At 46.1% G+C, this 72,089-nt stretch overlaps 1 long non-coding RNA gene and 1 pseudogene across 1 annotated transcript; one reads left to right on the top strand and one right to left on the bottom strand.

The window, feature by feature from the left end:
- Window positions 1–7,392: 7,392 nt before the first annotated feature.
- Window positions 7,393–7,970, bottom strand: LOC100415668 (small ribosomal subunit protein eS7 pseudogene; annotated as a pseudogene).
- A 17,712-nt stretch (window positions 7,971–25,682) lies between these two features.
- LOC144581499 (uncharacterized) lies at window positions 25,683–46,899 on the top strand. The gene is made up of 3 exons (XR_013532381.1): window positions 25,683–25,914; window positions 26,853–27,026; window positions 46,160–46,899. It is a non-coding gene; the product is annotated as an uncharacterized LOC144581499 (long non-coding RNA).
- Window positions 46,900–72,089: the final 25,190 nt, after the last annotated feature.

Genomic DNA, 72,089 nt, shown 5'->3' on the forward strand with positions numbered 1-72,089 from the left:
TCCAGTTGATAAAATCTTACTTTATCTAGCTGTACCCCTAAAGTCTAATTTTAAATTTTATAAGCAGGTATCATTTTGTATGTAATCTTTTGGAATTGACTTTTTCCACAGTAGATCATCTGCAAATATGGCTGCAATGATTCCTCTTCCTGCCTCCACACTCCTTTTGCAACATGACTTTGAAGTTCCTTCCATCAAGAGGTGGAGTCTGTTTCCCCACTTCTTAAATCTGGGCTGGCTTGATGTATTGTTTTGGCTAATGTAATATGGTGTAAGTGGCATTGTGCCAGTTCTGAGCTTAAGCCTTAAGAGGATCTATGCTCTTCTGTATTTTCCTGGAACCTTGTGAACAAGTCTGGGCAGGCTTGCTGGATGAGAACTGACATGTGGCCCAATTGCCACAATTGTCTCAGTCAACAGCCGGTTAACTCTCAGAAGTAGAGCCCCCTAGCTGACTCTCTGCCGACCCTGGACTCATGAGGAAGTCCAGCCAAGACCAGAACTGCCCAGCTGAGCCCAGCCTAGAATATCTGCCCAGTTCTGAATCAAAAAAGTAATTAAGTTTGGAGCAGCTTGTTACACAGCAATCACCAGTTGTTACAACAAGATTCCGTCTGTTGTTGCATGCTGCTATGGCCCATTCATTTTCATAGCTGTATAATATTCCATAGTGTATGTACGGTTTATTCATCAACTTTCCTCTTGATGAGCATTTGTGTTTGATATTGTGAAAATCATTCAATGAACTTTTTTGTACCTGTCCTCTATTGAATGCATGCAAGAGATTCTTGCTCCTCTCTAACCTCATAGCTCTTGGAAAACTTGAGTCCATTCCCCTGACTGTACCAGAAGAAATGATCAAAAATGAAAATCACATCACGACATTCCCCTGCCCAAAATCCTCCAGTGGCTCTCCTTCAGCATGAGGGTATTGTCCAGCATCTTTACTCAATATTTAAAACCCTCTGTGACGTGCTGGGATCTCTAGCCTTAACTCGTCTTTGACAACAAGCTCTACCACTAAAAAATCTATATGAACTTGGACAAATTCCTTCCCCTCTTTGTGCCTCAGTTTTCTCTTCTGAAAAAATGGGACTAATGACACACTGAGGTGGGGGTATTAGTGAGTTAACCCTTACAAAGCTTCCAAACAGTGCCTGGAGCAAAGTGCCCCACAGATATTTGCTGTTATTGTGTCCTTACTGCTGTGGGGAATGCAATCAAATGGTAAGGCTGATGTTTCCCAGAATATGATACCCCTCAGGGCCTCTGCCCATGTCTGTCTCTCCACTTGGAAAGCCTGCTCTCTCCCTGCTTACCTGGCCACCTTGCCTGCTCAGCCCTCACCTAGTGTCACTCCGTGTCTTTCCTGCTGATTCCCCACTGCCCAAAAGAACTGACCTCACCTTCCCCAATGGCCTCTACGTGCATGGCTATCACTGCTCATGTTTCTTTACTGGGGCTTCTTGAGTGCAGGGATGATGGCCTATTTATCTCTGTATTTCAGGGTCTCAAGGAGTCTCTCACAGTAAATTCACCATAAGTGAATTTATCACTGAATAAGTGAATTACCAACCTTGTTTGCCCTGTGCAATCATTCATTCATCATTCGTCCAACCACCATTTATGGCATTGGATCCATGCCAGGCACTGCTATGGCTAAGACGAGACCTCTGCCTGTAAGGATCTCCTGATCTGTGGGCAGAGACAGATCCTGGTGTGGATGGGCACAGTTCAGCACGTTCCAAGCTGCCACATGGGAGCCCCTGATCCAGAACAAGTAGAGACAGCCCTCAAAGAGCCCACCACCACCAAGGGAAATGAGGTTTAGACCTGAGACAAAGACAAAGTTGCCCCATCATTTGGGGTATCTGGGATTCTGATTATGCATAGGACGGGAGTTTCGAGAGCCACCGAGGTGCCCAATGGGCCGGAAGCCACTGGCTGTGAGCTCTGGGAGGGTAGGCACCATCTTGTTCACCTTACAGCCCAGCTCAGCCAGGATCTGGCACAGAGGGGGTGGTAAGCATAAATATTTGTTGGATACATAATAAATGAGGAGAGAAAATCAGCTAAATAAGAACTGAATTTCAGCCCCACTCTGCCACATACCGGTTAGTGACTACGTCCAGGACGCATCCCCTCTCTGGCCTCAGATATTTTCCAAGATCCTATCCAACTCTCACATTCTATGATGAGGCAGAGAGGCAGCCTGGACCCTCAGGGTACTCCCAGACCAACTGTGTGTGCATGTGCTTGTGAGTGTGTGTGCACACATGCAGCACATCCAGATCTGGATATGGGAACAAGCGCAAAATATGATAACTATCATTTTGGAAACACTGCTGTGTGCCAGGCCCAGAATACAAAGCTCTTAGTGCTTTGCGTGTATTACCTCATTTTCCTTTTACGCAAAACTGCACAAAACAGGTGATGTTATGACCACCAACCCAAACTGCACAGAACGGGGGAGTTATTACCCCATTTTACAGCTAGGAAAACTGAGGCTCCTGAGTTGGAATAAATAGTCCCACAGATGGTAAGTGGCAGATGTGGATTTCAAAGCAAGGTCTGTTGGGCTCCAAGCTCTTAGCCACGACACTCCAGGGCCTCCCATGGGAGTCTGCCCTCAGACTCCTGGGTACATGTCTTTCTGCCACTTGAGGGCAACTTTTGGTGACAGAACGTGGCTGAGGATTCTGAGGTGACAGAGGCCAAGGCTGTGGGGAGCTGGCGGTGGGTGAGTGAAGGGCGTTCAGCTTCACTGCCTCTCCAAGCCTCTGCTAACTGCAGCCAAATCCCCCATGTGAAAGACCTGGCTTGGGCTTGCATGTGAGTTTTCGCTTTGCTCAACCAAAGGGCTTCCTGCGGTGCTCTGGACTGTTCTTTCTGGCCAGGCTAAGGGAGGGCAGAGGTCAGCGGAGGCCCTGCCTTTGGCTCACCCTACCAGAGGGTGGATTCCCAGCAAGCCTGAGAGATCCTGGAATGGGCTCCCAGCACACAGGCGGGAGTACTGGGATAGTTGGTCCCCTGGACACAGCTCCCTCCCACGTGTGTGTCACAGAGCAACTTAGAGGGAGCAGCTCGCACTGGAAACGCAGCCACAGGAAAGGCTGCTACGGGCTGGCCTTTGAAAGGAGTTCTCTTTCTTCAAGTGCATAGGGAGAAAATAAGTGAGAAAAAGGGAGAAAGAGAAGGAAGGAAGGAAGGAAGAAAGGAAGGGAGGGAGGGAGGGAGAGAGGGAGGGAGGGAGGGAGGGAGGGAGGGAGGGAGGGAGGGAGGGAGGGAGGGAGGGAGGGAGGGAAGAAAGGAGAGAAAAATTGACCAATGCTAGGAGCCTGGTCTGTTGAGTCAAATTTCCTGATGGGCTTATCCCTAATGATGCCTGAATTGGAGGCCAACGTGGGGCTGTTCTTGCAAATGTACTTAGTGGATAGATCATGGCCTCTTCTGCAGCTGCAAGCTCCCCATTCCAAGGCCCTAACTCAACAGGTCTGATGGAAGGTCTTGGATGCTGATTCCAAACAGAGTCACCCTGGCTGGGAGGGCCTTTCTGGATCCACAGGGAAAGATTTGGATGGTGGGGACCTAAGATGCTGCAGCTGAAACTCCTGACCTTCCAGGAGGGCAGAGCAGGGTCAGCAAGCCTCAGGGGCCTTCCTTGCAGGTTTGGGGGCCTCAGGGAGAACATTGCCTGGCTCTTCAGGGACTGTCCCTGGAAGTGACCTGAACTCCAGGGACTCAGGCCAGAAGCAGCCTCTTTTGCACACGCCCCTGCCCCTCTAGCGAGGTGTGGGAGTGGGTGGGGAAAAGTCTTGCTCATCCAGGCCTTTGGAAACATCCCGACACACTTTCCTCCAGGCAGGCCGAAGTCATTTTCCAAGTATTTCACTTTCCATTTCTTCTCCAGATCTGGTAACAGGGTGTTCCTGCCCTCTTCCCCTTGCTGACCCTTCTGTCTGGGCTCCGCCTCTGCTGTGTTTCATCAAGTCGACACACTCTCAAAAAGCAAGCCAAATCTGCACTCAGCCCCACGGATGGCTCAGATGTGGGTGACTGGCCCTCCTCAGCCTGCAGAAGCTTACCATCGAGCCTAGGCAATGACTATCCAGAGGGAAACAGGCACCGGGGTCTCAGTGGGTAATGGGCTTTGAGGTCTGGCTTCTCTACTGTGTTACCCTGGGAAAGGGTCTTGAGCTGTCTGAGTCTCTACATGCTCATCTGTGAAATAGGGGTTACTCTATCTGCCTTGGAATGTTGTGAGATTCAGAGAGGACAATGAATGTGTCTGAAGTCCACATGCACATCTGGGTTAAAACTGGGGATCTGATGCAGCTTTCCGATTTAACTTTCGGAGGTAGATCAACTATAGGACATGACTCTCTTGGGGACAGCCTGTTTGTGTCTTTCTAGGCATGCAGAAGCAGCCCAGGCAGTAGAATCAGCCAAAACTGACTATAAGTTCTGATTGTACAGCTTCCCAGCTGGGGAACCTTGAGCAATTCATCCACCTTTCTGGGCCCCAGTTATGAATGAAATATAAAAGAAAATGCAGGTAAAAATACCCCCTTCTTCAAGGGGTTGAGGTCAGGATTAAGTGGCACAATGCAAGCCCTTGGCACAGTGTGTAGCTCGAAGGATGGTGACAAATAGTCGTGACTCTTCTTTGGGATCAGGGTGAGGGCACAGTTTCCAGCCCTTCTCCATGAGATGCTATGGGAGGTTCTTGGCTGGGAAGCCAACTCTTTCTTTGTCTAAGAGGAAGAGGATGCTATACATCTTGCTCTCACTTAACCCCACTCCCTCCCACTCACCACCACCCTTTTTATTTTTCCAGGCCACATGAGTTTTGCAGAGCAGACATAGAAAGCAGAGAATGAAAAAAAAAAAAACAAAGAAAGAAAAAGAGGAGAGATCTGAAGCCAGAATGGGCGTCATGCAAGAGACTCTAGAGTTGCAGACAGTTGCAGCCCAGCTACGACGTGCAAAGAGAGATGTCCCAGCTCTCCCAAGCAGAACTCCGGCGCACTTTGAAGTGTTGACAACACATAAAATTAAAAGCATCACAATGCAAATTATCACGTTGTTTTTTCCACTTTGATAGCCTCTACAAAGCATTTTATACCGATGAATCAATACAAATGTCTCTTTATAAAGACGTCAGGAACAAAAAAGATATTTTTTTTCCTCAGGAGAAACCAACACAATTAAAGAAAAGGTTCCAGCTCTGGCTCACACGATAGCTGAGTTTGTCTCTGCTTTTAACAGTGGCCTTGGAGGTCACTGCTGTCTACTTGCTTGGGTCACCTCATTCAGCCTCCAGATGAATGTTCTGCCTGCTGATTAGTCAGCACCATGAGATGAGACAACCCAGCCACAAGTGCATTGCTATTGTCTCGACTGCACACACATGTGTGTGCACGTGTATAAGGATATATATATATTTATTGTGTGTGTAAATACGTATAGGTGCATGCACATGTGTGTGTGTGTGTGTGTATTTTGTGGTTTGGTAAAATAAAGCTTGCAAATTAGGATTAATTTATAACTTGTTATAATTTGATTATTGGCTGGGACTCCCTTTATGTTACAGCATATGGACTTTTGCATGAAATATTTTCCTGAGTTGCTATAGAAACATGCCAACATCTCTCTACTGAAGTGATTCCCTGCAGGCCTGTTTGTTGTTGTGCCCAGTGTCAAATCACTTGCAGGCCGAATCACTTACAGCCCTCACAGAGGCTGATTAAAAAGCCCAGGGACCCTGGGAGTCTCTGGCCTCTCTTCTACTGCCACCAGGGATGGGCTGCAAAAGTCATTAGGGCTAGATTGAGGGGTAGGTGACTGAGCCGGTGGGTGGAGGCAGATGCCCAGGTAGGCCAGGCAGTGACAGGGGAGAGGGCTGCTATGGGCAAGAAAGATAACTCAGGCTCATCAAAGACCTACCGTATGACCAGGCGCAGTGGCTCACACCTGTAATCCCAGCACTTTGGGAGGCTGAGGTGGGCGAATGACTTGAGGCCAGGAGTTTGAGACCAGCCTGGCCAACACAGTGAAACCCTGTTTCTACTAAAAATACAAAAATTAGTGGGCATGGTGGTGTACACTCGTAATCCCAGCAACTCGGGAGGCTGACACAGGAGAATGGCTTGAACCCAGGAGGCAGAGGCTGCAGTGAGCTGAGATTGTGCCACTGCACTCCAGCCTGAGCAAGAAAACCAGACTCCATCTAAAAAAAAAGTTAAAAAAAAAAGCCTACAGTAGCTAGATGTAGTTCTAGAAACATGTAGACATCCATCTGTCTGTCTAGTTCCTATAGCAAGCCTATGAGGGTCCTGTTGTTCCCACTGTTCAGGTGGGGAAAATGAGGCACAGAGGAGTGAAACCATCTTCACCACCTACTACTGCAGCATTCAATCCAGGTCCTTCTGACTCTGTGATCTTGCCAATGGTATCTTCCCAAAATGGGGGTGAGGTTGGATAGATGGGGTACATTTGAACATAGGATTGTGGGTGAACTGAGAAGGCAAGGCTGGGCGGGGTAGCCAAATTCAGCCCTCTGCCAGTTCCTCTGGCTGTCGGAGGGTCCTCAGACAAAACCTCCAAACTCCATCACGCAACTCACAGTCCATTTGGGCAGACACACTCAGGCTTGTCTGACGAGCAGCATAAACATGGCCAAGCGCCTCATGAGACGCTGTGGGTCCTGACTCTTGAACCAGAGGCTGTGTATGGGAGCCCTGACTCCTTGATTCCCATCTCAGGCAAAGACGTGAATCAGGCAATGTTTCCAGAGTGCAGAATTTATAGAAAGGGTGGCCTGGAGTGCTGACAAAGGCACGGGCTTTGAAGTCAGACAGGCTCAAGTTAGAATCCTGAATTCATCCTTGTCCAGAGCTGTGACTTTCCTCATCTGTGAAATGGGACTCATTGTACTTACCTGGCAGAGTTAGGCTCAGGTCTCGCAGTAGAATTGAAGCTCTCTAGAACAGTGCGGGGAGCACAGTAGACCCTGTGAAATACATGTTGAATGAATGAGTATGTCTTTAGCACATCTGGCACGTCATAGGTCTCACTAGATGGTAGTAACTATTTCAATCCGGCACTTGTAGACCTTGGGGACCGTTTTCTTCTTTATTATTTCTAACTTCCCTTCCTGGGCAGTGTCAAGGTCCTGAGTCCTTGAGCCTCTTCCCCAGTCTCTACCAACCCATGTAGACAGGATTCTTGGAGACTACAAACTGCCCAACATGTTAACCAGTATCCCAGTCCACGGAGATCTCTTCCTAGGATAGCACATTAGTCAGGACTCTTCAGATGGCAAGGACAGACACTAACTCAATCAGTCTTTTTTTTTTAACTGTGAATACGTATTTTATTCAGTCATTTGGTTTACACTTGAAACTCTAGGAATTCAATACTAATGTCTTTGCCTTTGAGCTTCTTATAGAGACCCCAGAAAAAGTTTCAACCTTGTGTTCCACATTGTTCTGCTGTGCTTTGTCCAAATGAACCTGTATGAGCTGCTGCCATCCAGTTTCACGTGAATTCTCTTGCCCACAGTTTCGCTTGGGAAGACCAAGTCCTCAAGGATTGCCTGGTGCACAGCTGTCAGTGTACGGCTCCTGCTTATTTTTTGTATGGCTTTTTTAAGTTGGCTTGGGGAGAATTCTCCTCTGAGCAATAAAGACAACATGCTTCCCACTGAACTTTTTCTCCAATTCACATACCAGCTGGACTTGGATTTTCTGGAAAGATTTTCTTGAGGAATGGGAACAAAGATTATGATAGCTTTCTGACCGACTGCCATCAACTCCAATTTTCTTGGCAGCTGTAATATTCAGCTCCATGAGCCGAGCCTTGAGGTCCGAGTTAATCTCCAGCTCCAGAAGAGCCTGGGAGATGCCGGACTCGAACTCGTCTGCCTTCTTGCCTTTGGGCTTTACAATCTTGGCACTCAAACTGAACATGGCTTTCTCCTTGGTGAGCACTGGCTTAGGAAGAGATCCAAATCTTGCGAGAGCACTTCAAAGTCTGCAATCTGTCGTAATACATGAACAAAGGAGCCTACTAATAGGAGTGAATGCCTTCAGATATGGCTGAATCCAGCTGCCCAGCTAATCTCTTAACATTTCTTAAATTTATTCTCTTTTAGTTTGAATCCACCTTCAGGCAGGCTCTGTTGTGATGGGAGGATGGCGGCCCAGCTTCAGGACTACCTCTCACCAGCTCAGCACCTTAGCAAAAAGAGGACTCCTGCCCAAGGATTCCAATATAAACCCTAGGACTGCATTTCATTGAATGTATTCTATAATACTTGGGTCATATGCCAAGCAGTATTGTGTATCCATTCTGGAAGCCTGGAGGTGGGGTCAACCCCAATGAAATCAACATGGCTTGAGAATGGGGAAGGAGCAGTTCTCCAAGGGCAAGGCAGAGGTTCTTGACAGAAGACGAGGGAGACAAGTAGATGAAAACAGCCAACATCTACCACAGAGCAGAAAACAACAACCTTGATCCTCATCAGAAACCCAAAAGGTAGTTATGATTCTTCTCATTTTGCAGAAAATGGAAACCCAGAGAGTCTGGGGACCCTACCCAAGACCACATAATGTGTCAGTGGCAGATTCGGAGTGGGAATCCCCAAGCCTGTGTTCTTGCCAGGACTTCATAGAAGGAAGAGAGCCTCACAGCAGGTCATGAACTAGCAGTTGGAAGATAAGTGAAAGATACAGATGGGCCCAGAATCCCAGCTTCCACAAGGGGAAACTTCTGGGCCCAGGCAAGACTGTTTGTGGTTCTTGCTGTCATCTGTGCTGAGTAGCACAGGTCTCGAGATAACAAGGTGCTTGCTTTTCTTCATCTTTCCAAAATCCCAGAGCATGTTGTTGGTCATGTTTGCAAATCTTATAAGCAATTTATAATTTTATTTTGATTGTCTCAAGTCAGAAATAATTTGACCTTGGCATTATTAAGAATTCTATTTTCAAACATTTTTTTCTCTGGATTTTTTGGTGGCTCTGTTTATTTGGAGAAGCCTTTATATCTTCACACAGCTGGGATCTTCCAAGAAGCTTTTGGATGAGCATGCCTCAATTCAGTCCTGGAAACCTAAACTGCATTTGCTTCCTTCCCTCCTGATCCATCTCCAGCCCTCATTCAATTCTAAGCCTCATCATGCCGTTGAAGGCTGCCCTACTAGTTTCAAACCTGTGCTGTCTCCTTTGTTTAGCTATGGCCCTGCATATCCAGGCTGCAGAAGGAACAGCTTTGCAGACTCCAGACCTGGTTCCAGGTGCCTGCACTCATAAATTATGTTGCCCTTCAATTTTCCTATAGTATCTTGCCCTTCAAGAATTGGTGCCACATAAAGTTTGCAAGGGGCTTTTAAAATTGTAAAGCAATATAAATGGTAGACGTTATAAAATCTAAGTTCATTTGTCCATGTTATTCTCTATCTGTTGGTTCCTTCCTAGTTGAAAATTGGAATATGGATGGTAGATAGATTTTAAATTTTGGTCTGTCTCCTTTACTAAACAGTAAGCTCCATGAAAACATGGATTATCACCGTCTTATTCAGCATTATATTCTCAGCATACGGTATTGCCCTGGTAGAGAATAGATTCTCAATAAATGCCTGCTAAATGAATGCATGCATGCATGAATGAATGAATGAATATGCAAGTGGATAAGTGTGTGGAAAACATGGTCTGGCTTTCCCAACTGGATGAGAAGGCAAAGGTGCTGGAGTTAGCTCCATCTGTTGCTTTCTAGTGATGTAACCTTAGGCTGAGCTTTCTTTTTCAGTTTTCCCATCCTCAAAATGGGGAAAATACTTCACTGAGGACACTAAAAGATCACCTATGTGAATACAATGCTTGATACACTAAGCACTCAATAAATGTTGGCACCCTTCTCTCTGCTCTTCTTAGAGATTCCACAATGCCTACAACAGTGGGTAAATACTGAGTGTTTAGTGAATACTTTTCATGGACAAATGAACAAGTTTATCAGAGTGATGGCGGACACATGTTGGGTGTGGGATTTTCATTCTGGCCTGAGGGAAAACTGTGAGATGTATAACTGAACCAAGAATTCAGATAAGCACTGAGCATCACAAAAGTTGGGGTGGGGAGGTCGGTCGGGTCTGTGTGCGTGTGCTTGTGCGTGCCTGTGCGCATGTGGATATGGGGAGAAGGTGTGCAAGGGGACACAGTTATCCAAAGTCCACTGATTCTGGTTTGGAATTTAAAAAGTCAAATTCTAAAAAGTTTAAGTTTAGAATTAAATAAGTTCCTGGCAGCTCCTGGAAATTCTTAAGAAGGAAAAATATACTGGATATAGTGGAAATCTTTTTTTTTTTTTTTTTTTTTGAGAAGGAGTTGTGCTCTGTAGCCCAGGCTGGAGGGCATTGGCACGATTTTGGGTCACTGCAACCTCTGCCTCCCAGGTTGTGGTTCAAGCAATTCTCTTGCCTCAGCCTCCTGAGTACCTGGGATTACAGATGTATGCCACCATGCCCTGCTAATTTTTTGAATTTTCAGTAGAAACAGGGTTTCATCAAGTTGGCCAGGCTGTTCTTGAACTCCTGACCTCATGATTCACTCACCTTGGCCTCCCAAAATGCTTGGATTACAGGCGTAATGAGCCACAGTGCCTGGACCAAAAAGGAAAAATATAGTGGGAATGCTTCTAGCATCTGCATGAAGGACAAACTTGAACAGGGAAAGGCTGCAAAGCATGTTCTAGTAATCTAGGAAAAAGAGAGAAAGGACTGGTATTCATTAAACCATTCTGACATCAAAAAGTAAGGAGAGGCAGGTCTTGAAGACTCCTGGGATCCATAAATCAAGAAATCCTTTTTGGATATGGAACAAAAGAGAAGTAGGGTTCAAATTTGTTTTTACTTTTCCTTCTAAAATTATAAATGTGCAGCCTGGCGCGGTGGCTCACGCCTGTAAACCCAGCACTTTGGGAGGCTGAAGCGGGTGGATCACGAGGTCAAGAGATCGAGACCATCCTGGTCAACATGGTGAAACCCCGTCTCTACTAAAAATACAAAAAATTAGCTGGGCATGGTGGTGCATGCCTGTAATCCCAGCTACTCAGGAGGCTGAGGCAGGAGAATTGCCTGAACCCAGGAGGTGGAGGTTGCAGTGAGCCGAGATCGTGCCATTGCACTCCAGCCTGGGTAACAAGAGTGAAACTCCATCTCAAAAAAAAAAAAGTGCATTTTTATTGCAAAATAATGTAGCTCCACTACATATTTCCACTAAGATATAATTAGAAAATGAAAGAAAAAATAATCAACCATAATTCTATAACCAGAACACCACTGTAACTTCATTTTATGACCCCAAATCTATGACCTCAGGAGAAAAAATGAGTCTGCTGTGTTCATGATGGGAACATAGAGAAGGGGCCAGAAGAATGTTAAAGAGAGGCCATGGCTGAACTCACTTGCTCATTTGCTTATTTGATTCGACACCACAAGCGAGACCTCAATAGCAAAAGCCACATCTGGAATCTCCCAACCTCTTCATACAACTCTGGATGTCAGAAATGTCAGGTTACCTCCAGTATGATCACCAGGATCCTCTCCCTTCCCCACCACATAGTAAACATTTTAGTCTAGTTAATTTTTAATGTTTTTTTTTTTGCATTTGCTACCACTTTCTTATTGCATATGATCTTCTTTTGAAAACATTCCTCACTGTGTGTAGTCCTGGCAATCTGAATTTGCTCTGACACATGTGTAGGTCAATGGTTGCTTGTCCTGTCCATCTGCTAGATGATCCCATCTTTTCCATATTCTCCTGTTAGTTCTAGGAAGGTTAGTTCATCAACCTGTTGGTCTGTAGGTCAGCTGGCTAACTAAATTTGAGGGAAGTAGACAGGTTAGCCTTACAATCCACTGGCTCACAGGCAAATTGATCCATCGGTCTATCAGTTGGTCTGAGGGCTGGCCATTAGTCCAACTGTCCGTCTATTGGGCAGTCAGTCCCTTCATTGGTGTATCAACCATGCCATTGGCTCGACCATCCTTTGGTTATTTCACCAACCTGTCAGCCCGTTGATCAGTCTCTCCATGAGCTTGCTGGCCGGTTAGCTCCTCAGACAGTCAGTATGTCTGTCAGTTGCCAGTGAGTCGGTCGGACCACACCCCTGATGAACCCCTCCAGCTGGTGATCTCAGCCCTCACCTGAGCAGGCAGGGCATGGAGGGAGAAGCTCATTTCCTCTCCGGTGAGGTCTTTTGAAGTGATCTGTCAATTCTTTGGAAACTTTAAATCAGAAGTTATTTATGAGGTACCAGAGAGAAAACAGCCTCGTCATTAAATTACTAGCAGCCAACTTGAATTCACTCATTTTCTTTCAAAATTTTAAAATATTGAGAACCCTGGATTTTCTTCTTGTCTGTGCTCCCACTCCCTGGGCCTGCCTCCTCCTCCTCTGGCATTTGGGGAATTGGTTTTCAGGAGCATGTGACTTCATCGACTGCTCCTGATGTCAACCAGAGGTGCCAAGGTCCAAGAAGAGATGAGTCACCCAGCTGGGAGAGGAGGCAATGGGGAGACAGGCAGGTGCCCAGACACTGGGCCTTGGGCCTTGGGGTCCTGCTTAGGTGTTTGTGACCCCACAGTAAGGCAGTAGACCAGACCATGTGGCCCTTTTCCAATTGGAGGCCTCCCTCAGACCCAACAGAACTGGACAGATGATTCTCCAGGGATCCAGCAAAGAGGGTTAAGGTGCTGTTTTCCTGTGGACTCTCTTTGCTTTCTGGGGGTGGGGGGATGTAGAGTCTGCTGAATATTCGAAGCAGGTTTTCTAATGCCTGAGAGAGCAGGCAGCATCCTGAGCACCAGGACACTTGGGTCACTGAGCCATTTTCTTTCCAGGTTTCTTATGACCACTTCCCTCCCTCATCTCCATCTCAGGCTCCCTTAGTGCTCCTAAATAATCTCCAAGAACTGACCATGTGCCCAGGATTGAGCTGTCAAGTTAAATTCAATAACAGGCATTTACTCACTGCTTGTTGAGGTCAGGATCTCCTGTCCTCTCCTTCAAAGAGGCACACACCTTCATTATTTAGGTACCATGTATTTACTGAACACTTTCTGCCTCAAAGCATTGGGATAGATCTGAAGATACAGTATTAAGTAGAGCACACATTGTCCTTGCCTTCCCTAGATTAGAGTCTAGGTAGATTTAGGCATTAATGAAATAATGGCACAAAAAGTTGTTTAGTCTACTGAGTGGTCTAGGAGGGAGATTATAACAAGGCACAACCTGGTGGGACTCTGAGAGGCCAGGTGCTTCTCTAGGTAAATGACTGAGTATGAAGATGAACAGTTATTAAAGTAAAGGGAAAGCCAGGCACAGTGGCTCATGCCTGTAATCCCAGCACTTTGGGAGGCTGAGGTGGGAGGATAGCTTGAGCCCAAGAATTTGATACCAACCTGGGCAACATGGCAAGACCCTGTCTCTACAGAAAATGAAAAATAAAAAAATTAGCCAGGCATGGTGGTATGCATCTGTAGTCTCAGCTACACGGGAGGATTGCTTGAGCCCAGCAGGTCAAGGCTGCAGTGAGCCAGGATTGCACCACTGTGCTCCAGCCTAGGCAACAGAGCAAGATCCTGTCTCAGAAAAAAAAAAGGTAAATAGAGGAATGATCATCGCAGGAGAGGGTACAGCACATGCCACGTCCCTGTAGAGGGAGGGAGCCTGGAACATCGAGGCAGCAGAAGAAAGCTCCTTGCAGCTGTTGACAGAGCATGGGAAGTGTGGTGAGATAAGCACGTGGAGAAGCAAGCAGGAGCTTCCTTTTTTCATTCATTATTATATTTTTTCATTCATTCATACATACATGCATTACACTGACATTCATTTTCTCATTCATTCCTGCATTCATTCAACAAATACTTACTGAATGCCTACTCTGTATCTGACTCTCTCAGAGCTTGGTGACTGCAAGCAACAGAAGCTAGGACTGGCTAACAGTGCTGGCTGGGTAGCCACTGGAAGGATGCTGAAGAACCACAAAATTGGTGGGATGTAGGAGGAGCAGGCTTAGAAAGGAAGGTGGTTTGGCATCTCAGGCATCTTCAGGAACCATAACAACCACCTTGCAGCAGGCCCTGTAAAGTCAGCCACTGCTGCAATGGTGAGTGTCCTCTGGCCATCCTCCTTTTTTTGCGGTATCAAGATGCAAAGATTCAGAAGGAGGTTCCCTCTGGCTGAGGGAATTTTGTTCACCATATCAGGTGTACAAAATAAAGGATATACTCCTTTGGCTTTAATGGTTAGTTAGCCCCTGAGTTTCCACCAAGACTCCATACAAAGGGGGAGTGGTGATTCTCTGAGGGATTTAGGGTATTCATACAGAGGATAAATAAATGTTGGGTAGCCCCAGGTTACCTATAGTTCATTACAACTTTCAAGTGTGGTCATTCTAGGAGCTCCCACAGCCTTCCTGGCAATGGTTCTCCTTTGGAATTCTGGGTACCATATGATCTCTGATGCTAACACAAAAACCACCCACATCTAGGTGTGTGGCTTTTATAAACCTGGTTTTTGAGTTGCTCCTTAAGGTATTTCCTGAGGACATCCTTGCTCCCTCTCTGTGTTATATGTGTGGGTGTGGTGGTGGTGATGGTGGTGGTGTGGTGGTGTGATCTCCACAGGGCCAGGTATGATTTAGCTAAGGCCACCCAGGAACTGTTGCTAGAGGCAGGATTTTGACCCAGGCTTAGCTGGCTCCCAAGCCAGTGCTCTTTCTACTACAATCCTCAGCCTTCAGAAAACCAGCCCCGCCCTGATCCTTAAGAAGTGGGTCTTCATATCCTCAGGGATGAACAGGTGAGGGTAACCCCAGGAACACACTCTGATGGTCTCTACTATTTCTTTAAGCACAAGCTCCACAGCCAAGGCTTCGGGGTCTTCATTTGTGAAATGGGCATGAAAATCTTCCCTTTGGCACCTCTCAGTGTCGACTTGAGAATATAGCAAGTTGATGTCTGTTGAGAATCTTTCGGAAGGTCAAAGCTCAGAATTGTCCTGGTTCCCCACAGCCCAGGGGCTGCAAATGGTTGAGTAGGATGAGGCTCATGTAGGAGGCACCAAGGCCTGTACTTAGTGGACAGGAAGGAGAGGTGTGCTCGGCTTTGTCCTCCGTGTTAGAGGAGAGCAGGGGTAGGAATAGTCACAAGACAGAGGAATCCCCCTCCCTGTAGAATCTGGTTAGGGTGCTTGGGTGGAGGAGAGATGATCCTTTCTTTTTGAGAACCAGAGGCAGGAGGGAGCTGCTTATGGTATCTTCTCAGTGTGAGAAGAGTTTCATCTTAAGGACCATTCCTTTTACCAATTCCCAAACGTCAGTTTGCTGATTAAATCACATGAGTGAGCGTGTATGTACACACGTATGTGTGGATGTGGCAGGACGAGGTGGATGGAGGGGTAGAACTGACTCACTTTGCATGGAAATCAGACATGCCTTTGAGCATGCTGAACCAGACATGATGTACAGGAGGGATGTGGCATTTCCTGGAGAGAATAAGAAGTTAAGAAGGACTTGGGCATAGAGGGCTGACCTGGGAAGTCCCAAGAAGGAAATAGGCATGACTCCTTGAATTTATCCTTGTACAAGCCCAAGCCCATGGATTCATATCTGGGTTCAGCAACAAGCTAGCAGCAGACTATGCTGGTAGAATGGAAAGTTCTATAATACGCTGGGGTCCAGGAAGCCTTGCTGTAGGACTCAAAGAGGGAGAGGGCTGTTCTCCCCATTGTTGCCACAAACCTCCATGAAATTTTGGCATCACAGTGTTTAAGTGCAGCTACCACAGATGACGGGAGTGCAGCCAGGGCACTGTGGAGGAGATGCATTCACAGGCATAGAGGGACACTCTTAGGAATCTTTGGGTGGGAGGGGTTTATTTTACTAGATGACCTGGGGAATTGACTATGTATTATGGGCCAGACATTTTCTCCCACATTACCTTCTCCGCGACACCTTCTCTAACCTTCCTACTTCACCTTTTTCTCTTCCCCTCTTCTGAATTTCTACCCATCCTTCCTCTGTCCATCCATTCATTTAGCCATCCATCCATCCACCCATCCATCCACCTATCTACCCTCTCAGCAGAAGAGAAACACTTAATGGTGATATGTCATAGTTTATTAACTACTTCCCTACTGATGGAAGCTTAAGTTGTTTCTAGTTTATGCTTTTATAAACAATAGTACAATGAACATCCTTGTGCACACCTTGGAAAGTATTTATTGAGCCCTTACTTTACACCAGATTTGTCCTATGTTCATTTGCAGCATTAGTTAAATGTTTAATGAGCATGTCTTGACTGCCCAACCTTTGTAAACCAGTGGAGTTAGGACTTTGCTTTTGCAGTCTCCATAACTCACTGTCCCTAGTAGGTGCTTAATAAACATTGAATGAATAAATGGATCAATGAATAAAAATCACGATGGAGCCAAAATGTGAGCCTCAGAGGGCACTCCAGCTTGACTCCTACCAATGAACTCGTTCCCACCCTAGCTGTCTGTGACCTGCTTTCAGTATTTGAGGGCTTTTCTGTTTTTCAAAGCTTTGGGATTTGCTCCTGTCTGCACTTTAGTCTCTGTCTCCAGCTTCATCAAAGGCTGGGAAGTTAGAAGGGGAACAAGCAGGGGAATAAATGAAGTGGAGGCCCTGGGCCTTCAGTACGTAAGAGCAGACTTCAGGCATCTCCAAATAGTCCTCCCATGGAGCTCTAGGCTGCAGCCCCATTAAACAGCTGCCCATCCAGCCACCTGCTCTGCATGCACTCACCTCCTTGCCTTTGCTGGGGCTGTTCTGTTGTCTTGGAATGCCCTTCCTCATTCATTCAAATGCCACCCCCTAAAATGTTTTCCTAGACTTCCTGCTAGGCAGAGCCAATCAATCCAATGTTCTGCTGTGGCAAAACCTGTGCATCTCTTCCTACGTGATAGTGGGCCAGCTCTTCTACTGCCCTGCGAGTTCTGCTAAGCAGGCACCATCTCTTCTCCAAGGATGGCAAACATATTTGACCTCAATGTGCCACCTCTGATTGATTAGTAGTGGCCACCCAGAGTAATCTGTCTACAGCAGCACAGGCCAATCTAATTTTAATGGGACACACATATAATTTAAAAGTTTCCAGTAGCCGCATTCAAAAATGAATAGACAGATAAATTAATTTTAATAATATATTGTAACATGATATATTCAAATATCATTTCAACCTACAATCTATATACAGTTATCAATGAAATATTTTCCATTATTTTTTTCAGTCTGGAGCTTTTGAAATCCAGCATGTATATTACACTCACATCTCAATTCAGGTGCTAGGCTTTTATTAGAAATGCTTGGTGTCTATTAAGATTTTATAAAATGTATAGTTGGAAAAGAAGATTCACATACTTAAGTTGTCCCAAACTTATGTAAAATTTTCCAATAATGAAATTATCAACTGTTGCATTTATTTATTTATTTGAGACGGAGTCTTGTTCTGTCACCCAGGCTGAGTGCAGTGGTGCAATCTCAGCTCACTGCAACTTCCACCTCCTGAATTCAGGTGATTCTCCTGCCTCAGTCTCCTGAATAGCGGGGATTGCAGGTGCTTATCACCACACCCAGATAATTTTTGTATTTTTAGTAGAGATGGGGTTTCACCATGTTGGCCAGGTGGTCTTGAACTCCTGACCTCAGGTGATCCACCTGACCTCCTGATCCTCCCAAACTGCTGGGGATTAGAGGTGTGAGCTACTGCACCTGGCCCAGCTATTACATTTAAATTAATTTTTAAAATTAAAAGTTTAGTTTCTTAGCAGCGTTAGCTACATTTCAAGTGCTCAATAACCCCACATGGCCAGTGACAACAGTACTGGGGAGTGGCTATCCTGTGCCTGATATTTGCTATTACTAGTTTTATTTACCTCTTTATCCCCAGCTCCCAGGCGGGCTCACTCAATTTGTGAAGGAGTATATGAAGCATCCACTGCATGGATGTCTCAGCAAGTTAGGTGTGCTGAAAGAGGGCACCTTCAGCTGTCTTACACAGAGAGGGAAAGGGTGCTAAGGAGCCCCTGAGGTTTTCTGAGGAGGGGAGACAACAGCAGATCCACACGTGAGAAAGATGGCTCTGGTATTGGGGAAGGGACCAGGGGATGCATGCTCCTGGGGTGGGCAGTGGGCCGGGAGGAAGCACTGCAGTTACCAACTCAGAGTCAGACAAGATGGCTAAAGCCATAGTCAAGATGTTCTGGCTCCTTCTGCTCTTGGAAGGAAAGTCCAGAGAACTGGTCATCACTCCAGTTCTGGGGAAGGGCTCCTTTCTCTCAAGGGAGGGGCTGTATTGTTGCTGAACTTTTATTGCTATTGTTGTGCATTGATCTCACTTGGAAGAAAGGAGCTAGAAGCCACAAGAAGTGTGGAAAGAACAAGGTCCTGAGTGAGAGGCTCTCCAAGTTCAGCCAAGTGGCCAAGTGACTCTGGGCCAAGTGACCTCACTGCTCACAGGGGGCCTGTTAGGATGCCCTTTGCAATGTGTGCTTGGCGGGTGGTGATGGTTGGGGTTGCATGTGATAACCCTTATAAACCATCTCTTAATGGACCTGGCACATAGTCAAGGTAAGGACTCAGGCGCTCACACACGAACATCTGCAATGTATGTCACATGCAAGGACTGAGATAAGAAGAGATGTCATATAGACTGGAGACCCCCACATTATCCTAGGACAGGAGGAACCATGCATGGGTATGTTTTGAGACAGTGCCCTGGGGAGGAGCTGGCAGGGAACAGCAGAATGGTTCTGATCATGGGTGCTGATGCCAGTTCACCTTGTTGAATCCCAGCTCCACCCCTTACTAGCAGTGCCTCAGTTTCCTTGGCTGTGAAATGGGAATCCTAATAGTTTCCTCCTTATTGAAAGTGCTGTTTGCATTGTATCATTTTACCACTATTTTGTGGGCAATGGTACAGTCTTCGACTCTCCCTTGGCCCAGCCAGGCATCTGATGAAGACAATAAGACAGGCAAGGGAAAGTTCTGCCTCATTTCAGCAGGGAGACACGATTGGATTCTTCGCTGGCTCTGCCATATGTCTTCAATACAGGGAGCAAGACTTCATACAAGGAGCACCAGAGGGATTTGTGGAAACATCTCAGAGAAGTCCATGACCACAAACTATTGCTCATAAGTGCACAGTGATGAGCAGAGGGATAACTGGGCAAAGTCAGTTCCAGTTCCAAACACATAACCAGAGGTCATGTCCTCGGCAATGTGAGCTTTACTGATGGGCATCTTGGTGGTTTAGATAAATGCCTCCCCCAAAGTCAGGGTCACAGACTGGAAGATTTGGGATTCGATGTGGGTATATTTTGAAAACTTTTAGAGAAACAAAAGAATGACTTGTTTGTGGTTTTGAAGCTAAAGTCTTTGACTTTTATTTTTTTATTTTTATTTATTTATTTTTTTTGAGACAGAGTTTCCCTCTTGTCACCCAGGCTGGAGTGCAATGGCGAGATCTCAGCTCACCACAACCTCTGCCTTCTGGGTTCAGGCAATTCTCCTGCCTCAGCATCCTGAGTAGTTGGGATTATAGGCACGTGCCACTATGCCCAGCTAATTTTTTGTATTTTTAGTAGAGATGGGGTTTCACTATGTTCACCAGGATGGTCTCAATCTCTTGACCTCGTGATCCACCCGCCTTAGCCTCCCAAAGTGCTGGGATTACAGGCTTGAGCCACCACGCCCAGCCTGTCTTTGACTTTTAATAAAAGTATTTTACCCATTTATACTTACTTCATAGCTGATATATGTGGTCTTCTGTCATTTTAAAGTGTTTCCTTATGTTGTTTTAGGTCTATGGCTCTGGCAGCACAGAAGAAAGGGCAATTTTCACAGAAACGTGCCTGCACCATAACTCAATGGTCACCAATTCCACCCATGCACATGAAATGTTACCAGAAGATTTGGGCTCAGCAAATGACCCTTATTTGGACAAGTGGGCTCAGCTACTGTCATGTTTTTCAATCAGATTCATCTGAAATGGGAGTGGAATAAAACAAGTAATCTTCTGCATTGTAACTTGTGACTCTGTTGAATGTACTATGAAAGAACATGTCATTTGAGAGGCAGGGAGGCATGATGGGGCGAGATTTAGAGTGAGACATAAAGTGATTTCATCTATGGTTTGCTGCAGCTGGACCCTGGCTGTTTCTGAGTGATCACTCGAGTCAACCCCATCCAGATGGCAGACGTGGAGTGGGCCAGCCGTGGTTTGAGTCACATCTCTTATGCTTACCAGTTCTATGCTCCTAGATGAGTCATTTCATCACCTGGACTTTAGCCCCTCATCAAAAATGAGGACATTCATATCTACCTGGTAGCACTGTTGGTGAGTTGAATTGAGTGTTGGTCAATCAACTGAATGGATTTATTCTAGACTAATGTAAATGCATTGTGTGCCAGGGATAAACCTGGCATGTAGTGGGTTTACATTAGTATAAAATAAATTGGTAGATTTTATTTTCTCTCTCTCATCCCTTAGTTACTGACATACACCGTCTCATTCCTCCTTCCCAGGAAGGTAGGGGGAGAAGTAAGTGCCAGAGAAGGGTTGGCGCTGGCCTGGCAGCAGGTTCATCAGATGAGCCACTGGGCTGGTAGTGCCTGTGGTCTCTTAGGGAAGGCAAGGGGTTTCTGGCTGCTTGAGAGAAGGAAGGACCCCTCATTCCTCACCCACCGGCCCCATCCAGGGAGTGCTGGGCCAGCCCTCCAGTCACTGCCAGCTCTTCTTCTGAGCTTGCATCAGCAGAGAGATGCAGCATGCTGGGGCCTGGCTGGGCCGGCTCCACGCTCCATGTGCCCTGGCCCCCATACACCATTTGTAGAGCAGCAGAACAGAATTTCCTCATAAATAAACAAGATCTTGAGTTTCACGTTGGGGAGGCGATGACAGAAGAGGGCCTGGGGCTCTCGACGTTATCTGCACCTGGGCCTGCCAACTCCTGGCCGCCTGAAAAAGCCAAGAAGAGAGAGGAAGGAGACCCTGGCCAAGAGCACATTCTTTGGTGGTAGAGTCACTGCCTGGCGGCTAGCCACAGCTCCTCTCATTTCCCGCGACATCCCTCTGAGACCAGGGACTCTGGGGCTTGGCATTTACTAGAACTTCTCCCTGGCCAAGTGAAAGCACCTGAACTTTGTTGTTAGGGAGGTGGGTGAGAGGGGCAGCCAGGGCCTGGGAGATGTCAGGCCCGGAGGAGAGGACATTTAGCAGTTTCAATCTAGATGACCTGTCTTGTCCTATCCTGGGTGAATTCTTAGCTCAACCTCCAAAATGGGGCTTGCTCCATCCTGTGGCAAGCCTGATGCTGGCTGAAGAAGAAGCTGAGGACAATTCTATGAAAAAAACTGCCCACCTCCCAGCATAGGGGAGTAAAAAAAAAGTGGAATACCATGCAGCAGTTAAAAAGGAAGAATCATTGCCATGTGCAGAAACGTGAGAGTCAAGTACACACAGTGATGAGCAACACAAAAGAACATATGGTGTAGGATTCCATTTACATACAGTTTAAAAATAGACAAAATTATTCTATGATGATGAAAGTCAGAATAGAGGTTACTTCTTACGGGAAAGAGGTTTGAGTAGGAAGGGGCAGAGGGAGGCTTCTGGGGGCTGAGGATGTTCTCCACTTTGGTCAGGGTGGTGAGTACAACAATGTATGCATAAGAAAAAACACCTTGAGCTGAACACCCAAGAAGAATGTGCTTTTGTACTTTACCATGTATAGGTTATATCTTATGAAAAAAAATTTTGAAAAGGATCCTGAAAAGAATTATATCAGATTATCTTCTTCCTCAATTAAAAGCATTCCCTGGCTACCCACTGGTGGGGAGATATAATCCAAACTCATCGAGCCCTGCAAGGGCCTCTCTGATCTAGCCCCTCCAACCTCTCCACCTTCTTCTTGGGTTATGCTCCCCGCTGTGCTCCCTGGCCCTTTTTGTTTGTTTGTTTTGTTCTCAGAACCTGCATAACACATTCCCACTGCAGGGCCTTTGCACCTGCTATTCCTTCTGCCAGAAATGTTTCTGTCTCGGCTCTTGGCCCAGATGACTTATTTTTCAGATCTGACCTCAATATCAGCTTCCCTGAGTATTCCTTTAAGATCACTTCACCCCAGGAACTCTAACTACACTGTCCTGTTTGTCACTCCAGCGGTTATTACCATCCAAGGTGATCTTATTTCGACACTTGTTAGTTTGTGTGTTTGCTGCCTCCTCTTGGGTGTCAGCCTCTAGGGGCTGTGCAGAGCTTTCCCACTCACCTGGGGATCCAGTGCCTGCATGTGGGATGTGTAGCAGATATTTGGTGCTTGCCTTCCCACATTCTAAACTTTCCTCCCCACTTAACTTAGGGTTCTATCTCCCTTCAATTCTCAGCCCATGTGGTCTAGGTGTGGTTTCCGGAGAAGATTTTGATCTTTCTTTCTGGACTGGAATCTGGGTGGATGTGAGGCTGAGGCTGCAGCTGCTGCCAGCATGTCTACTACTTGGAGGATGAAAGATCTGAGAGATGCAGACACAAGGAAATAGCACTTGAGCCTAGATCAAGCTGCATCTGAAACTAGACCTATACCTTGGCTTCCCAGTTACATAAATCATTAGATTCCCATTTTCTTCAGCTAGTTTGGGTTTTTGTTTTGTTTTGTTTTGTTTTTTTGGAACCAAATGAATGGTTTCTGCCATCCATGGCTGTAGAGGAAACTGAGGACAATCTCATAGTCTCTAGGGGGCAGTACACACTGTATCTATATCTGATGAAGTTCAGACGAGACAGAACAGCACATCTTCTCAACATGGGAAAGCACATAGCTGCTCAAAATGTTCACTGAGTAAGTAAATGGATGAATAGAGAGAAAGATAGGTGAGTGAATGGATGGATGGATAGGTAGGTAGATAAGTGGATGGATGGGTAGGTGGATTAGTGAGTGGATGAATGGGTAAGTGAGTAAGTGGGTTAATGGGTGAATGGATGAATGGAAGGATGGATGGATGGACAAATGCATGGATGGATGGATGGGTAAATGGGTAGGTGAATGGTTAGGTGGATGGGTAGATGGATGAGTGTGTGATGGATAGGTGGATAAGTGGGTGAATGGATATGAGGATGGGTATATGGATGGATGGGTGAGTAATAAATGGGTGAATGGTAGATAGATAGGTGGATGGGTGAGTGGGTGAATGGATAAGAGGATGAATAGATGGATGGATGGGTGGGCGAGTGGGTGATAAATGTTAGTGAGAAGATGAATAGGTGGATAGGTAGGGGAATGGTTGAGTAGATCAGGATGTGGGCGAGTGGATGGATGGGAGGGTGGATGAATGTCTTGCTCTCATAGAAAGGTGCTCATTATCACAAGGCCTTAGGGAAAAAAAAACTGGTGGAAGAGTTCCCTGAGTCTGGAGGGTATTACAGAGGAGGTGGGATTTAAATTGGACGTGTTGGGGGTGGTCAGGAAGGACTGAAGACTAGTATTTCTTGATACTTAAAATATTTAAAACTTACACAACCCTATGAGGTTGGAATGAAGTTGAGGAAACTGAGGTTCCGAAAGGGATAATGACTAGTCAGGGCCACAGAACCAGGAAATGGAAGCCGGGACAGAAACGCAGGTCTGAGCCAAGGCCCTCTGTAGGCTCTCCTCCAGCCTGCAGTCTTCCTGGGACCCTCTGTCCACAGTGGCGGAAAACGAATTGGGAGGACAGCAGTCTCAAAGTCCCATCCTGGCGATGCTCAGGGCCCCCTGGGAGGCCCAGGCAGGATCCTCCCCACCCCTCGGAAACTCATGTCAGCGGCCTGACAGCTGTATTCCACTGGCCGGCCACAGCTGCCACTGAGGCCCTTGTTCCCGATGCTGAATGTTCCACCACTTTTTTCCTGGCACCCCAGGCCTGACGGCCGCTCAGGAAAGCTACTGTACTTGTGAGAAAAGTGAGGTCAGTGCATGTTTCCATTTACTCGGAGAAGGAAAACAAAAACAAATATTCTCGCTACTGAATGTGCTTTTTATTCAGCAGAATCCATCCCCAGAAGGCTGAATTTATGGTTCGCTCATGTGTCCCTAAGCATATTTACCAGAGGACACTGCGGGGAAGGCTAGAGGGGCCTGTGGCCCTGGTGCATCCTGGCAGAGGCTTCAGGTCTTGCAGCAGCAAAGGGGCTAGAGAATGACAGAGAGAAGCTGGTGGGTCAGGATCACAGGAGTGGAGGGAGGCTTGGGGTAAATGAAGGATAGTGAATAGGATGGCTGCCTGCATCTCTGATGTGCACGTGCACTTCTGGGACCTAGAACATCTTTCCCCTGCTTTTCAGTCTGGCAAGCAAACTCCTACTCACTCTTCAAAGCCCAATTCAGTCTTCCCTGAATGTTCCGGGCAGAGTTGGCCCTCTCGCGGGCCAACTGACTCCCTGCCAATCCATCATGGGACTCATTTGCTGACTCCCTGCCCATCCATCATGGGGCCCACCACCTGGTATGTCCCCCTCTAGATGAGGAGCGCTTAGGGGCAGGGGCTGTGGCAACAGAATTCTGAAAGCCCAGCCCAAGCATGGTCCACAGTGAGTGAACAAATAAGTAAGAGTGAGAGCGCAAGCCTTGGGAGAGAGCATGTGTGCTGCAGAGCGAACCCAGCCGAGTCTCTGAGGCTCTGCCGGACCATGGCCTGACGGAGCAGTCTACTGGGATGGTGGCGGGGGAAGGTGGGGCACGTGCAAAATTTGGGGCCAGGTTCAGGAGGTATGATTTAATGGTGGGATAAGGGGCATGGCTGAGATGTCGTGGGGACAGCTGAAAATCACCCTCTTGAGGCAACTCAGTTTACCTGCATCCAGGCTTACCTTTCAGTTCACAGATATGGATGGCCATGAGCCCCTGCAGGCTCAGCTCACTCTCACCTGGAGTCCCATTCATGCCTACCTCCATCCTCAGATCCACCCTAAACCTCTCCAGTCTTCTGCCTCTGCCCTCTTTCTCTCCCCTCTCAGGACCCAGGGGGTCTATATTCTGCTTGCTGGCACTTTCTGGGTATGTGGTCAAAACCACACTTCTGGAGACCACCTCCTCCACCCGCTGAGCCTCAGTTTTCTTGTCTTTGAAATGGAGGTTGTGATCCCTGCCTCACTGGGTCATAACTGAACTTCTACATGCAAAGCACCTGGCACAGTGCCTGGGGCAGAGTAAGCACTCAGTTCTTTCCTTCCTTCCTTCCTTCCTTCCTTCCTTCCTTCCTTCCTTCCTTCCTTCCTTCCTTCCTTCCTTCCTTCCTTCCTTCCTTCCACAGATTCTATGTGGTCTTCTCCTCTTCTGATTGTGATGTCCACCCCTAACCAACCACCGCAGCAAAGATCTCTCCAACCCTGAAGTCTTGGTGACCACAGGTTAGACCTGTCCCTGGCAGCCTTGTGACCTTTGTGATGTATGGCTTGGGTCAGGCGAGTGTCAGCTGGCTGCTTGCCTCATTCCCCTCATCCCCTCCAGACGAGAAGGGCTGGGAAACTTGACTTCATTTATTTTCATACATGAGACAGAGAGAAAGAGGGGGGAGGGGGGAGAGAGGGAGCCAGGGTGGAGGGGGCAGGAGGGAGCAGGAGGGGCTTGGAGAGCTGGGAAAGATATTGTGGGCCTTGCCCCTTCTTGTCTCCCACTTGCCAAAATCTGGCTCTGTGCCCGATGACCAAAGAAAGCCACAGCTTCTGCAAAACACACTGACGAGCTCACACCACGGTTGGAGGGGCTATTGGGGAGCATCAGAAGCCATGCTGGCTACCGAGAGAGGATGAAGGTCCCTTCTCCTCCTCTTCCTACCCGGTAACTTTCATCTCTGAAGGTAGGGGAAACATTGCCTATAAATTACTCTCCTTCACAGGCAGAGCGTTTCTCTTTATGAATCATGCGGGATCCGCCTCCATCCTCAGTGTGTGTAAAACAACAAATCAGGAGAAATTTGACTTGACCCAAGCAGGGAAATTTCCATCCATCACAAGAGGAAAATGTTGGCGCAGCAGGGAGGGGCACGGAGCTGGTGACAGTTGGCAGTGGGCGAGCGGCAGGGCAGGGGTCCAGCCAGGGCTCTCCACACTCTGTGGTGGGCGGAAGATGGGTCCCTACTGAGGCACCAGCAGGCTCCAGCAGCATCATGTCTTAGAGAGGCCGTAATTCCCTAGTCTCTCAGCTAGCATTCCCCAGATCTTCTCACAGGCTCCTCATGATCTCTCAGTTCACCGGGATCAAAGTCAGCCCTCCTGCCATAAGGAACACTTTCTATGAGGGGACTTCAAAAAGTTCATGGAAAAATGGAATTAAATATCAAAATAAAAATATAAACTTTATTTCTCAACATAAACTCCATCAAGTTCAGACACTCTTTTTTAAAAAAATTAGACTTTAAATTCAGGGGTATATGTGCAGAACGTGCAGGTTTGTTACTTAGGTATACCCGTGGCATGGTGGTTTGCTGCGCCCATCAATCTGTCATCTACATTAGGTATTGCCTCTAATGCTACTCCTTCCCTAGCCCCCTACTCCCTGACAGGCCCCAGTGTTTGATGTTCCCCTCCCTGTGTCCATGTGCTCTCATTGTACAACTCCCACTTATGAGTGAGAACATGCAGTGTTTGGTTTTCTGTACCTGTGTTAGTTTGCTGAGAATGATGGTTTCCAGCTTCATCCATGTCCCTGCAAGGACATGAACTCATCCTTTTTTATGGCTGCATAGTATTCCATGGTGTATATGTGCCACATTTACTTTGTCTCCTGCTCACCCAGGTCTGGTTCTGTGCCCAATGACCAAAGAAAGCCACAGTTTCTGCAAAACATGCTGACGAGTTCACATCATGGTTGGAGGGGCTGTTGGGGAGCATCAGAAGCCATGCTGGCTACTGAGAGTGGATGAACGTCCCTTCTCTGCCTCTTCCTACTCAGTGACTTTCATCTCTGAAGGTAGGGGAAACATCAGTCTATAACCAATCTATCACTGATGGGCATTTGGGTTGGTTCCAAGTTTTTGTTATTGTGAATAGTGATGCAATGAACATACTTGTACATGTGTCTTTATAGTAGAATGATTTGTAATCCTTTGGGTATATACCCAGTAATGGGATTGCAGATCAAATGGCATTTCTCGTTCTAGATTCTTGAGGAATCACCAGACTGTCTTTCACAATGGTTGAACTAATTTACACTTCCTGTTTCTCCACATCCTCTCCAGCATCTGTTGTTTCCTGACTTTTTAATGATCATCATTCTAACTAGTATGAGATGGTATCTCAATGTGGTTTTGATTTACATGTCTCTAATGGCCAGTGGTGATGAGCTTTTCGTGATATGTTTGTTGACCACATAAATGTCTTCTTTTGAGAAGTGTCTGTTCCTATCCTTTGCCCACTTTTTGATGGGGCTTTTTTTTTTTTTTTGTCAATTTGTTTAAGTTCTTTATAGATTCTGGATATTAGCCCTTTGTCAGATGGACAGATTGCAAAAATTTTCTCCCATTCTGTAGGTTGCCTGTTCACTCTGTTGATAGTTTATTTTGCTGTGCAGAAGCTCTTTAGTTTAATTAGATCCCATTTGTCTATTTTGGCTTTTGTTGCCATTGCTTTTGGTGTTTGACTCATGAAGTCTTTGCCCATGCCTATGTCCTGAATAGTATTGCCTAGGTTTTCTTCTAGGGTTTTTATGGTTTTAGGTCTTAGATTTAAGTTTTAATCCATCTTGAGTTAATTTTTGTATAAGGTGTAAGGAAGGAATCCAGTTTCAACTTTCTGCATCTGGCTAGCCAGTTTTCCTAACATCATTTATTGAATAGGGAATCAGTTCCCCATTGCTTGTTTTTGTCAGGTTTGTGAAAGATCAGATGGTTGTAGATGTGTGGTGTTATTTCTGAGGCCTCTGTTCTGTTCCCTTGGTCTATGTATCTGTTTTGGTACCAGTACCATGCTGTTTGGTTACTGTAACCTTGTAGTATAGTTTGAATTCAGGTAGTGTGATGCCTCCAGCTTTGTTCTTTTTGCTTAGGATTGTCTTGGCTATGCAGGCTGTCTTTTGGTTCCATATGAAATTTAAAGTCGTTTTTCCTAATATTGTAAAGAAAGTCAATGGTAGCTTGATGGGGATAGCATTGAATCTATAAATTACTTTGGGCAGTGTGGCCATTTTCACTATATTGATTCTTCCTAACCATGAGCATGGAATATTTTTCCACTTGTTTGTGTCCTCTCTTACTTCCTTGAGCAGTGGTTTGTAGTTCTCCTTGAAGAGGTCCTTCACATCCTTTGTTAGTTGTATTCCTAGGTATTTTATTCTCTTTGTAGCAATTGTGAATGGGAGTCCACTCATGATTTGGCTCTCTGTTTGTCTATTATTGGTGTATAGGAATGCTTGTGATTTTTTCACAATTATTTTGTATTTTGACACTTTGCTGAAGTTGCTTATCACCTTAAGGAGATTTGGGGCTGAGACAATGGAGTTTTCTAAATATACAATCATGTCATCTGCAAACAGAGACAATATGACTTCCTCTTTTCCTAATTGAATACATTTTATTTCTTTTTCTTGCCTGATTGCCCTGGCCAGAACTTCCAATATTATGTTGAATAGGAGTGGGGAGAGAGGGCATCATTGTTTTGTGCCAGTTTTCAAAGGGAATGCCTCCAGTTTTTGTCCATTCAGTATGATACTGGCTGTGTGTTTGTCATAAATAGCTCTTATTATTTTGTGATACGTTCCATCAATACCTAGTTTATTGAGAGTTTTTAGCATGAAGGGGTTTGAATTTTGTCAACGGCCTTTTCTGCATCTATTGAGATAATCATGTGGTTTTTGTCATTGGTTCTATTTATGTGATGGATTACATTTATTGATTTGCGTATGTTGAACCAGCCTTGCATCCCAGGGATGAAGCTGACTTGATCGTGGTGGATAAGCTTTTTGATGTGCTGCTGGATTTGGCTTGCCTATATTTTATTTAGGATTTTTGCCTTGATGATCATCAGGGATATTGGCCTGAAATTTTCTTTCTTTGGTGTGGTTTTGGTATCAGAATGATGCTGGCTTCATAAAATGAGTTAAGGAGGATTCTCTCTTTTTCTATTGTTTGAAATAATTTCAAAAGGATGGTGCCAGCTCCTCTTTGTACTTCTGGTAGAATTCGGCTGTGAATCCATCTGGTCCTGAACTTTTTTTGGTCGATAGGCTGTTAATTGCTGCCTCAATTTCAGAACTTGTTATTGGTCTATTCAGGGATTTCCTGGTTCAGTCTTGGGAAGGTGTATGTGTCCAGGAATTTATCCATTTCTCCTAGATTTTCTAGTATATTTGTGTAGACGTATTTATAGTATTCTCTGATGGTAGTTTGTATTTCTGTGGGATAGGTGGTAATATTGCCTTTATCATTTTTTATTGCATCTATTTGATTCTTGTTTCTTTTCTTCTTTATTAGTCTGACTAGCAGTCTGTCTATTTTTGTTGATGTTTTCAAAAAACCAGCTCCTAAATTCATTGATTTTTTTGAAGGGTTTTTCATGTCTCTGTCTCCTTCAGTTCTGCTTGATGTTAGTTATTTCTTGTCTTCTCCTAGCTTTTGAATTTGTTTGCTCTTACTTCTCTAATTCTTTTTATTGTGATGTTAGAGTGTCGATTTTAGATCTTTCCTGCTTTCTCTTGTGGGCATTTAGTGCTATAAATTTCCCTCTACGCACTGCTTTAAATGTGTCCCAGAGATTCTGGTACATTGTGTCCTTGTTCTCATTGGTTTCAAAGAACATCTTTATTTCTGCCTTAATTCTGTTATTTACCCAGTAGTCATTCAGGAGCAGGTTGTTCAGTTTCCATGTAGTTATGCAATTTTGAGTGAATTTCTTAAACCTGAGTTCTAATTTGATTGCACTGTGGTCTGAGAGACTATTTGTTATGGTTCCCATTCTTTTGCATTTTCTAAGAAGTGTTTGACTTCCAATTATGTGGTCAATTTTAGAATAAGTGCAATGTGGTACTGAGAAGAATGTATGTTCTGGTGATTTGAAGTGGAGAGTTCTGCAGATGCTGATTAGGCCCACTTGGTCCACAGCTGAATTCAAGTCCTGGATATCCTTGTTAATTTTCTGTCTTGTTGATCTGTCTAATGTTGACAGTGGGGTGTTAAAGTGTCCCACTATTATTTTGTGGGAGTCTAAGTCTCGTTGTACCTCTCTAAGAACTTGTTCCTGTATTGAGTGCTCCTGTATTGGGTGTATATATATTTAGGATAGTTAGCTTTTCTTTTTGCACTGATCCCTTTACTATTATGTAATGCCCTTCTTTGTCCCTTTTGATCTTCATTGGTTTAAGCTTTGTTTTGTCAGAGACTAGGATTGTAACCCCAGCTTTCTTTTTTTTTGCTTTCTATTTACTTGGTAAATCTTCCTCCATCCCTTTATTTTGAGACTATAAAGTATGTCTTTGCATGCAAGATGGGTCTCCTGAATACAACACACCAATGGGTCTTGACTATATCCAATTTGCCAGTTTTGTGTCTTTTAATCAGGGCATTTAGCCCATTTACACTTAAGGCTAATATTGCTATGTGTGAATTTGATCCTGACATTATGATGCTAGCTGGTTATTTTGCCCATTAGTTGATGCAGTTTCTTCATAGCATTGATGGTTTTTACAATTTGATCTGTTTTTGCAGTGGCTGGTACCAGTTGTTCCTCTCCATGTTTAGTGCTTCCTTCAGGAGCTCTTATAAAGCAGACCTGGTGGTGACAAAATTTCTCAGCATTTACTTAGTTGGAAAGAATTTTATTTCTCCTTCACTTATGATGCTTAGTTTCACTGTATATGAAATTCTAGGTTGAAAATTCTTTTCTTGAAGAATGTTGAATATTGGCCCCCACTCTCATCTGGCTTGGAGGGTTTCTACCAGGAGAATAGCTGTTAGTCTGATGGGCTTCCCTTTGTAGGCAACCTGACCTTTTTCTCTGGCTGCCCTTAACATTTTTTTTTTTTTTCATTTCAACCTTGGTGAATCTGACAATTATGTGCCTTGGGGTTGCTCTTCTTGAGGAGTATCTTTGTAGTGTTCTCTGTATTTCCTGAATTTCAATGTTGGCCTGTCTTGCTAGGCTGGGGAAGTTTTCCTGGATAATATCCTGAAGAGTATTTTCCAATCTGGTTCCATTCTCGTCACTTTCAGATACACTAATCAAACGTAGATTTGGTCTTTTCACATAGTCCCATATTTCTTGAAGGCTTTGTTTATTTCTTTCCACTCTTTTTTCTCTAATCATGTCTTCTCACTTTATTTCAATCTCTGAAATCCTTTCTTACACTTGATTGATTCAGCTATTGATACTTGTGTATGCTTCATGAAGTTCTCATGCTGGGTTTTTCAGCTCCATCAGGTCACTTATGCTCTTCTCTAAACTGGTTATTCTAGTTAGTAATTTCTCTAACCTTTTTTCAGTGTTCTTAGCTTCCTTGCATTGGGTTAGGATACACTCCTTTAGCTCAGAGCAGTTTGTTATTACCTACCTTCTGAAGCTTACTTCTGTCAGTTCTCCATCCAGTTTTGTTCCCTTGCTGGCAAGGAGTTGTGATCCTTTGAAGGAGAAGAGGCATTCTGGTTTTTGGAATTTTCAGCATTTTTGCACTGGTTTCTCCCCATCTTCATGGATTTACCTACCTTTCATCTTTGATGTTGGTGACCTTCAGATGGGGGTCTCTGAGTGGATATCCTTTTTGTTGATGTTGATGCTATTCCTTTCTGTTTGTTAGTTTTCCTTCTAACAGTCAGGGTCCTCTGCCTCAGGTCTGCTGGAATTTGCTGAAGGTCCACTCCAGACCCTGTTTGCCTGCATATCACCAGTGGAGGCTGCATAATGACAAAGATTGCTGCCTGTTCCTTTCTCTGGAAGCTTTGTCCCAGAGGGGCACACACAAGTTGGCAGCCAGAGCTCTCCTGTATGAGGTGTCTGTCAGTCCCTGCTGGGAACTATCTCCCAGTCAGGATACATGGGGCCAGGGGACCACTTGAGCAGCCAGTCTGTCCCTTATCAGTGCTCAAACCCTGTGCTGGGAGATCCTCTGCTTCCTTCAGAGCTGCCAGGTAGGGACATTTAAGTCTGCTGAAGCTGCGTCCACGGCCACCCCTTCCCCCAGGTGCTCTGTCCCAGGGAGATGGGGGTTTTATCTATAAATCCCTGACTAGGGCTGCTGCCTTTTTTTCAGAGATGCTTAGAGAGGAGGAATCTAGACAGGCAGTCTGGTCACAGAGGCCTTGCTGAGCTGCAGTGGGCTCTGCCCTATTTGAACTTCCTGGCAGCTTTATTTACACTGTTAGAGGAAAACTGTCTACTCAAGCCTCAGCAATGGCAGACACCCCGAGCTTGATTGTCCCAGGTAGATCTCAGACGACTGTGCTAGCAGCAAGAATTTCAAGCCAGTGGATCTTAGCTTGCTGGGCTCCATGGGGATAGGACCTGCTTAGCCAAACCACTTGGCTCCCTGGCTTCAGCCCCCCTTGCAGGGGAGTGAAGGGTTCTGTCTCACTGGCATTCCAGGTGCACTGGGGTATGAAAAAAGAAACTCCTGCTGCTATCTCGGTGTCTGCTCAAATGGCCACCCAGTTTTGTGCTTGAAACACAGAGCCCTGGTGGCATAGGCACTGGAGGAAATCTTCTGGTCTGCTGGTTGTAAAACTTGTAGAAAAATTGTAGTATCTGAGCTGGAATACACTGTTCTTCATGACATAGTCTCTCACCGCTTCCTTTGGCTAGGGGAGAGAAATCCCCTGACCCCTTGTGCTTTCCAGGTGAGGTGATGCCCCTGCTTCTGCTCACCCTCTGTGGGCTGCACTCATGTCCAACGAGTCCCAGTGAGATGAACCAGTTACTTCAGTTGGAAATGCCAAAATAACCCACCTTCTGAGTCAAACGTGCTGAGAGCTGCAGACCAGAGCTGTTCCTATTTGGCCATCCTTTTTTTTTTTTTTTTTTTTCTTTTTTGAGACAGGATCTCACTCTGTCACCCAGGCTAGTGTGCAGTGGCATGATCATGACTCACTAGCCTCAAACTCCTGGGCTCAAGGGAGCCTCCCACTTTAGTCTTCCAAGTAGCTGGATTACATGTGTGCACCACCACACCCGACTGTGTTCAGACACTTTTATAAGCAATAATACCAGCCATTCAGTCCATCCCCAAAGAACAAATGGTCTTGGGAATTCAACCATGTCAAGACAGATATTTTTTTACACATTATTAAGTGAAGAAAATGGGTGCCTTTTACAAGTGATTTTTTTTAAGATTTTATAAGATTTTTTTAAGATTTAAGGTGCCCTTGTTTGATGAGAGAAATGAGCAGGGGTGTCATTGTGGTGAAGGAGGATTCTCTGGTAAGATTTCTCAGGTGATTTTCTGCTAAAGTTTTGGCCAACTTTCTCAAACCATTCTCCTAATAAGCATATGTTATTGCTCTTTAGCCCTCCAGAAAGTCAACTAGCAAAATGCTTTGAGCATCCCAAAAAAACAGTTGCCATGCCCTTTGCTCTTGGCCAGTCTGCTTTTGTTCTGGCTGGCCCACTTCCACCTCTTGGTAGCCACTGCTTTGATTATGCTTCATCTTCAGTACAGTACTGGTAAAGCCTGTTTCATCTCTTGTTACAGTTCTTTGAAGAAATGCTTCAGGATCTTCATCCCACTTGTTTAATGCTTCCATTGAAAGCTCTGCTGCTGTTTACAGCTGATCTAAGCACAACGGTTTTGGCACCCATCAAATGGAGAGTTTGCTCAGCTTTAATTTCACAGTCAGAATTGTGTAAGCTGAATTAGTTGAGATGCCTAAGGTGTTGGCCCTTGTTTCTGCTCTTAATTGTCTGTCTTCTTCAGTTATGGCAAGAAAAATATGAAATTGTTTCCTAGCAATTGACATGGACGGTCTTCCACTGTGGGCTTCACCTTCAGCATTGTCTTGTCCCTCTTGAAATGAGTTATCTATTTTTAAACTGCTGGTTTCTTTGGGGCATTGTCCCCACAAACTTTTCACAAAGCATCAATGATTTCATCATTTTCTACCCAAGCTTCACCATAAATTTGATGTTTGTTCTGGCTTCTATTTTAACAGAATTCATGTTGCTCTGATAGGAGCTGTTTTAAAACAGATGTCTCATCCTTCTTAGTGCCTTGAATGTTCAGACATTTGATAGCAAGTTGATACAAGTTTATTTTGGTGCAAACAATTTTTAAATCCATACATAGTTTTTCGGTAATATGCATTTTCCATGAACTTTTGAAGTCCCCTTGTGGCTCCCCAAGCAAGCCCCATTCCTTCACACCTTTGTATGCTTGCTTATGCTGTTCCTGCTGCCTCAAACACTCTTCTTTTCCAAAGTCTGAGTCATGGGCATGCCCATGGCAATGTTTCCTAGTCTCCCCAGATGGAGCTGACTGTGCTTTCTTGGGTGCCACCACTCTCTTGAGTCAGTGAAATCATTTTACTGTGTCTCCCCATGACCTCCCACCAGGCTGACTCTTCCATGCAAGCCAGGTCATGCTCCCATAGTTCTTTGTACCTCCATGAGGCCACTCCATGAGGACAGGGAGGTTTCTTGTGTGTTCTGTTTTGTCTTCGGCACTTAGCATGCAGTAGGTGCTCAGTGAAGAACTATTGGATGAATCCCTGGGTACCCTGATAGGGGTTGGTTTAGAGTAGATGTCTTGGAAAATGTTCTATATGCTTAGCATTTTCTGATATGCCAGAGGCCCCATGCAGGGCACGAAGTGTCCTGGGGCCAATAACATGAGATGGAATTGAAGAGCAGGCAGTTGTGTGTCAGCATGTGAGAGGTTGGTTTCTCCTGCCGGTGGAACATTTTAGTTCTGGCTGCTTGCTCCAGCCCAGGAAATCATCTGACCTCGTAATGTTCAATTTCAACTCACTCACTGCCCACCCCATTGTCTGGGCCCCTGTGAGTTAATGGCCCTCACCTGGGTGCCAGGCTGTGTGGGTCACACCCCTCTACAGCCCGATGAACAGGTTCTCCATGAATCCAGCTTCTAGGCCCCCTTCTGGACCTCTGAAGGCAGACATATCACACCTAATACGTTGTCACCACTGCCACCCCCAACACATATACACGTGATATCCTCTCCCCCCAAAACCCTCCTCTCTCTCCACATCAAAGGATCCCAATTGACTCTAGGGAGGAGCTTTGTCTAAAGAGGGGAGTGGGAAACATGAAAAATCACACCGGCGCCAGGTTAGTTAAAGGAGATGAGGGTGGCTCCCAGGACTTGCCCTAGCGTCTCCTGGGGATGGAAGATGCCAGATGCGGGTCCTGTTCTGTAGAGCTCCAAACGCATTTAATCAGATGCTGCAGTAAATGAAATACTAGACGTAGTGTCAGGAGACCTGCGTTCTGGTCCCGTGTTGCTGTCATCAAATTGCTGTGTGACTTTGAAGAGGTCCTTATTCCTCTCTGGGCCTCTATCTTTTGTGTTCTTGAAAAATAATAATATACTACTATTTATTGCTGCTTTTCTTCATGCCAGCCACCCGGCTAAGCACTTTTTGTCCCCTTTGCTGCACTGCATTGCAGAAATTGTTGCCATCCATATTGTTCAGACACAGAACTCAGCTCCAGAGGTGACTTATCCAAGATCACACAGTGAGCTCAAGTTAAGGGCAGAATTTCTTTCTTAACAGTGATGCCCCATAGGGGGATGAAGAACGTCATCTTTAAAGGCCCCCCAGCCCTGACATGCGTTTAGAGCCTGTCTCTACCCTTGTCTCTAAGCATCCTCCAGGAGGCCTTCTGGGCCTGGGCTGACTGGCTTAGGGGCCCCTCCACTCTGTTCTCTCAGGCTCCTATCCCAACTACAGGAGAATAGTGGGACACCATGGCTGCCACGACCTGGTCCCCTGTCTTTCTGCAGGAGTAGGAACAGCGTGACCCAGAGCAGGGGCTGTAGCATGCACAGATCTTGTCTCTGGGACCACAGCTTTGAAGTATGCATGGAGAATGGGGCTAGAGTCCAGGCTTCCAGCTCCTGGGTCCCCAGCCAGTAGCACCCAGTGTGGATCATTTAATTGTGTATTTCACAACTATTTTCAGTATTAATTCTATGACAATCAGTCATCATCACTGTCATCTCATTTGACTCTTCCATTTTAACCATTAATAATTAAAAATAGTAAGTGTTGATTGAAAGATATTATTCAACTTTGGTAAACTATTTCATACACAAACAAAAATTGGTACTTAACGAACAAAAAACTGACCACTTGCTTTTTGTCCTGTTTCATGTTTTCATCTTAAACTCTAAGAAAGACAGGACAGAGTCAGAGGACCCCACATTTTGTGTTACCGGCTTTCCAATCACTCTGCTATTGCTATTTAAATGCCGGGATTTGTAATACCATGAGAGTTAGAGGCATGGGCTGTGTTCAGAATGAGAAACTGAGTCTCAAAACGAGCACAGTAACAATACAAGAATACAACTTCCATGGGGAATACAAGGTTTATTTAAGGAGAAGCAGTGATAATGTGTTAATGTAAAGCTTACCTATATATTATTAAAACTTAACAGTAACTTCAACATTAAGTTCTTTAGAACTAAGACCAATAAAATTTTGTGTGTTGGGGAGGGCAGTATTGTATTGGTGATACTGTTTAGAATCACCAGCACATGGTGATAATAAAAAGCAGATCACCTATAGTCAGTTTTACTACTGCTTTTCAATTCCCTACAGACGATGCACTTCCATATTTCCTGAACTCTGGGTTGATGACACCCCGGAGCCATGTGCCATCTGCTCCTGCCTACAGACACACTTTGAGCCCTTGCCACAGTCCCTGTACCTTTCCCCTTCTCCAGGGCCTGGGAACCATCTTGCCTGCCACTCACTCACCCACTTGGTCAACAAAACTACACCAGCTGCCAGGCAAAAGCAAGGACTGGAAATACAGAGAGGACCGTGGTTACTGCTGCGTGTATCATATGACCTGATGGGGAGACAGGCTGATAAACAGTCAGTTCCCACATAGCCAAAGAAGTGTTGGAATCTAAGTCAGCCCAGGCTGTGGGGGGACTGGGAGTAGACAGAGCCTGACCAATCCTAGAGGAGCAGAGGCGGCTTCCTGGAGGAGGCAACACCCAGGCTGAATGATAAGGAGTTGGTTAGGCTGAGGCTAGAAACAGTAACAGCTGACCTTTATTGAGCATGTACTGTTTGCCAGAGATTTTAAGCTTTTTATTTTATTTTGGCTCTCAGGAATATATACAGTTGATCCTTGAGCAGGGGTTACAGGCATCAACTGCCTGCACAGTCAAAAATCTGCCTATGGCTGGGCGAGGTGGCTCACACCTGTAATCCCAGCACTTTGGGAGGCCGAGGTAGGCAGATCATGATGTCAGGCGATCAAGACCATTCTGGCTAACATGTTGGAACCCCATCTCTATTAAAAATACAAAAAATTAGCCAGGTGTCCTGGTACATACCTGTAGTCCCAGCTACTCAAGAGGCAGGAGAATCGCTTGAACCAGGGAGGCATAGGTTGCAGTGAGCCAAGATTGCACCACTGCACTCCAGCCTGGGCAACAGAGCAAGACTCCATCTCAAAAAAAAAAAAGGCTGCATCTAACTTTTGATGCCCCTCAGACTTCACTAATAGTCTACTGTTGTCTGGAAACCTTACTCAAAACATAAACAGCCACTTAACACATATTTTGTGTGTTATATGTATTGTATACTATATTCTGACAATGAAGCTAGAGAAAAGAAAATGTTATTAGGAAAATCATAAAGAAGAGAAAATGTATTTCCTACCCATTAAATGGAAGTGGATCATCATACAGGTCTTCATCCTCGCTGTCTTCACAATGAGTCGGCTGAGGAAGAGGAGGGGTTGGCCTTGTTGTCTCAGGGATGGCAGAGGTGGAAGAAAACCCACGTGTAAGTGGATCCTCACAGTTCAAACCTGTGTTCTTCAAGGATCAGCTGTAATTAGATTCATCAAAATTTCTTAGCTCACCAAGTACTATCATTATTGGTTGATACATGGTCCTCTTTTATTTTTCTTTTTTGAGGTGGAGTCTCACTCTGTTGCCCAATCTGGAGTTCAGTGGCACAATCTCAGCTCACTGCAACCTCTGCCTCCTGGGTTCAAATGATTCTCCTGCCACAGCCTCCCAAGTAGCTGGGATTATGGGTGTATGCCACCATGTCTGGCTAATTTTTGTATTTTTAGTAGAGACAGGGATTTACCATATTGGCCAGGCTGGTCTTGAACTCCTGACCTCAGGTGATGCAGCCACCTCCCTCAGCCTCCCAAAGTGCTAGGATTATAGGCATGAGCCACTGAGCCCAGACAATTTTGTGTTTAATTATGCAAGGAGCATGATGAAGCCAGTGCCCACTCAGGCCCTCCTGGAACATGATCACCAACTCACATTTCTCCATATGTGCCTCTCTTGTTTTGTCTTCCTGCTTCCCCCTAGAGGGACCTACTATCCTGACTTCTGTGTTTGTCATTTCCTTGGTTTTGAAACATACATTTATAGTTTTTCACATACATATGTATGCCTTAACAATATGTTGTTTAGCTTTTCTTGTTATAAAAAGTGTGTTCCAGAAATCCCAGACTTGCTTTTTCTCTTTTAACGTATGTTTCTAAAATTTGTCCATGTTGCTGCATGTAGCTGTAGTTCATTCATTTTAACTGTGGTAAAATAACCGTCTGTGTATATACGAAAATGTCTCTTCCCATTCTCCTTTGGATAGGCGCTGAAATTCTCCTAACGACCTTCTGTTGTGTCTATATCTAAGAGAGGAATTACTGGGTTTTAGATTATGCAAAGCTCAGTTGGCAAAATAGAACAAAATTGTACCAGTCTTTACTTTCACCAGCAATATGTAAAAGATCCTGTTGAACCATCTTATCTACAGAATCTGGTATTGTCAAGTGTCTTAAATTTTGTAAGTCTAAGTAGCCTTGATGTACATTTTCCTGTAACTGAGATTGAACATCTTTCCATATTTTTATTAACCAAATGTATTTCCTCTTCTCTGAAATATCTTTTCCTGGCTTTTGCCCATTTGTCTAGTGATTTACCTTCTTTTTCTGGTGATATTGACAATTGCGTCTTCTCCTCTCCTCTTTTGGTCCTCATCTGTTTGGCTAGATGTTTCTTGATTTTGTTGATCTTTTCAAAAGAACTATGTTTGCTTCTATTGATTTTCTCTATTGCTTGTTTTCTATTTATTTTTTCTTTCATTTTATTCCTTCTGTATACTTTGTGCTTTTTGTTTTGTTTTTGAGATTGGGTCTCGCTCTGTTGCCCAGACTAGAATACAGTGGCATAATCACAGCTCAGTGCAGCTTCAACCTCCTGGGCTCAAGTAATCCTCCCACCTCAGCTTCGTAAGTAGCTAGGACTACAGGGGTATGCCACAACGCCCAGCTATTTTTAAATTTATTTTTATTTTTTGGTAGAGACATGTTGCCCAAGCTCGTCTCAGACTTCTTGGCTTAAGTGAACTGCCTGAGATGGTCTCCCACACTACTGGGATTACAGGTGTGTGCCACCACACCCAGCCTCCTGCTCTTCTTTTTCTCATTTCTTAAGGTAAAGCTCATGTCATGATTTGGAAGATTACTCTTTTCTAATAATAATTAATGCTGTAAATTTCCCTCTAATTGCTGCTTTAGCTGTATCTACAAATTTTGATATGTTGTATTTTCCTTTTTAATCAGCTCAAAAGGTTTTCTTTATCTGGTGATTGCTTCTTTGACCCCTGGGTTATTTAGAAATATGTTGAATTCTGGGGCTGGACGCGGTGGCTCACACCTCTAATCCTAGCACTTTGGAAGGCCGAGGCAGGTGGATCATGAGGTCAAGAGATCGAGACCATCCTGGTTAACATGGTGAAACCCCATCTCTACTAAAAATACAAAAAATTAGCTGGGCATGGTAGCGCCTGCCTGTAATCCCAGCTATTCGGGAGGCTGAGGCAGGAGAATTGCCTGAACCCAGGAGGCGGAGGCTGCAGTGAGCTGAGATCGCGCCATTGCACTCCAGCCTGGGTAACAAGGGTGAAACTCCATCTGAAAAAAAAAAAAAAAAGAAATATGTTGAATTCTGAAATATTGAAGTATTTTCTAGACCTTTTTCTGTCATAGATTTGTATTCTAATTCTTTTGTGGTCAGGGAACATACTTTGTTTTTCAATATATTTTTACTTTTTATTTTGAACTAATTTTAGGCTTACAAAAAAGTTGAAAATTTGTACAGAAAAATTGTATATATTCCTCATCCAGCTTTCCTTAAGGATAATGTTTTATATAGCTATAGTACAATTGTCAGAACCAAGAAACTAACATTGGTACAATACTTTTAAGTAAATATCACATTTTAACTTTGCCAGTTTTTTACTAAATCATTTTTTAACTCAGGATCTCAGTCCAGGGTCCCATGTTGCATTTAGTTTTTTCTTTTTCTTTTTCTGAGCTCTCTGTAATCTCTAATAATTCCTCAGTCTTTCCTTATTCATCACAACCTGTCTACTTTGAGAGATTATTGATTGGTTATTTTATCAATTGCCCCTTAGTCTGGGTTTGTCTGATATTTTCTGATTGGAGGATTTTGTCTTTTTGACAAGAACACACAGGAGTTGGATTCTACTCAGTGCATGATATTATGGAGTTTATGATGTGGGTGTGTTTTCATACTGATGATATTGATATTGATCACTTAGTAAAGGTGGTTTCTGCCTAGTCTTTTACCATAAAGAGAAGATATTTTTCTTTATAAATAATAAATGTCATGGGGCAATAGTTTGAGACTTCAAATTTTGTTTTTCCTACACTTTCACCATTAATTTTAGAACCCATCAGTGGATTTTGTCTGTGACAATTGTTACCATGGTGTTTGTCTCATGGTGCTTTTCTACTTTCCTCTTACCTTCTACATTTATTCATTAGAATTCTACCATATGAAAGAGCTGTGCCTTCTCCCCTATTACTTATTGAATCAAGTACTTATATCAATATGAACTCAATTAATATGAATTGTACAGGTTATAATCCACTACTCTCATTGTTTTATTGCTCAGATTGCCCCAGCTTTGGACATCAGGAGCTCTTCAGTTTGGCTCTTGTTGTTCTTTCAACAAAACTACATATTTTAAATCTTTTACCAACAAAAGATGTTCCAGGCTCATCTTATATTTTCTCTGTTTTAGTCCTAGAATCATCCACTTATCCAAATAACCCTGGTTCCTTTTATTGGAGAATGATGTTTAGAAACCATCATGTGGGTGATAGTTGTGCTCATTACTGCTGGGGTGTTATTGCTTCCAGGCCCTCTAGTGGACAAAGCTACTAACACATCTGTACACCACACCCACACACCCCAGTCTCCCATACACACTTTCTCTCTTTCTCTTCTATTTAACCATGCCTTAAGAACCATCCCAGGACTTTGGGAGGCCGAGGCGGGTGGATCACGAGGTCAAGAGATTGAGACCATCCTGGTCAACATGGTGAAACCCCGTCTCTACTGAAAATACAAAAAAAAAAAATTAGCTGGGCATGGGGGTGCGTGCCTGTAATCCCAGCTACTCGGGAGGCTGAGGCACAAGAATTGCCTGAACCCAGGAGGTGGAGGTTGCGGTGAGCCGAGATCGCGCCATTGCACTCCAGCCTGGGTAACAAGAGCAAAACTCCGCCTGAAAGAAAAAAAAAAGAACCATGTCTTCATACTGATATTTCAGATTAAAATTTAACACCATAGCATTCTTTCTCCAGTGGTAAGAAATCTGTTTTTGTAGTCTTACACATTTATGTTTTCATAACCATTTATTCTTTAATGCATACGTTTAAAGTTTGTATTTGATTCCATGTTTACCTTTCTTCTTGTCATTTCACATTTTGTATATTTGTGCTTTCTTCCTTTTATCTTTGATTAAATTAGCTAGTATTTTGTCCATTTTGTTGAATTTTTTAAACCAATATTTTGATTTATTAATTAGATCTTTATTGTCTTCCTCATTAATCTCTGTTTCATTATTATTCTCATTATTTTGCTTTCTTTTGGTTTGCTTTGCTTTTGTTGTCGTTCTAGTTTTTTGAGTGACCAAGTTAATTAAGTGAGTTTTGTTTTTCAAGTTTATTGAGTAAAATATTATGGTAATGAGTTTTTCTCTGATCACTGTTTCAATTGTGTCCCATAGATTCTGATATAGATTGTTTCCATGTCACTAATTTTTAAAAATTCTGTTATTTCAGTTTGTAGTTCTCTTTTACCTAGGAGTTGTTTAATAGGTTTTCAATTTTCCAGGTAGAAGGTCCTGCATGATTTTTGATATTATTACAATTTCACTATGACCAGAGAGTATTTATATAATGTAATAGAATTTATTTCTTATGAAAGTGATGATGCTTTCTTCATGATCCTTTTTTGTGACTGTGCTGTGGGCATTTAAGGCTTCTCTGTCATCAGGATATACACTTCAATCTGTGTTTCTAATATCTACCCTACTATATTCAGATCTTCTCTCCCTCCCCACCCCATCATCTGTCTTGTAGTGAAGATTATTAGTAGTAGTGTGTTAAAGATTATTTGTGTGTTTCTATCTTTATCTTCTTGTATCTCTTGAGTTCTTGCTTCATGGAGTTGTAGTGTTATTTGGTGCATAAATATTAATAAGTTATATTTTTATTGTAGATTGTGGCTTTTTGCATTAAGAAGTATCCTTCTTTGTCATGTTTAATGATCTTTGGCTTGAATTCTACCTTGCCTGATATCAAGATCACTTTTCCCACTTATTTGATTTTGTTTTTGTTTCCATTTGTCAGGCAATACTTTTTCTTTAACCTTTCAAAATCTCTTTATTTTTATCCTTTCTGAATCCCTTCAATTTAGATTTATCTCTTTTATATAGCATATAGTTAATTTTGTTTTGTGAACCAATATTAAATCTTTTATTAAAGGTAAACTAAGCCCATTCACGTTTATCATTATAACTGACAGGTTTGATTTCAACTGTATTATAAAATCTATGATAACGTATATTTTGTACATTTATTGTCATAACTGACAGGTTTGAGCTCAACTGTATTATAATATACATGATAGTGTATATTTTGTTAATTTGCTGTTTTTCTCAAAGAATAGTCTTTTATATGGTTTAAATCCACTTGAATTTTTGACACTTGTTTTATGGACCAGCATATGGTTTATCTTGTTTTCTGTAATTGGTTTGTGAGAGCTCTTTATATATTAAGGATATCGATCCTATGCAAAATGTGTTGCAAATCCTTCCTGTTTGTTTGTTTCTTTCTTTCTTTTTATAGCAGTTCTCCTTGCAGAACAGGGCTAACTCAAAAGCAGTGTGGCCAGAGCTGGCCCTTCCTGTTTTTAGTGGATGTAAAGGATAATTGTCCAAGAAGAGACAGTTAAGGAGAAGCTACATATTAAAAAGAGTGAATATTTCTCTGTTATTCAGATAGACTACTTGAATCTATTCTACCTGTAACTGTTTAAAGATCTTCATAATTTCTTATTGGATTATTAGGCAATTCAGTTAATGATTTGTCACTAAAAGTCCTTGTTGGTAGACTACACACTACCTTCAAGATTTGTTCTTAAAATTATTTGGTTTTGTGATTTATAAATCACATAACACATTTATAAATGTGGTTTACAAATTTCCTGACTTTACACAGTAGATTGATATCAATTATTCAAATAACAAAATGTGACTGGTGCTTAGCTCTTATATGGACAAATGTTAACAAATTTTTATGATCCAGTTGATGTATTTGAGTGGTAATAAAGTATCATGTGTGATATAGTCACTTTATGTTATGAAATGATTTATTCAGACAGGATGATTAAGTACCCTGTGCATTTCCTGAAAGTTATAAGGGAAGTGGGAGTAATTAACATCAATATCACCTGTAGTTGCTCTCCTTCCAACCCTGGCTTGTCACACGCCTGTCACTATGACTCTAAGCTCTTTAATCACCTCAGGCTCTCTCAAACCTCCCTGACTCAACCCTTTACAGAACCCTTTCCTCAACACAATCCTTTGCCTTAGCTAGCAAATTCCAACTCATTCATTGAGAACCTGCTAAGCTGTCATTTCTCGGTGATGATGGTGGAACATGGGGTCCTCCATGGTGTCTGGGAGGAGTAGCTCCCCTGTGCCCCTGTTCCAGAATGCCCCCTTCCCATCTTTCAGGATTCTTCATCCTACAAGTCACAACAGCCAGAAAGCCTTTCACAGATCCTTGGAGTCTCCGTCAGAAGTCTCCTGTTGTGTTCTGGATCAATCCTTTATTTCCATTCTTACTCTCCTATAGGATCAGTGCCTGTCTCCCAGGCAACTTCCCCCATTAGAAAGGAACTTTTTTGGAGCAGGAACCATGTCTTTCGTGTTCACTGCTGGGTGTCTAGATCTTAGCACAGTGCCTGATGCAGAAGGCAGAAGAAAGATTCCTTGAAAGATAAATTCAGGACTGTGCTACATGTAGGCATTTCACATTAATCAAAGTGATTATTTAAGCCTCAGTTCCTATATCTATAAATAGAGAAAGGGTTATGTAAGAGTTACATAAAACCACATTTGCAAAGCGCTTACCAGTGAGCTCAGCACTTAGTGCTCAATCAATGATAACAATTTCCATTATTACTTAGGAATTATCAACGAGCTCCATTCTGTTGCAAAGGCCATCTCTGAAATGTAGTTTGAGAAAGTAATTAACAAAGACTATAAGCATAAAATTAAGGTTCTTTGAGAAAATAGCCCATATCAGATATCCAGAGTTACAGCCGTATTAACAGGTTCACAAGCTGTGGCCAGTAGTATTGATGCTTTGCTAAATGGAAAAATTAATATTCCAGTAATGTTCTAGACACCTCACTTTGAAGAAACACTAATATGTATACTTGAAAAAATATGATCATGAGTGATCTTGGCAGAGCTCCAAAGCAAATGTGGAAATTGAAGAAGTTGAAGCCCTATTATCACTCTGAAAAAGCAGCTGGCTTTTCAAATATGAACCCACCACTTAGTGGAAGTAAAGCTCATTTGTGTGAGTGACAAGTGCAAAGGTTATATCATACCCATGCTAAAATCTTCCAGTGTCTTTGCATCAGATTTAGAAAAAGCCCAGCTCTTCACCACAGGCCTCTAAACCTTGGTGATATGGCCTCTGCCCACTTCTCTGAACTCATTTCTATTCCTGCCACAAGTTCCTTCTAATGCACCTCACTCCTCCTGGCCCCAGGGCCTTTGCACCTGCTGCCTAGAGTGCTCCTCCTTCAGATCTTTGCACAATTGCTCCTTAGCATTTTGGTGTCATCACCAATGTTGCTTCTTTTTCTTTTCTTTCTTTCTTTTTTTATTTTAAAGATGGAGTCTTGCTCTGTCATCCAGGCTGGAGTGCAGTGGCATGATCTTGGCCCACTGCAACTTTTGCCTCCTAGGTTCAAGTGATTCTCCTGTTTCAGCCTCCCAAGTAGCTGGGATTACAGGTGTGTGCCACCAGGCCAGGTTAATTTTTGTATTTTTAGTAGAGATGGGGTTTTTCCATGTTGGCCAGGCTGGTCTGGAACTCCTGACCTCAGGTGATCCGCCCACCTCAGCCTCTCAAAGTTCTGGGATTGCAGGGGTGAGCCACCGTGCCTGGCCCAATGTCACTTCTTCAAAGGAACCACTGGCCTGTCCTCAGTGTACTCATTCCAAACCCTGCCTCTGACCCTTGGCACTTGTCACCATCTAAAAAAAAAAAAGCTATTATCTAAATATCTGTTTATTGTCTGTCTCTCTGTGAGGAAGTAGACATTGTCTATCTTGTTTACCATGTCTGTAGCACCCAGAACAATTCTCGGCCTATAGTTGGTGCTCGGTAAATACTTGATAACAGGTGCTGCATCTGGATGTTGGACAGTTTCAGGTGAACTTTCGCCCAAAACATTTGGTCATTGGACTAAGTCCTGCCCTGATTAGATTACACCCAGCTCATTGAAGCTATGAAAATCCCCAAGCAGTCATAACAATGGTCAATGAATATTTGCTTGTTTGTGTACTTCAGCTTGTTCTGGAAAGGAGCTGTGGTAGAGTAGTGAACACAAGCTAAAGAAACACCACGAGTGGACATTCAGGACCAGAAAAAGGGCCATTCACCCAGGAGGCCAACGTGGGAGAAAGTGAAAGGTATTCGTTTTTGTTTTTTGTTTTTTTGAGATGGAGTCTCCCCCAGTCACTCAGGCTGGAGTGCAGTGGTGTGATCTTGGCTCACTGCAACCTCCGACTCCCAGGTTCAAGCGATCCTTCTGCCTCAGCCTCCTGAGTAGCTGGGATTACAGGCATGCGCCACCACGCCCAGCTAATTTTTGTATTTTTCGTAGACACAGGGTTTCACCATTTTTGCCAGGATGGTCTCAATCTCCTGACCTCGTGATCCACCCATCTCAGCCTCCCAAAGTGCTGGGATTACAGCCGTGAGCCACCATGCTGGGCCCATGACTGCAATTTTACTGTAAACTTGTTTCTGAGCTTCTTGGCAGGTATTTCTGTAACTTTCTACTGTCCACTAGGACAAACAACATTCCCTTTACCCAAGAGAATCACAGATTTCTTGTTTGTCACCTGGGGCAAATGACAGACCCTCTGCAGGATGAAGCAGATGATGCCTTTTCACCATATCCCTTCCACTACTCAGCAAGTGGTTCCATTCAATGGTTTTCTACAACGCCTGGAAATGTGGCAGGATACCAACACGCACTGACGCCATGAATCACGGCAGCTGACTCCTCTCCAGTAGCTGCTTGCTCAGCATTTTCACCTTATGTGGACCATTTCTCCTTTCTGAGTCGTAGCTTTCTCATCTGGAAAGATTCATGGTATTTTTCCTGAATCGTATGGACTCATCGTGGAAGGACAAAAGAAACATTACTATTATCTTTATACTCAGGCTGTGCTCGGAGGGTGAGCAGCTGGAGGAGTATTCTTCCTTGCAGTTTGTCCAAGACACGGGCAAACTTTTGATGAATCCGCAGGAGACCTGCCTTGTGCTGGCTAATTTACTGGAACGCTGTTGGGGAATAGGAACCGCAGGAAGACAAGTCTTGATTTCCCAGGACCAGTGGGTAAGGGAGGTCTCCCATGGACCTGGAGAAGAAAGGGTAATTATGTTTCATCTTCTCTTAGGGCAATTGCTGCTGTGGACCTGCCCACCTGGGGGCTGAGGGCCCCGAGGCCAATAGTCAATTCCCCAGGTGCGAGGATTTCTTTAGCAAGTGCTCCCAGGAAACTGTCACTCACACTCTGACTGGCTCTGTAAAGGACCCCAGAGGGAAGAACCAGAAGGAGGGGCAGAGCAGAGCAGAGCTCTGTGTCTGGCTGCCGATGGCCCCCTTCACCCAGCCCAGTTCGGCAGAGAGCCTGGGCAGCTGCCGAAAGGCCTGTGTCTGCCTGTCCTGGTGTCTGGGGTGGAGTCCCCATCCCACCAGGTGGGTTCCCTATCACTGGCCAGAGCCTAGTGGAGCCTTGGATTACAGGGCAGCAAGAGAGACACAAAAGAGCGCATGTCTATTGAGCAGCCACCATGTACCATTTCCATGGCCCACGTGCTTTCTTCTCATTCCCCAGAGAACCCACGATGTTGGAACTATCTGACAGATGAGAATATGGAGACGTAGAGAAGGGAACTGACTTGTTCAGTCAAACAGCCAGCAAGCAGTAGAGCTGGGATTTGAACCCAACTTATAGATTTCAAAGAGCTGTGTGGTTTTGTGGTGAGGGCTGAGAAGGGAGAGTAATAGGAGGCGGGGAAGGGGGAGCCAGGCAGGTAAATGTAAAAGGAAACAGGCTCCTTCTCCATGAAATGGAGCTAGCAGGCATCAGATTCCAGAGGTTGTAAGGATTCTACAGAACTTCATGGTTGAGGTGCTCAGCCTAGCAACCTCCATGGCCCTTGCCTCTCTGTCAGCCCACCCTCTGCCTTCCAGGGTCTTCCCTAGCAGTCTTACTTTCTTGCTTCCCATCTAGAAGCACCTCCACTCCCACCGAGTGTCCCCTCCCTCCGCCCGTCCCCCACCCCCAGCCCAGACCCTGGACTAATGCGTTGCAGCTTGAGCCTGCAGCCGGCCTGCTGGCTCCTCTGCCCTGATCGTTCCCCGCTCAGCCGTCACTTCCAATCACTCCAGTACAAAACCTTCTGCCAGATGCAGCCGCCACGGTCTTGCCTGGCCCTTGGACACCAGCACCTGGTTGTGAGCTCAGACCTGTGGGGGTGGATGCCTCGCAGACTCCAAGGTCAATGGCTCACCAAACCCTCTCCCTCCATGACCCTGGGGCTCTTGAAAAGCACCAACCTGTGCACTGCACCTTTCCTGACCATCAGTACCCCCCCATTCCTCCTCTCACAGTCACAAGGGAAAGCCACTGTGGACTTGAGCCACGACACACCCTCAGCACACCACTATTTCTTTACAGGGAGGGAACTGCCATTTCTTCAGCATCTCTGTGCACCAGGTCCTCTGTGAACCTTTCCTCAAACACTTAGGGGAAGAAGATACTCGTTTTTTTTTTTTTTTTGAGACAGAGTCTCACTCTGTTGCCCAGGCTAGAGTTCAGTGGTGTGCTCTCAGCTCACTGCAACCTCCACCTCCCAGGTTTGAGCAATTTTGAGCCACCTGAGAGGCTAGGATGACAGGTGCCCACCACCACACCTGGCTAATTTTTGTATTTTTAGTAGAGATGGGGTTTCACCATGTTGGTCAGGCTGGTCTTGAACTCCTGACCTCAAATGATCCACCCATCTCGGCCTCCCAAAGTGCTGGGATTACAGGTGTGAGCCACCACACCCTACCAGAAGTTACTCTTATCCCTAGGTTACGAATGGAAAGACTGAGGCACAGACAGGGCACGTGTCTCTTCAAGGACACACAGCATTCCTCCTCTCTTGCTCACTCTACATCTATCTATCCACCTCCTTCATGGCCAGGCACTGCATGGATGATGCACTGGGTTGAATCATTTCCCCCCAAAAGAGTCCTAACTCCTGATACCTGTGGCTGTGGCCTCATTTGGAAATATAGTCTCTGCAGATATAATCAAGCTAAGATGAGGTCATATGAGATCAGTGTGGGCCCTAGTCCAAAGACTGCTGTCTTTATAAGAAGAGGGAAATGTGGACACAGACACACACAGAGGGAAGAGGCCATATGTAGGCAGAGGCGGGAACTGGAGTGGTGCAGCTACAAGCCAAGGACTACCAGCAGCCACCAGAAGCTAGGAGAGCAAGGAAGAATTCTTCCCTAAGGCCTTGGAGAGAACCTTGCTGAGATCTTGATTTTGAACTACAGACCTCCAGAACTGTTGTTTTAAGCCACCTCTTTGTGATAATTTGTTATGGCAGCCCCAGGAAACTAATACAGATGATATTCAATCCCTGCTACAACCTTGTGAAATGGGAACAATTCTTTTTTACTTAACAGATGGGAAAACGGAGGCTGGAAAGGAGGAAATTTGTTGCAGAATTTCCCACAGTCAGCTGAGAGCAGGTTCAGCAAGCCCCAAAACCTGCACCTTACCAGTAATGGACTCTCAACCCTGGGTGCACCCCAGAAATGCCCAGCGAGTTAGGTAAAACACTCACTCCAGGGCTTTGTCTCTGCAGATGCTGGTGCCATTTGTCTGGGCTGGGGCCCTGGACTCCACATTTTAACAGCACCCTGGGGGTTCTGAAGCAGCTGTTAGGGAAATGTTTCTCACCACACTCCTGTCACCCAAAGGATTGTATCTGCTGGGCCTGGAACTCAGGTCACCTGCTAGTTTATCACAAAGAGGGAGAGGTGGGGGTGAGGTGGAGAGGTGAGTCAGAGGCAGCGGTGGGAGGCTGGGGCTGATGGGGAGGACACACCTTCCCACCTGCCCAGGGAAGCTCAGCGCGCCTGTTCCGCATCTCGCAGAACTCACAGCCAAGCACCCTGGCCCTGCACTTACCCCATCCTAAGACCTCAAGCCCCAGGACTTTTGTCTTCCTGGGCCCCCTAGAGCCCCTCAATATTAGATGTGGAAACTGCCCATGGGGTGTCTCATCCAGCCACACTTACTGTTCCCCACTCCCACCCACCACCACCACTTTATGGTTCAGAGGACTGAGGCCCTCAGAGGGAAAGGGTCTTATCCAGTACCCCACAGCCAACCCCTGACAAAGCTTTGCTCCAGATCCTTTTTCCTGACCTCCAGAACATACCGTGTGAAGCCAGAAAGCAGCTGTGCACAGAAGTCAGGCCAAAAAGCAGCAGACGATGAGCCTCAGGTGAGCAGATAAGGTGAGGGACAGGAGGGTGGGGGCTCGCACAAGCTGAGCATGTCATGTGCAGCATTGCTAAAGGTCCCATGTCATCATCACACGATGATTGTGTGTGTCCATTTGACAGATGCAGAAACAAAGCCATAGGGGTTGCAAAGCCAGCTGCCCAGGCTGTGGCCACCAGCTCACAAGTGCCTGAGCTGGGAGGCGCACCCAGTGCTGCTTGCCTCTGAAGCCCCATGCCCTTCCTCTTGCTGCCCAGCTGCTCCTCCAGCCCCTCAGCCCCGTTCCCAGGCCACACCCTCCCACACAGGAATCCTGCTTGCAAACCAAGTGTGAGTGCCATTGGCGAGAGGCACAGGCCTCAGAGCGATTCGTTTACAGCAAGTGCTCAGCTGGGCTGCACGGAGAGGCATCCAGCGGGTGTTGGCGGCAGCAGCCCTCCGCCCCCCACCACCAATATTTCAAAGGAAAGATTGAAGCCACATGTTTGGAGGCCATAATCTGATTGCTAGAAGGACGTTCCATATAAACAGCATGAGGCAGGGCCTGTCACTTGGACTTACCTTTGGTTCCCAACCCTGGCTGCAGCTCTTGGAGCCAGCTCCAGCTAACTCCACTCCCTCTTCAAACTCTAGACCCAGAACCCTGAAAGTCTTGAGCCCAGGCTCACAGGGAAAGGGTTAAAGCAGAAGGAAGCAGGTGCAAGGGCATAGAAGAGACAGGTTCTCCTTTGAATGAGGGTGGGTGCATGGGAATAGAGAAAGGAGGTGCAGTTCAGGCCAGGCTGGGGGAGCTCAGGGAAGGGCTGTGCTCCAACCTGCCTGCGCCCTCCTCCCTCCCAGAGTCTGGGGTCTTGCTTCGCTCAGCCCTTTATCCCGGGAAACCTTCCCGCTGTGGATGTTAGTGTCCTCTTCTGAGACAAGGGGGCTCTGGTGGTGGGGGTCTCTCTCAGCTGCAAGTTCTTCAGGTCTTGGAGACCCAGCCAGCTGCCCGAGGCAGGGGCTGAGCCTGGAAAGCAGCCCCCTCAGAGACACAGGTGAGGCTTGAGGGGAGGAGGTGGTGAGGGTGGGGGTTGAGGGCAGTGGGGGGATGGAGACTGCTGGGCCACACGGGCTGAGGGCTTAGGGTCACCCAGAGCCAGGGCAGCACACGTGTGTTTCAAATTTTCTTTCAAGTCTTCTGGAGGCCGACTTGCTCTCATCCCTCCCCTGCCCCTTGCACTGAGGCTGTAATCAGTTTGGATGGAGCACAGCGAACGTGCTGTGGGGGAGGGGCGTGTGGGGAGCTGTCTCGGCTGGGAATCGTTTTGGGATTTTGTTACCTGCCTGGGAATCGTTTTGGGATTTTGTTACCTGCCAGCAGCTTGCAGGCCATCTCAGGCGGGGGTTGGGGGGTGGGGGGGAATGGGGCATGAAATACTGGACACTGGCTGTGCCCAGACTGGCCCAAGTGCTGGCCGGGGGCCTGTGGGTGGGGGGCTAAGGGGGTGAGGGACCAGCCCAGAATCTCCAGCTGGAAGTAGAAGGCACTGGAATGTGCCAGCTGGGGCTCCTGTCTTGGCTGTGTCATTCCACCTTTCTGAGTCTCAGCGGCCACATCTGTGAAATGGGGGCCTAGATGTCTACCAGGGCTCCAAAAGTTAAATAAAATAAGGCTTCAGAAGACTTAGTGCACATGGGTGATCTTCTGGCAGGGACTCCTTTGTCCTCTGGAGAAGTAGGAGGGGCAGGTGAAGCAGGGTCTTTTGCACAAAGACCGGCGGCCGCAAAGTCAGCCCTTGGTCTGCTGAGGCCATTAGCACAGCATAAATGAGGCCTAAATAGCAAGTCACATTTCCTGCACGGGTCCCAACTGAAGTCTGTGTCTGCACTATCGATGAAGGGTGACAAAGAGTCTTTGCCTGGCTATGCTTCAGTCAGGTTCCAGAACCTTCTCCTAGGCCCTTCTGAGCACTTCCTGGCAAAATCCTGTTTTAGCACCTGAACATATGATCACCCTCATAGCCCATCAGGTTTCTCATCCTCCACCATGCCCCAGGGGATGTCTGGTCACCCTGGCCCACCTTCAGCAAGAATCCCCTCTTGGTCATTTTCCATCCCTTAACCCCCTCCCTGCTCCTCAGCTATAAACTCCCACCTGCCCGGGCTGTATTCAGAGTTGAGCCCAGTTTTGTACTAAGGTCTCTGCTCCCCTCTTGCGATAGTGTGAATAAAATCTGTCTGTACTGCTTTACCATCCCGCTCTGGTTTTCTTTGACAGAGGGCAGCAGGCATCTCTGTGAGTGAAGCAAGAGCCACCACCCTGTTCCCGAAGCCGAGTCCACACTGAACCTGTCCTCTCCTGACCACCTGTCACTCAGCATGAGCTCAGAGGCATCTGAGCTGCTTGCTTTCACTCTAGGACCACCTGCATTTGAGGTGTGGGGGGCTTAATTATTCTCTTTGTACCTCCATCTGGGGCTGCCACTCTAGAAAGCTCCAGGTTCCAGGCCACCCATTCTAAGCCTTTGTAAGGTCACAGGGTCCCTGGAGAACCAGATGAAAATGACTCTCCCTGCCCCTGGGAAAATGCATTTTCACCCAGCGTTCTGCCACAGACCCCTTGGTGTTCCTAAATTAAGAAGATCTCTGCTTGAGTTTTAAACTCCATTTACCACTCCTGCCAGAGAAAACCAGTCCCCAGGCTGAGAATCCCAGCTCTGAAGCTTGCTAAAGGGGAGATGGAAGGCTCTTGTGGCCCAATGGCTGAACCCTGGCAAAGCAGGCTCAGGAACTTAGATGTTTAGCCCCCAAAAAGGGCCAGCACCACCTGGTCCTTCCCCAGGGCTGCCCACATAGGCCTTTCCCTCCCCAGACCTCAGAGGGACACCATGGATTTTACATATTAGAACCAGAGGATGTGCTGGTCCCTGTCCACCCTTACTCTATGGGTGGGGAAACCAAGCCTCAGAGAGGCTCAGGGTCAGCCCAGGTCATGGGGGTTTTTTTCCATCTCACCCACAGGTTTTAGAGTCTGAGGCCCAGAGCACCCAGTGGACCTAGAGCAGGGGTCCCAGCCGACGGAGGGTCAGCCAGCTGGGCCATGGCTAGGTAGGGGAGTCCGTGTCCCCTCCCCGACCCCCAGCTTTTGTTAGCAACTTATGGAAACTGGCAACTCGGAGAGCAGAGGTTCCCAGCTTGCCAGATCGTAGCTGGGAGAACAGATGGCCAATTCATCCCACCAAACTTGGCACCTCCAACAAAAGAAACAATATGTGTTTGGCTCCCTAATCTTTTCCTCAGGTTCCCAGGCAGGTGACTGGAAAGTCTGATGACAAGAAAGCGTCGACTGACTTCTCTCAGGACGCAAACCACAAGCCAGGCCTGACTATTGTTCCACTGCCCCTCCACCCCATCCTGCTCTCCGCTCTCCCCTCTCCCCTCTCCCCTCTCCTCCCTCCTCCTCCCCCTTCCTGGGGCTCTCCAGGCCTGTCTGCAGCAGTTCAGGGTCTCCTCCAGAGCCAGTCCCCAGTAAAGGTGGTGCCTGGGCACAGGGAGGTGCCCATTCTCTGAGCATCATACCCCTTCTCTCCTTCCACCATCACAACAGCCCTATGGGGAGAGATACTGTTATTATGCCACTGGGCAGATGAGAAATCTAAGGGATTAACCAGTAGGCTGCGTAGGCTTTCTTCAAGCAGCAGAGCTAAGAGTTTCCCCTGGGACCAGGGCACCACCTGACAAGCACTGACCACTTGCCAGATCTCAGACAGGTGGCATGGTCTGAGGTGTAGACCTGGGCCCACTCCTCATCAGGCTCTGCTCCACTCAGAGGTGTGGGTGGCTTTGGTGACCTGGGAAGGGAAACAGTCCCACTGAGAAGTCTGAAGGTGTGACCAAGGTTTCCTGCGGCACCATGAATTTGGGAAGGAAGGGGGCTGCTTTGTAAGCCCTGGAGATAAATAACTACAGCCATCCTTTAATGAGCACCTACTGCATGCTTGGCACTTCATAGGTGCTTGATGAGGGCTTCCCTTAATGGGCTCTGTTTTGTATATGCTGTGACCCTAGTTGTACAGATGAAAAATTGGAGACACGGAAAAGTGATGGTTTGTGAAAGTCACATGACCAGTTAAAGGCCCAAGACGGATCTCTTTCCACTGCCTCAGCTGTTTCTCTCTGTCCTCCACCCCCAGCCCCAGGGAGGGTATTAATGAGGCCTGCACAGGGAGAGACAGGGGTGAGGAACTGTGCCCACAGGTGCTAGCAGGTCTTCCTGCAGTGGCCAGCCCAGGGCCTGGCGCCACTCTGCCCCTGCCCGTCTGCTCTCCCCAGCGTGTGATGGTGGCCGATATCCCCTGGGGTGGAGTGGGGGCCCCTGCACGAGTCTGGGCCCTGCCAGGACCCCACCCTGGAAACCCAGAGTCTGTCTCCCAAGGACTGCAGTCCTTCCCATTCTTGGCTGCCTGGGCGGAGTAGGTGGGGCTTGGGGAGTACCTAGTGGGTGGGGGAAGCGTGAGCTGCAAGACCTCATAGGTCTGGTATTCTATTGTCTTTTTCTATCTTTGTGCCCAGCTGGTCAGATCTCTTACTCTTTTCCTCTCTGACTCTGATTCAGGGGTCAAAGGGTTTGTGGTATGTTGGCTAAAGTTAGAATGGTAAGCCAAGAGATCTCATTTTGGCCCCACTTATGCTGGGTGACCCTAGGGCATTCTTCCCCCTCTCTGGGCCTCCAGCTGTTGGATACAGCTGCTGGGCCACAGCTCAGAGCCCCTCAAGCCGCTTAGGCCCTGGTGCCCAGGCAATCCCCAGGCAGTGAGGAGTTCAGAAGACAATGTTTGACTGTTTTCTTCATATAGGGAACGTCTGAGAAGCAGTTCCTGGCACTCGATGGAAACGAATTTAAAGAGGAAAATAAAGCAAGCATGGAAGTACCTCTTACGGGCAAGCCCAAGCCTTGTCAGCTTAGCCTCTGCTCCTGCTCTGCCTCGCCTTCCTCTCTATGACTTGGGAGCCATTTCTTAAGCTCCCAGCCCTTCCCTCACACTCTTCTTCAAGTTCCTGTTCAGGAAAGTGTGCTTTGAAATGTGGGGACAGAGGAGAATCATCCTGAGGTTGGCAAAGATCCATAGGAAGACCCCAGAAAGAGGCCAAGCTCCTATAAAAATGTCTCACCGCCACCATTGGCACCACCTTGTCCATCAATACTATCACCACCATCATCACCACCTCCAACATCATCACCACCACCTCCACCATCTGCTATGTACTACTATTATTGTCAATAGTAGTGTATAATAAAAGCAATAACTAATGTTTGTTGACTACTTACCCAAGGATAGGCACCATATTAACTCTGTCCTGCCAAGCACGGTGGCTCACGCTTGTAATCCCAGCACTTTGGGAGGCTGAAGCAGGCAGATCATTTGAGGTCAGGAGTTCAAAACCAGCCAGGTCAAGATGGTGAAACCCCATCTCTACTAAAAATAAAAAAAAATGAACTGGGCATGGTGATGGGTGCCTGTAATCCTAGCTACTTGGGAGACTGAGGCAGGAGAATTGCTTGAGCCTGGGAGGTGGAGGTTGCAGTGAGCAGAGATCGTACTCCAACCTCGGCGACAGAGTGAGACTCCATCTCAGAAAAAAAAAAAAAAAATCTGTCCAAGCTACACATGTAATAGTTTGGGTTCTCCAGAAGCCAACCTTGAAACAAGGATGCAAATGCAAGGCACTTATTTGGGAGGTGAAATAACAAAGTGGGGAAGTGAAGATGACCAGTAAATGGGATATTATCAAACAAGTGACAACTGTGGGAAAATGGAGCTTAATCTTGTTGGGAACTCTGGGTACCAGTAAAGAACATCCACCTCAGAGTCATCCCACCCAAGGACAACAAAGCTGGGGTATTAATACACAAACTCTGGCTAGTCATTGGTTGGCAGCTGCCTCTAAGGGGTATTCATATCCCATCACCTCCAGCCCTCTACACGTAGAGACAGACAAGGGTCAGCTGCAGAGGAAGTTTTTAGGCAAAAAGATTTAGGTTCTGGTAGATGGAATTCAGACCTATATGCATTGAGCTCTTAAGGACTGGGAGAATGTGGGAAGAGAAATGACAGTATCTGCTACTGATAGTAAGTGGTAAAATAAGAATTCAAATCCAGGTCTTTTTTATTTCAGTATCTATGAATAGATCAGCACATGGCTGGCTGAATGGTTGAACAAACAAATAGACAGATGGGCAGATATATGAACAGATGGACAGGTGGACGAGCAGATGATTGGACAGGTAGGTATCAAAAAATGGATGGTTAGATGGATGAGCAATGGATGAATGGATGGATGTTTGCGTGGGTAGGTGTATGAACAGATGTGAAATGAATGAGTAAATAGATGGGGAATAAGTGAACAGGTAGAAGAATGGATGGAGGGATGGTTGAAAATTTTAGGGCATGGGTAAATGGGTAGATTGTTAAAGAATTATATCTGTGACTGGATGGCTGGATAGAAAGAGGAGTAGACAGAGGGGAGGCAAATATACAGGAAGTGGGATGGGCAGGTGGGTTGGAGGATGGAAGACCAGGTTTGGAATAAGAGAAGGGCCATGGCTAAGTCGAACAGTGCCTCAACAGTGATCTTGAATGAAGAGAGATCAGCTAATGTCACCCCCATCATACCCCACCTCTTATTGCTCCAGGAAGACCCCAGTCTCTGAGACTCAGAGGCATCCCAGCTGTGGCTTGATGTTGATGACCAATCCCATCAGGAATTAAATGGGGTCCAGGGAAGATCCAGGGTGGCTGTAGCAGAAAGCATCTACTGGGAAGCCTGTGAGATGGAACTGGAAGAGCAAGATGAAGCCCACTGGGTCTTGCACCTGGAATGTTGCTGCCCTGCCCAGAGCTGGCTGGGCATTTGTCCAGGAGACAACATCATAGGGCTGGCTCTGGCCACTCTGCCCTGTGGTGGGACGCTGAACATATTCAGGCGTGTCTCATCACCCAAGCAAGGTCATGGCTGTAGAAGGCAGCTCTCACAGTGGGAACAGCACTGGCTCAGGAGGGCTAGGAAAGGAAAGGAGGCTGACATCAGGATGGGAAGCCCTGCCATGTTGGCAAAGCCAAGTGAAGCCCAGGAACACCCGGCTCCAGCCCGAGCACAGCTGATGGCCCAGCTCTGCCAAGTTTCACTGCCTAGGGCACATTTTTATGACAGAGAGATAATTAGAGGCAGGCCTCCTATTCCTGGCCTTTCCCTGGTGCTGTGTGTGTATATGTGTGTGTGTATGCACTGCACACTTGTGCATGCTCACACACACGTCGTTTGCATGTGATCACATGCTTGTGTGTATAAGAGAGCATGTTGGAACACGGGTAGATGTGCTTATGTGTATGTGAGCACATTACTGTGAATGAGCATACCTGCATTTGCATTAGCATGTCATGTGTGAAGGTGTTCACCTCTGTGTATTGGTGCATATACCTGCTATTTGCATGTGGGGGCTTATTCATGTAAATGTATGTGTGTATGCATGTGCACATGTGCGTGGATCTGAGTGCTTGTTGAGGAATGGAGTTCACGGAATGATGGGACTCACATTCTGTAGCCCCAGCCTCACCTTTTATAATCCCCCCACCACACCACACTCCTTCATACAAACTGCAGGAGTCAAACAACTAGTAGCTACACAAACACTCTAGGCTGTCTCAGGCCTCGGTGATTTTGCATATGCTGCCCGGAATGCCATCTTTTCCCTTTCTCGTTGGTAAAGCTCTTGTTCATCTTCCAGGTTTCATACCCTCTGTATTTTCTTCCTGGGTACCACAGACTCCATCCTCTGAGCTCCCTGCTCCCTCTCAGACCTCTCTCTCTTAAGCCACGAGGTATTGGCTGCTCCTTCTATGGACTAGGAGTTACTTCAGAGCAGGATCTGTATATAATTCCTTTCTGGATACCCAGGCCTTGAAACAGGATCTGGCATGCAATGGGCTGGATGGATGAATGGAGAAATGGATGAATGGACAGATAGATGGACAGACAGAGGGATGCATGGACGGAGGGATGGAAGGACAGATGGATCAGTAGATGTGTGGATAGATGAGTGGGTGGACAATCAAGTGGATGGATGTATAAATGGCTAAATCTGGCGCTTCTCTTCCAGAATCCTGGATTCTGAAGGGAGATTCTTTGCAGCCCTTCCTCATGGATCACTTGCTCTGATACGGACGTAACAGTCTCTTTGCTTGCAGAGGAAGGCTGCAACGTCAGAGCCAGCTTGCTTTCTCCACACTCAGCCCTGACTCTCAGGAGGGCTGGCTCCAGATTGGCCACCTACCTTACTGAGGAGAGATTAGGTCTGAAGAGGCCTTGCTGAGTGGCTTAACTTAGACCCTGTTTGTGTTCCTGGGCTTTCAAAGGCCGGGGAGAAGACAGAGGAGGGGCCTGACTTCAGGCCCCATGGATAAGTGGGGAGGGATTGTGTATCCTGCAGGCCTGAACTGCAGGCAGCTCAAAGCAGGACCCTAGGAGTTTTGAGACAGGAAAATGGTGTTTTGTCTTGTTAATGCATTCACTTGGCTTTGAACTGGAGAGTAGTCAGGTGTCCCCAGACGGCGGCTTTTGAGCTGGTCTAGGGGAGGGGGCAGGGCGTACTCAGGCCCCGGATTACTGAGGCCTTCCCGGGGGAAGGGGGCCTTTGATGGGGCCGGGTCTGTTGTCCGGAGTCTGCTTTGCTGGTGGCTGGAGCCCCCTAATGAGGGGGAAAGGGCTCCGTTTGGAGGCATTCCCTTGGCCTCCCCTGGGCAGCAGGCGGAGACCTCCTTTGATGGAGGAGTCCTTAAGCCAAGTGGGGACTAATTGCCACAAGGTACAGAATGTTCTGGTTGCTTGGGGGGTCTGCAGCCTGCTCACAATGCCACAGCCACCCTGGGGTGGGGGAAAAGGCAGTCACTCTCCTGATGTGAGACAACTCAGGGGTATTTGTTGCATTTTAGATTTCTTTCACGCACACAGCCACACATAGAATGGAAAGCCCACTACACACGGCACACAACACACACCCCTTACTCCACTGTAATTTTGTAAACAGTATTATGCTTGAAAGCATACGTTTTTTAAATCAAAGAGTCAATGAGGTGGGAGGAATCATGGCAATGAGAAAAATAAAGCAGACGTTGACAGGCTGGCGCCAGACAGATTTAGGTTCAAGACTCAGTTTTGCAACTCAGACTTTGCTGGGGCAAGTCACTGGACCTTTCTGGCCCCAGAGTGCTCTGCAGATGCAAGAGCTCGTGCCTGACCCAGAGTAGGTGCTTCTGTTTCTGTCTGTCACTCTGTATTGCTGAGGCAACTGCATGCTTGAAAAGCTCACTAAAAACACAGGTGTGTGGAACTGGCCATTCCACATGGTGTGGAGGCAAGAGGAAAACCTGTCAGGAAACCTCAGATCATTCCCATTTGGTCGGAGAGCAGGGACAGGAGGATTTCTTTTGAATTTTAATATTTGCGCCCACATGCTTCCATCTCAAAGGAAGAAGATCTTGTTTTCCCTGGGCCATGCTCACTCTGTACTCTCCCGCCTCTAGATCTCAGTGGAATCTAGAGTCAGGCAGGACGATTATTATTGAAAGAAAAGGTTACAGTCAATTATTGTGTTTGTACATGATATCAGGCATGGGGCTGGGTGATCTGCTGGGTGATACTGCTGCACTTCACAGTGACACTCTCAAAGAGTTTGCAACCCATTTTACAGATTGGGAAAACAAGACTCAGGGAGACAACTGACTTGCCCAAGAACATCTTATGTGGAAATGGGGGAGGCAGCTTTCTGCCTGGCCTGACTCCAGAGACTAGGTCCTCCCAAGCCTGCCCCAGAAGAATGAGCTGAACAAGTTTCTGGGAGCTTCAGCTCCCCATCTGGTCACAAAAAATAATAATGGAACGCCCTGCTGGGAGGTAGAGCCTCTGCAAAGGTACCCAGAGGGGAGCCCTGTAGACGGGGCAGGGACCTGGAACACTTCTGCTGCCTCCCCTCCACCCTTATCACCTGCTTCCCCCAATAACACTCCCGTCCCACCCCCCACACATATTCCCCCCACCACCACCTCCACTCTCTGGAACCTGGAGAAGAGAAGAGCTGGGGAAAGTGGGGTGCTGATGTCCATCAAGTTGTTCTTCCAGACTGTGGTGCCCCTTCTGTGTGGTTCCATTCTAACCTCTGGCCTCTGGACAGGGACCCTCTTGCCATCTCCTACCATTGACACAAACCACCAGGAGAAGTTTCCAGGATGGAGAAAAGAGAAGGACCTGTCTCTCTGGCTGTCCCCCAGTAAGCAGTGGAAAAGAAATAGCTGGGCCCCCGATGTTCCATAAACACAAGCCAGTGGAGAGCCCAGTGAGGGAGGGTGTGGGAGAGGAAATGGGCAGCAGAGAGGGCAACATCCCACAATCTGGATATGGTAACCCTGAGTTACAAGTGAGACGGCTCTGAGAGGTGAGGCAGTGCCGCGGATGAGCCGTGTGGCAGGGATCAGAGCCAGCTGGGGCTGACTTTGGACAGGAAGCTAAGCCCAGGCCCCGGGAACGAGGAAGTGGCTGAGAATGAGCCTCAGATGGGGCTTGTGATCATTGCCAACAGTGTGGTCCTGAGGACCCCAGCTGAGAGGAGGTGCCCCCAAAGGGCTGTCATGAGACACCACAACTGTCCCTGGGAAGGGAGGGCCTGTGGCTGTCCTAGCTGCTCCCTGTCTTGGGGGAGAGAATTGGGGGTGTCCTTGGATGAGCTGAGAGCCCCTTAGGAAGCAGAGGTACCATCAGGACAGAGGAAAGTCTAAGAAACTCTGGCACAGTTCCTGCTTCCACCACCGTCACCTTTCTTCTTCTTCTTAAAAAAAAGCCAGTGTGGAGACAGCTTCGTTGTTTTAGAGCAATAATACATTCTCCTTGTTTTAAAATGTCAAAATACAGGTGGGCAAAAAAAAGAGACAATAAAAATACTCAGCGATGGCCACTGTCCCTCAGGTTCATTTGGCGTCTGTACACCTTGTGGAATTCGACTGCTTCTCCCTGCTTAACACATTGTGAGTACTTGTCCACATACACACAGCTCTATCATGATTTTAAATGCCTCCATAGCATTCCAAGGATCGTCATAGTTTTTTAACCAATCCTCTAGTGTTGAACATTTAGGTTGTTTCCAGTATCTTGCAGTGAGACATCTTTCTACACTGGTATGGCTCTCCTGAGACTCCCTCCTGAGCAGTGGTGTTGCTGTGTTAAAGAGCATGAGCATTTTTTAAGCTTTTGGTGGCCAAACTGTGCACTGGGAAGATCTGTAACTCTACCACCCCATAAAGTGTCCAGAGAGCTGTTCCTTCTCACTGTGTTCAAAGCTGAGTATGCGTGATTGCTTTTTAATCTTTGGTGACCTGATAGGTGAAAATAAAGTCTTGTTTCCACTTGAATGTCTTTGACCACTACCTCTGCTTTCTTCATTCATTTATTCAACAAAAATGGATTGAGTGCTTATGCCAGGCATCCTCTGTTGCAGGAAGGGTGGTAGTGCATATTTTAAGCAGAAAATCAAACAGACAATCTCTCCATTACAATTGCAGTCAGTGTTATGAGGACTGGTGGCCTGGGGGAGATGGGCTAGTGGGAGCTTTGGCTCAAAAGGATTTGATTTTCCTTGCTAAGGAAAAATGGATCCTTGTCAATGTCATAGAAAATTCTCTGTAAACGCAGCTCCATTTCATCGCCATCCCTACCCCCGCTAATCAGATATTCTCCTAAGCACCTCCAACAAAGATATTTCCAGAAACCTTGCTAAGAAGAGCAAGTGCAGGGGGCTATTTCTCTGGCGAGAAGGTCTTGACTATTATCCAAGGCCTGTTTGTGGTGCACTTTCTTCAAAAAGCCTCTCTAGGTTCTCCCAAGACAAACCCCTCTCTCTTTATCACACACTTAAAATCTCTTTAAAAGACTCAATAAATGCAGTCATAGAATCAAGGGTGAATTGTTTTTTCCCCTCCAGTGTAGGTGGACAGGGTCAGTTCTCTGCATCCCCAGGAGCACCAGGCCTGGGACATGGTCTATGAGAGGTAGGTAAGCTGGGTGTTCTTACGTATCTGTTGTTTTCAACATTTTTCTCAACTGGGAGAAACTTTTCATGATAACTAAGGTTCACAGAGCACTTTCTGGGTGCTTGCTTGAATTCACAGATAAGACAATGATGGCTCAGAAAGGTTGGGGGCCAGCCCAAGGTCATATAAGCAAGAAGGGAGCTAGATGTGAACCCAGCTCCCTGGGACCCTGGGGCAGGACCCGTGCTCTTGCCTTACAATCAAATTCCAATTGCGTGCCTCCTTCCTTCCTTTTTAGGACTAACACCCCTGGGAGTCCCAGGCCTTTTGGATTCTGAAGCTTCTAAGGAAGCGATCTTGCCAGGGGTGCCCTGGCCTGGCACTTGCTGGTACCCCCAATTGCAAACTGAGCCCAGAAGCCTGGCAGCCAGAGTGTCTGTCCAGATAGGCATCTGGGCAGTGCCCACAGATGGCCCCAGTGTGATGGGCAATGTGTTAGGCATACTTTCCCTGCTCGCTGATGTCATGAGCTCATTAGAGCAATGAGGTTTATAGTACAAGGCAACTGTCCAAACAATAAATTAAGCTGCACAATTTAGCACTTAATTATCCTCTCTCTCATCTACTTCACTCTTATTCCCGGGTGTCTGTCTGGGCCCTCCAGCTAGATGGTAAGATCTTCCCTCTGCCTCACACCCCACAGCCAATCCATCATGCAGCCCCGTTGGGGCCATCTCGGGAACATCTCTCAAATACTTTCCCTTTTCCACATCCCCACAGCCTTGACCGCAGCCAGCTCTCACTCTCTTTCCCCACTGGATTCTTGCCACCCTGGTCTCTCCCACTTCAATTCCCCTCTCTGCTCTGCCCAAGTTACATGAGCATGGTTTCCCTTGGTCTGAAATCCAAAGTCCCAAGGGTCTTGGCATTCAAAGCCCTTCATGCCCAGGGTGCCTTGCCTACCTTACTGGCCTCTTCCTAGACCCCCATGTTAGCTGCTCTCCCGAACGGAATACTGGCTTGAAGATCTTCACTTATGAGGATCAAACCCAAACTCCACGCTGTTTCAATACATGAGCTTCTGTATACTCAGTTTCCACCACGTGGAATATCCCCCTCCCCACACTGACAGCCCTGCCACTCAATCTGCAAACTCATGCTCATCCCAGAAGTCTGCTCTGGAATTTTCTCCTTCAGGAAGCCTGGGGGTATTTACTTGGCAAGACCTACAGCTGAATCTTCTCGTTTTCCATCCCCTCAAAGCCCATCTCACAGGGATCCTGGAGATAATAGGATCAACAAGACTGTCTATCCATGGAGGGCACAGATGGTTCCAAAGCACTCTCACATCCATGCACTTTGGAGTCCTCATTCTTAAATCCTCAGCATCAAACCACCAAGGACCCCTTTTACAGATCCTTTTACAGATGAGGAAACTGAGGTTCAGATTCCAGAGCCAGGTCCCCATGCCCAGACCTGCCCACATCTAAAGAGCAGGGACAGTGTTCTGGGGCTCAGGAAAAACAGGCAAGAGAACCCCATGGATCACCATGATGTGAGGAGGCCCACAGGGGACAGAGAGGGGGCAGTCTGAAGCAGGGCTGTCTTTTAACCCAAAGGAGGCTTGGCCAGTCCAATCACAGGACCTCCACCAGGCATCCCCTTCTGCTCCTCCATTCTGCAGATGGATGAGTGGAGGCTCGGAGACAGGGAGGGAGGAGCAGAGGACACGGTCACAGAGAAATAGGGACCAAGTTAGAGCCAGATGTCCTGGCTCCAGGTCCAGCTGACCCAGTGGGCTGCAGGTCAGGGAAACCACACAGTCGCTCCTCCTCTCTCTGTCCTCTCTTCACCTACGGCTTCATCTAACATTTCCTGCATGCCTCCTGGCTGCCAGGCCTCACCCTTGTTTTTAAAGACACATCGGGCCCCAATGATTTCCTCATTGCTGGACCTGGCACAGAGTAGGTGCTCAGTAAACACTTTTTTTGAGTGGCTTAATTACCAAATAAGTGAAGGAGCACTAGGATTGTAAGATTTCCAGAAGGACCTAAAGGGATGGGTAAGCACATGCCTAAGCCCTTTATGGGCACCGGTCACAACCATTCTATGAGGTCAGTGTCATGATGCCCATCTTACAGATGAGGGCACTGAGGCTCACAGAAGGAACAGGATTCAACCAAAACTCTGTGGTTAGAAAGCAGTTCTCAGCCGTCCTAGAAAATAAAACATTACACGTGCTGTATATATTTTAAAGCAAGGATGTTTTCCTTTTGGTGTCTAAACAGGAAAAGGCTCCCTGAGAAGGCCATTGTAAATATCATCACTTCTTCTCAGGTCTCTGTCAGCTTATGTTATTTTATTTATCAACATTCGGCAGCATGTGGATTCAAGAACGTGTCCTCGAGTGGAACACCAAAGAAGATGCCTGCTCTGGGGATCAGAGCATGCTCCAAGCACGAAGCCCAGGGCAGGCAGTGCTGGGAGCCGGGGGCAGGCGCTGGGCTGGGTGGGCATGGGCAGCCCTTCCCAGCGCCTCTGCCTGGGTGGAGCAGGAGGTTGGAGTTGCCGCGGCGTCTCCCTCATTTCCATAAGGGGGAGCCTGTGCGCAGGAGATCCCGTCCCAGCCCATGCAGCCTCGCCATTCAGGGACCCACTCCATCAGGAGTGGCCATTCGGGTGGCAACGGCAGATGGCTACCCTTGGGAGGAGCCACAGGGTTCTGTGCAGACTGTTTCCTCTTCCATTTATCTTTGAATCCCCAAGAATAATGAAGGGGACCACAGAAGGCCCTGTGTGGAAAGAACATAGCTTTGGGGACAGACATGTCTGGAGCTCCCCATGACTAGCTGCATGACCTTCGGCTGGTTACCTCCCCTAGTCCTCAGTTTCCTTATCTGTAAAATGGAGCAATACCAATTTTAGAAAGTAAGGCAGAGCAGTAACGGACAGTGTCTGGGGCACAGTAAATTCTTTAAAAATAAAAGAAATATTAATTACCCTGGTGATTGTTGTCTGGATTATTCATGCAAGACCTAATTGCCACCCCAAACCTCAAGAAATTTCTACTCCTTCAGGACCCCAGCTGAGCCTTCAGGATGATTTGCTCAGGAGTGGTGGCCTCCCTGGGCCCAGATGGACACAAGCCCAGCAGAAAGGTATTTTGAGTTTGTGGTTGCAAATATAAAACCAGGTGCTTCTCTTAGCAGAAATGATGACAGAGCAAAAATATTAAAGATTATTTATGAGAGAAACAAGAGACGGAGAGAGCTTATAGCTTAATTCCTACCCAGATTCAACAACCAGTTTCTCTTCTTTTTTGCACAACCTCCCCAGTCCACACACGTGTTTCGGAGTTGTAATATACCAGGTGCTGTTTTATTCCCGACTTGCTGTGGTCTTTGGTCTGAATCACTCCATCTCCTTTCATTTGGTTCCTGCCAGAAAGCAAAGCACGTCTTTCACTGTCCCTTCCCCTGGGAGAACTTCTCTGCCGGCCTCCCTTTGCACATGTTCATGGAGCTGCATTTGGGAGAGAATGATGGCATGGCCACACGATCTGCTGCCCTTCAGCTGCTTTCTTCCAGTCTTCTTTTTTCCTCCAACATAGAAATAGCATCTTCTCCCTGATTACTCAAGTAACACATGTGCATTGTAAAAAATTGGGCAGTTCAAAAGATGAAAGTCACCCAGAGATGACCACCGCTAACATTGTGTCATATCCTATCAGACTTCCGTGTGTCTGGTGCACACAGAAACCAAGGTTCAACAAGGAAATCTTATGGGATATGCTGCTGTGTATTCCAATTTTCTTTGTCTGCCTATGTGGTTTTTTTGATTATTCTAAATGGCTCAGAATCATTTTATTGTATGGCAACAAACAATAAAATGTATATACACCAACATGGTGAAACCTTGCCTCTACTAAAAATGCAAAAATTAGCTGAACATGGTGGTGTGCGCCTGTAGTCCCAGTTACTTGGGAGGCTGAGGTACAAGAATCACTTAAACCCTGGAGGCGGAGGTTGCAGTGAGCCGAGATCACACCACTGCACTCCAGTGTGGGTGACAGAGCGAGACCTCATCTCAAAAAAAAAAAAATTAAATAAATACACAAAATAAATTGTATACACAATAAAACATCCATGTAAAGTGACTGCTAACATAGTTTATTTACCCAATCTCATATTTTTTGACATTTAGGTTGTTTCCTTTTTCTTTTCTGTTCTTTTTTTTTTTTTAATTTTAAGCCTTTAGTTTGGAAAAAATGTAAGTTACAGAAAGTTGCAAAGATAATACAAACAGTTCCTGTGTACCCTTCATCTGGTTTTTCCCAATGGTGGCATCTTACATAACTCTAGTACAATGTCAAAGTCAGGATACTGACGTAAGTGCAGTCTGTATGTACAGTTCTAGGTCATTTTATCCCATAGATAAGTCTGTGTAATCACCACCACAATCAAGACCCAGAACTACTCCACTATCATAATGATTTCCCTTGAGCTACCTTGTGGGATCACACCTGCTTATCTCTCCTCTTCCTTCTAACCACTGGCAATCACCAACCTTTTCTCTATCTCTATACTCTTATCATTTTGAGAAAAAAAGATATACACACACACACACACACACACACCAACATGGTGAAACCTCATCGCTACTAGAAATATAAAAATGAGTTAGACATGGTGGCGCCCCTGTAGGCCCAGTTACTTGGGAGGCTGATACACAAGAATGGCTTGAACCAGGGAGACAGCGGTCCAAGCCATTATATAACACATATACACAAATGGTATCTATCTATCTATCTATCTATCTATCTATCTATCTATCTATCTATCTATGATTTGATTTTCTCATGTGTGGCATGTTTGTAGGAGGTGAATGAGAGGAGAGTGGGAAGGGTAAGGTTTTCTCTGAATCATCCAAACTTGCCCAGCCTAGTGGCTCTTTAGCTCTTGAAGGGCTACTGCAAATTGAGATGTGCAGTAAGTATAAAATGCATACTGGCTATGAAATTCTTTAAAAAAATTAGAAAAAAACCTCATTTGTCATGTGTTATATCAATTATACACTAAAATTATAATATGTGGATATATACTAGGTTAAACAAAATATATAATAAAATTATTTTTACCTGTTTCTCTTTGCTTCTTTAATGTAGCTAGTAGAAAATTAAAACTTACGTATGTGGCTTGCACTTGTGGCTCACACTGTGTTTCAACTGGGCAGCAAGGGCCCAAACCCTCCCTCCCACAGTCCTTTAGGATACACGGTGGGCAGGGACAGTGCGGTGGCCAGAGCCAAGGCCTCAGCTCTCAGCCACCACAAGACAGTCAGCTGGTCGCTGTGGTTGGTCTCAACAGCCAGGATGCAGCCACAGACCCCACAGTGTGGTAGAAAAGAGGTCAGAGAGACCTTGGTTTCAATCCTAGCTCCTACAGAATGTTCTTGGATTTGAACTTTTATCCCCTTCTGTTTCCTTATTCCTACAATGGGGAAACTAACCCCATAACATTTGTGGAGACTTTTTAAATTCAATCAAATGTTACTGAACCTACGACTTGCTTTCACAACCTACAAGGAGGCTCATGGGGTCTCTAGCGCTCACTGGACCCTTTTTGCTGCCTCTGGAGACACTCTCTTGCCCAAGCAGGACCGCAGTGGTGCAATCTCAGCTCACTGCAACCTCAGTCTCCAGGTTCAAGTGATTCTCCTGCCTCAGCCTTCTGGGTAGCTGGGATTACAGGCACCTGCCATCATGCCTAACTAATTTTTGTATTTTTGGTAGAGATGGGATTTCACCATGTTGGTCAGGCTGGTCTCAAACTCCTGACCTCAAATGATCCAACCACCTCAGCCTTCCAAAGTGCTGGGATTATAGGTGTGAACCACTGTACCAGGCCCTGCTCAGCACTTCTTACAAGCCAACTGGCCGCCTGTGCTGAGTTCCACCTCTCCCATTCCTTTATGACTTTAGCTTAGCCAATCTTTTCTCTTCCTCAATCCCATCTATAGATTGAGGAGAACATGATCCACCTCCCTGGGCTGCTGTGAGGGTTAAATAAGACATGAAAACATAATTCCTGGACTTTTGTAGGCGCTCAAAGTGGTACGCTCTGCTGTTATTGTTATTATTATTATTAGTGTTATTTTCTTTGCTTTAGAATCCCAATGGGTTCAAGGGCACTCCCAGAAAAGATGACCCAGGAACAGAGAGGAAAGATCTGGAAAGACCTATCAGTCTGCATGTGATGAGACAAGACCTTGGGTCTTTAAGGAGTTCACAAAAAATTCTATTGTTCAAGTGACAAATATGTCCTGGACATCTTGTGGCTCATGTCAAGAAAGGCTGCCTGCTCTTGGCCATGCTAAGAAAATGCACTCTGTTTCCTTTAACTGAAAAGGGTTCTCGCTGCTGGCTGCCAACCCAGGCTCCATCCTCCTGTTTCAGATGCTGTCAATGCTCTGCCCATCGCCCCTCAGTCCTCACCTCCACCTGCAAACATCTCCAATTCTCTGCCTCAGGGATTTTTTCTATGTGTGGAAACTTGCTAGGTCTGAACTCAGGGAAAAGTTAAAGTGCTGGTTAATGTACTAGAACGAAGTAGCCCTGAACCCAGGGTAAACAGGGTGCTGTGGAGAAATATCTTAGCTTCCTGGCCCTAGGTCAGGTTACCTCCCAGGCGTGTTCCATGTCATCTCCCAGGTTTCTCAGTGGACTCAGCTGCAGTTACCCCCAACTGGCCTGATAAAGGCCATCTTCCCTCCTCTGTCCTGATTCCTCCTTCTCCTGCTAGTGCTTCCAAATAAGGAAGTTCAAGTGTAAGTTCCACTTCTAGAAGAACCAAACAGAGAGACTTTCTTCTTTTTGCTTCTTTTACCGCCCACAGAGCCATATGCTTTGGAAGAGGTTGCCCCCTCTCCAATTCCAGGCTATCCCTTGTACCTTGACAATAATCAGGTCGGGAATCATCAGACAGCTAAAGTCTGTCTAAGCAGAGGCAAGAGAGTGCCTGTTGCTAGGCATAGTCTCCTCCCCTCTAACAGTGAGCTACAGGAAGAGGCGCTTGGTCCTCTGCTGGACATTGCTATACTGGGATGTGGTGCCTGGGACTTCTGGTGCCATCTTGCTTGCATTTTGGGAATGAAGCCATCATTGCAGGTGACAGATGAAGAAACCTATGCCTCTGATGACAACATTGAACTATGGATGCAATCCACCCTCAAGCCACTGTGCCTCTGAAACTCTTACATGAGATCATATATTTTAAGGAAATTTAAAGTTACCCTTGGATTTGAGATCAGGTTTTCACTGCTGTGTCTTTCTGCTACCATGTCTATCCTCTCTGTTTTCACACAGCTCAGAGAGCTTGCAATTATCATTGACATCTCGAGTTTGCAGATGGGGGTTGGATACAGATGAAAGTCCCCTCTAGGTGTAGGAGGTCTCCTGGTGTGTCCATGCAATTACTAATCTCTTGAGAAACTGCAGGTACTGTTACAAATGGAAGGTCAAGTTCATGGGTGCTGTGGCAATTCCTTTATAAAGTAAAAAACCCTTCCACAAAGTGACAGTCCCATTTTCTAGTTTAGAAATGAAACAATTATTGAAGGTGCAGCATAAGTACTGCTATTGTCCCTATTTCATAGCTGAGAACACTGAAGCTCAGAGAGGGCCAGTCACTTGCCCAAGGTCACACAGCTCAGTGGGTAGAACCGCCAGAACTTCAGCCCTGGGTCTGACCCCAGTGCTTATACCTCCATTCCGAGCAGCTCCCATGGCATCTGCCTTGAGCTTAAACAAGAGTTGTGAAAGTGCTTTGTAGACAGTGAGGATGCCCACTTCAAAGTTACCTGGCTCTGCCCTCACCCTTATCCTAAATTTAGCAGGGGCCAGCAAGCAGACTTCAGCCCCCACCTCCACCCCGTTTCCTTTCCTTTCAGAGCCCAAATCCCTCTAAGCTGTTTCCCAGAATGCTTGCTTCTTGTGCGTTCTCCCCCTGTTAAAAAACCTCCTGTTAATTGAAAGATAGAACCTTTCTTTCGGTTGCTTTCTCGTAACGTACGGTTTCCTATTGCTGGTTGGGCTCCTTCAAATTAGGAAGAGCACACAAGCAGCGAGAAAGGGGAAAGGAGAACCTCTTATTACCTGTCAGTGACAAACATGGCTACTCAGGCATTTGCACCGGAAGGAAACTGGAGGGAACTTTCTTATCAGTCCAGCATTGCGTATGCCCAATTTTTGAAGACAATACTTTTGAGCCATTCAATACTGTTCTTTGGGATGGTGACTTTTGATACAGTAGATGCGAGCTAGAGAGCCTTAGCTTTCTGAAACACTTCCTTCTGCCGAGTAGTCTAATTCGGACAGGCTGTGCTGCTTGCTGGCAAGAACTGGACCCATCATCCCAGTTTCACAGAGCTATGGCCTTTCTTTCTGGGAATCTGGAATGATGTTTTTCTAGAAAAATGCAAAGAGGACATGACTATTTTTTTTCTTTTTTTTTTTTTGAGGCAGAGTCTCACTTTGTTGTCCAGGCTGGAGTGCAATGGCATGATGTTCACTCACTGCAACCTCCTCCTGCTGGGTCCAAGTGATTCTTGTGCCTCAGCCTCCCAAGCAGCTGGGATTACAGGCACAGGCCATCAAGACTGGCTAATTTTTTTTTTTGTAGAGATGGGGGTTCACCGTGTTTACCAGGCTGATCTAAAACTCCTGACCTCAAGTAATCCGCCAGTAATCCACCCACCTCAGCCTCCTAAAGTGCTGAGATTACAGGTGTGAGTCATCATGCCCAGCCGGACACTGTCAATTCACACCATTAGTCATTTAAGACAATCAACAGCACAGGAAGGGCATCAACTAGTCATCTGGGTGAGGAATTTCCCTCTCCTGAGGACTCCACCATCCCAGCAGGCTACTTATATTGGGGTGCCACCATCAAACAGCAGGTTGGGAGTCCTGAATTTAAACACAACTTAAATTTAAGAAGCAGATAAATGGAGAAAGAATATGTAGTAAGTTGAATAGTGGCTGTCCCCCCGAAGATGCGCCCATGTCCTAACTCCTGGAACCTGCTAATGTGACTGTAATCAAGAAAAGGGTCTTTGTAGGTGTTATTAACTTAAAGATTTGGAGATGAATTCATCCCAGGTGATCCAGGTGGGCCTTAAATCCAATGACAGGTGTCCTTCTAAGCAAAAGGCAGAGGGAGATTCGAGACACATAAAGGAGAAGGGGAAGAGGGCCTGACTGCTTTTGGAAGAAAAAATACCAACATGGATTTTGTTAATTTGTCAAAGCCTTTAGATAATTTGAAGTGAGGTCTTTGGTACCCACACCAGGCCTCTGCATCCTGTGGGAGGGTCTTCTGTATGGTTTGGGCATGATAGTGGCCCTCTCTGAACCCATTTCTTCCACCGTTACATGAGGATGCTTATGGTGCCTACCCTTGTAGCCACTGTGAAGGTTAAGGAGGTGTGAGGTATCAGGGGTCATAAATCAGCAGCCTACAAGCCACTTTGAGACACAGGCATTTTTTGGTTTGTCTCATACTGTTTATTTTTTAATTTGTTATCAAACTTCCACTACCAGGAGACTTTATATCAAAATCTCACGTTCCCTTGAAAAGTCAA

The sequence above is a fragment of the Callithrix jacchus genome, chromosome 2 (genome assembly GCF_049354715.1).
Source record: "Callithrix jacchus isolate 240 chromosome 2, calJac240_pri, whole genome shotgun sequence".
NCBI lineage: Eukaryota > Metazoa > Chordata > Mammalia > Primates > Cebidae > Callithrix > Callithrix jacchus.